General features: G+C 45.8%; 1 protein-coding gene across 1 annotated transcript in view; it reads left to right on the forward strand.

The window, feature by feature from the left end:
- LOC147970589 (uncharacterized) overlaps positions 1-1,433 on the forward strand; it is a 2,320-nt gene extending 887 nt beyond the window's left edge. Inside the window, exons 3-4 of the mRNA XM_087523502.1 lie at positions 1-129; positions 1,355-1,433. The exon at positions 1-129 is cut by the window's left edge and continues 11 nt beyond it. Coding sequence (XP_087379628.1) covers positions 1-129; positions 1,355-1,433 — 208 coding nt within the window. The remainder of the gene's footprint in view (positions 130-1,354) is intronic.
- The last annotated feature ends 70,656 nt before the right edge of the window (positions 1,434-72,089 follow it).

The raw sequence follows: 72,089 nt of genomic DNA on the forward strand, positions 1-72,089 counted from the left end.
CTCTGTGGCGCACCCCAGGAGCAACGGCCAGGCCGAACACGCCAACGCGGAGGTCCGGAGGGGTCCCAATACAAGGACCTTCAAGAAGAAGCTAGAGGCCTGCGGCAGGGGCTGGCATGACGAGCTCCAGTCAGTGCTGTGGTCCATCCGCACCACCGCCACCAGGCCGACAGGCGAGACCCCGTTCTTCCTCGTCTACGGAGCAGAAGGGGTTCTCCCACGCGGGTCCTGGCATTTGATGAAACGCAACAGGACGCCATGAGGGGGATGGATCTCGTGTTGGGGGAGGAACACCGCCGTGAAGCCTCGCTCCGAGCTGCGAGGTACCAACAGGCGCTGCGGCGGTACCACTGCCGCAGCGTCCGCTCCAGGATGCTCGAGGTGGGTGATCTTGTCCTAAGGCGGGTGCTCTCCAGGGAAGGGCTGCACAAGCTCTCGCCCATGTGGGAGGGCCCGTTCCGGGTCACCCATGTCTCCAAGTCTGGCACCGCGCGCCTAGAGACGCAGGACGAGATCCCCATCCAGAACGCCTAGAACATCCAGCACCTCAGGAAGTTCTACCCATGAAGCAAGGCCCGGTGCCTGTGAAGCAAGGCCCAGTGCCTGTGAAGAATCTCTGCTCGTGACACTGTCACGTAATAATGAGTGGGGCTGTACACGCCCCGGAGTGTCAGGAGTGCTGCCCTTGAGCCTCGGGGGCTTCCTCCCACGCCTAGTGGCAGCACTTAGCTCCACGCTGGTGAGAAGACAAGAAGACTAGACTAGGTGCCAGACCCGGCTTTTCATTTGCTTTTCGTAGTTGGTTTGCCCCCTCTTTTAAGTGAGAATTTGCTCTCTGGTGTTCCTTGCTAGCCTGGTTCCATTGTCCTCGTTGCCTCCTTTTCTGCCCTTGGTTCCTCGTTTTTGACCCGTTCTCTCCCTCGCGTGCCTCGCGAGGGGGCTGGAGAGGCGCCCTCATGAGCGTTTTCGTTTTTTGTCTTTCGCAAGGCACCCTCGCTCGAGCTCGCAAGCTAGCGCACCCCTCTCAATCCGTGCCCCGGGTATCGCGATGCAAAGCACTGGGTTACGTCCGGCAGTGCCTACAACTAGGATCCGGAAGAATAAGGATTCCCTAATGAATTTTTGCAGTTCTCAGGCGCCTTCCGAGCACAGGAGGCCTCCTCGGGCATTGGGGAATGCGCGTATCGCGAGGCGGAACCTACTTCAGACGCATCAAGCTAAGTTATTCGTACGCACATACATAAAACATCACACTGCAACACAACACAGGAATGATAAACATAGCACAGCCACTTAGAAATCATAATTGTTGCACGCCCTAGTAGGGCCCCATACTTGTGTCTCTCTAATGTAGGAAGGAAAGGAAGAACGAGACAAAAGCGGAACGTGCTCCCATGGTAGGTCGCGAGGACGGGCCCATGGCGCTCTCCTGAGCTTAGCCAGACCCCTCCTCGCGCTTCACCGGAGCACGGCGACGAGACGACCCGATGTCACCTTCAAAGCGGGCGCAGCGGCGTGGCGGCTGGTCGTAACCATCGCAGCTGGAGCTGTCGCCGGAAGAAGAGTCGCCGTAGCTGGACGAGACATGGTCGACGCCGAGGGCGGGCCCGCCATCACTCTCATCGCGGCCATCGCCAAGGCCGAGCACCTCGTCCCCGTCGTTGTCCTCGGGGCAACACTAGACGCGGCGACCATATTCCCCAAATACCCTCATGAAGAGGGTCGCGTCACCGTCGTACTTGAGGTGGAGGGCACACCGCCTGCCCAGTCCGCGCGCGCAAGCGAACGTCTGCCAGCCGCGAGCTAGGACTGCGTTGCTTGCGGCAGAGACCTCAACCGCGACCCAAGAAGCCTTGCTGCAGCAGCCATCCGCCTGCAGCCAAAGACCGCCTGCACCAGTGGCTGGCAGTTCGCCGACAAGGAAGCGTGGGAGCTGAAGCCAAGTGCCGACCGGGTTCTCCCACCACACGATGAACTCTGGCAGCACTTCCGCAGAGTGGAAGCGCGGCCTGGGTGGCCGCGCGACCATGGCGCGCCTCCCTTCATTGACGGGCCCCCCATGACTCGGGCGGCCACCACCACATGAAGAGGCGCCACCGCGGCCACGAGGGGCCGCGGCGGGGGTCACAACGTGCTTGCGGGGATGGCCGCGCCCCCTTTTGGGCGGCTGTCAGCCGGGCCCCTCCTGACGAGCCTTCCCTTTCTCCACAGCCGAGAGCCTCTTCGCAGGCGCCATGGGTGTCGCTGCAGGCAAAGAAGCAAGGAAGAAGAAGAAGCTTACTTGAAAGATTCGTGCAGGTACATATACAACTGACTATATGGGAGAAGCAAAGGAAGAGATGGGTGACGGGGGCTCCACCCCCCTTCCCATTTATAGCCAAGGGGAGGCCAACCGCTGGTCTCCATGATCTAAGGTAATAATGATCTTTTTCTGCGTGCAGCAAGGACCCGTCAAGTCGGGCAGTTGCCGAGGCAGCGTGGCAAGCGGAGACGCCCACGTACAATTAATCGCCACATGTCAAGCGGGGCCGCAGGATGTTGGGGCCCGCGACGCTCCGCACTTGCCCTTTGGCTTCACCTCGAAGCCAAGCCCGAGCGCGCCTTGGGCCCGGGGGCTACTGTCGGCGTTCTGGGAACAGGGGTCCCCAGACTTGCCTGCCTGTGGCCCGTGGCATGGCTCCACCAGCGGCCCTGTACGACCCATCTTCACCAGCAAACACTCAAGACCCTCACGAGGCGGATGACACCAGACCTCCTTAGGGGCGGCCTCACCAGGCTGGCTCGCGAGGGGCGGAGAGATCAAGGCAAGGGATACCTCGCGAGGTTTCTGTGATGCAAGCCATGACGACTGGAGCCAGGCGGGCATCAGCGCGCGCAGTGTCCTCGTTTCCTCTTTGGTGCTAAAGGGGCAAGCACAGGCGAGGAGTCCTGGGGCATCAGGCAAAGGTTTCCATATCAGTGCAACAAGACGTAGACCAGCAGGACGACAGGATGGAGGTCACCATGGAGCCCAAGAAGGCGTCACCACCAGAGCCTTTGGCAGGCGAAAACTACTTTTGTCAGGATAGCTTGTAATAGTTGTCTCCCTTCAAATTTGGCCGTTGTGGGATCCCTTCCCGCTCAATATTTGGGAAGAGGACCAGGGCCTCTATAAATAGGACTAGCCACCACCGTAGGGAGGCATTCTGATCGGGGGTGAATCAGAGAAAGAGAGAGAGGGGGGGAGGGGGAGAGAGAGAGAGCATCAACTCACCAAGCACAATAACACCTCACCTCGTGAGGCTATTCTTCCCTTGTAACTGTTCATCCTCAGCCCAAGAGGCAATCCACCACACTACACTGGAGTAGGGTATTACACCACAACGGTGGCCCGAACCAGTATAAATCCCGTGTCTCATGTTCTTTGGGTTCGTCGAGCTAGGCCGTGAGATCGTAGAGTGTGCGAGCTAGAGAGGGGAGAGATCTTTGTGCGCACCCCAGTGTTCGAACCTCAAGGGTTTTGCCAGAAACCAAAATCTGACAGCCACCATACCTACCTATTATGATATTTCCATAGTCATTCCGAGATATATCGTCATGCAACTTTCCACCGTTCTGTTTCTTATGACACGCTTCATCATAGTCATATTGCTTTGCATGATCATGTAGTTGACATCGTATTTGTGGCATGGTCACCATTTGTAATTTTTTATACATGTTACTCTTGACTCATTGCACATCCCGATACACCGCCGGAGGCATTCACATAGAGTCATATTTTGTTCAAATATCAAGTTCTAATTCTTGAGTTGTAAGTAAATAAAAGTGTGATGATCTTCATTACTAGAGCATTGTGCCATGAGAGGAAATGATGATGGAGACTATGATTCTCCCACAAGTCGGGATGAGACTCCGGATGAAAAAAAGATGCCATAAAAAAAGAAGGCCCAAACAAAAAATATGAGAGAAAAAGAGAGAAGGGGCAATGTTACTATCCTTTTTACACTTGTGCTTCAAAGTAGCACCATGATCTTCATGATAGAGAGTCTCTTATGCTGTCACTTTCATATACTAGTGGGAATTTTTCATTATAGAACTTGGCTTGTATATTCCAGTGATGGGCTTCCTCAAATTGCCCTAGGTCTTCATGAGCAAGCAAGTTGGATGCACACCCACTTAGTTTCTTTTGTTTAGCTTTCATACACTTATAGCTCTAGTGCATCCATTGCATAGCAATCCCTACTCACTCACATTGATATCTATCGATGGGCATTTCCATAGCTCGTTGATACGCCTAGTTGATGTGATACTATATTCTTCCTTTTTGTCTTCTCCACAACCACCGATCTATTCCACCTATAGTGCTATGTCCATGGCTCGCGCTCATATATTGCGTGAAAGTTGAAAAAGTTTGAGAATGCTAAAGTATGAAACAATTGCTTGGCTTGTCATCGGGGTTGTTCATGATGGGAGCATTTTGTGTGATGAAAATGAAGCATGGCCAAACTATATGATTTTGTAGGGATGAGCTTTGTTTGGCTATGTTATTTTGAGAAGACATAATTGCTTGGTTAGTATGCTTGAAGTATCATTATTTTTATGTCAATATTAAACTTTTGTCTTGAATCTCGCGGATCTGAACATTCATGCCACAATAAAGAAAATCACATTGAAAATTATGTTAGGTAGCATTCCACATCGAAAATTCTGTTTTTATTATTTACCTACTCGAGGACGAGAAGGAATTAAGCTTGGGGATGCTTGATACGTCTCTAACGTATCTATAATTTTTGATTGTTCCATGCTATTATATTATCTGTTTTGGATGTCTAATGGGCTTTAATATGCTCTTTTATATTATTTTTGGGACTAACCTATCAACCGGAGGCCCAGTGCCAGTTTCTGTTTTTTTTGCCTATTTCAGTGTTTCGTAGAAAAGGAATATCAAACGGAATCCAAAGGGAACGAAACCTTCGCAAGGATCTTTCTTGGAACAAACGCAAACCAGGAGACTTGGAGTGGAAGTCTGGAACTCCGTGACACGTCCACGTATTGTATTGTTGCCATCGAGGATAAAAATATGGGGTTTATATGATATTGCTTGAGTTTATCCCTCTACATTATGTCATCTTGCCTAAAGCATTACTCTATTCTTATGAACTTAATACTCTAGATGCATGCTGGATGGCGGTCAATGTGTGGAGTAATAGTAGTAGATGTAGAATCGTTTTGGTCTACTTAACACAGACGTGATGCCTATATTTATAATCATTGCCTAGATATTCTCATAACTATGCGCTCTTATATCAATTGCTCAGCAGAAATTTGTTCACCCACCATAAGACTTGCTATCATGGGACAAGTCACTAGTGAAACCTATGGTCCCCGGGTCTCTTTCTTATTATATTGCATCACTTTTATTATCGCATCTCGTTTACTATTTTGCAATATTTACTTTCCAATCTATACAACAAAAATACCAAAAATATTTACCTTACTATCTTTATCAGATCTCACTTTCACAAGTGACCGTGAAAGGATTGACAACCCCTTTATCGCGTTGGTTGCGAGGTTCTTGATTGTTTGTGCAGGTACTAGGTGACTTGCGTGTTATCTCCTACTGGATTGATACCTTGGTTCTCAAAAACTAAGGGAAATACTTATGCTACTTTGCTGCATCACCCTTTCCTCTTCAAGGGAAAACTAACACATGCTCAAGAGGTAGAAGTCACCTCTGTGTGCGACATACAATGCCTCTTCCCAATTTGATTTTTTTTACAGAGGCAACATGCAACTATAGGAGTGTCGTGCTAAAATATGAAATTATTAAGGGTTTGTTTGGCCTTTTTATACATCATTTGAGTTTTCTAGGCATTTTAGAACAAATAGCTGCCACATTATTATCGCAAACGATTGTATTATTCGAATTGTGGGAGTTCCACTATCCTTTTATGTACCACGATGCCTCACTCTTTTTTATTGGAAAGGAGGTGCACTGCGGGCAGTTGTTTGATTAGACGGGACACGTGTGAGCTGTCCGCCGTGCAGGCTCGACGGGACGCATGTGAACTGTCCGCCGCGCAGGCTCGTCAAGAAGCAAGCCCTTTAACCTTCCAGCGAGCGGTGTCAAAAATTTATTGATGGTTTTGGTTTTGGCCGCCTCAGGAGGGTACATAGAACAGTTTCCAATGCTCCTCCTACTCTTTCGTTCTTATCTATAAGCGCCGCCGCTGAGGATCACCACCTGCTGCAATGGATGACGAGTCGGCTAACAAGCGGGGGCGGGTCGAGCCAGAACCGCAAGAGCCTCCAGCGAGTGGGGACTTCATCAATAGCCTCCCCTATGAGATGTTGGTAACCATCACGCCCCTTCTTCCCATCAATTCTGGTGTGCGGACCACTGTCCTCTCCAGGCGGTGGCGCCCCCTCTGGCACTCCACCCCCTGAACCTCATCGACGACAACGAGCTCTACAGCAGGGAGCGCAAACGCTTGGACGCATTGTCCCACATCCTCGCCACACAACCCGGGCCGGCCAGACGCCTTGCCATCGGCTAGTTCCATTCCAACTACAAGGCTGAACCCAAGTTTCATGAGTAGTTCCTATCACCAACCCTAGATTAGCTCGAGGAGCTCAACTTTCATGCTAGGCATCCGTGCTCGCTGTCACCGTCCGTGCTCCACCTGGCGCCCATGCTCGCTGTGTTACCTTCAGGCAGTGCTTTTTTCCCAAATTAATGTCGCACCCGCTCTTCATCTCCCTAAACTGAAGCACCTCGAGCTCATGGGTGTCAACATCTCAAAGGAGGATTTGGAGCGCCTGCTCCACGGATATACAGTGCTCAAGTACCTTTGTCTTTAGGTGATGGATGGGTTCAGTAGCCTCCACATTACCTCGACGAATGTCCGTACGATTTATGTGCATTTCTTGTGTCACAATAGGCTATCAGTTGAGGCGTTTCACAATATGGTCATTGAGAGAGCGCCTTGAGAGACTGTTTGTACTTGATAAAGAAGGCCCAACAATAATCAAGGTCATTAATGCACTGAAATTGATAGTGTTGGGCTATTCTTGTGTTGAATTCTCCGAAAGAGCATAGATGTTGTGCATACTAAGCAAATCAGATCGCATATGGATTAAACTACGGAACTCATTGGTGATGAATTCTTCAATCACTGACAATTCTTTACCAGCAACCATTTGCCCACAACACACACAGTTTATTAGGAGGAACCATCTGTGTTATTATTGGTCTTCCGAGACAATTCTTATTACTGACATGTTTGCCGCGTATCACCCACATCTTGTTAACCCAAACCGTTTTTTCTTCTGGATTATCGCAAATAGTACATCCAAGTGACTCGTATGCCGTCTATCGAACACAACTTGTCTTGGGTAATCATTTGTGTTGTTTCCGCTCGTCGCAAACAATTCATCCAAGTGACCTGTATGCTGTCTATCACACGCACCTTGATATATCTGACCATTTCTGTTGTTTTTACTCATCGTGAGTAGTTCGTGTGTATCAACTATAAGCCACATATCGCACACACAACTCTTTTATGAATCGTATTTGTTGGATCCGCCATCACACACATTTTGTCTTATTGGTGATAGTTTTATTACCATGTCGTTTGCGATTCATGCATCGCACATAGTTTCGTCGATTGGTCTCTGATACATGTGTCGTGCTAGGACAATCCTGCAATAATGGTGGTGCCAAAAGAAAGATGGAATTAACTCAAAATAAAAAGTAAACAGATAGGCCCATCACAGAGGGAAGCATGGATTTGCTTATGTGCTAGAGCTCATTGCTTAAAACAGAGATAATTTCATTTGAGAGGTGTAGTTTTCCTATCAATGATTCAACGACAAAGTATATCTTCCATGCTAAACACGTTAATGGCGGTTCCCATGCAATAGTTTTTTTCTCCTGTTTGACCATATTAACACAAACCATGGCTAGCTGAATCTACGGGTGCCTGGAAACTTTCAACTTTCCAGGGGAGTGTTTTTATAATAAATCAGGACTGGGCATCCCTGTTACCAGCCTCCCTCAAATTTCATTAGTGAATAAACTCTGGTTGGTGAGTAAAACAAACTTAGCATGGAAGATATTGACTATCCCATCGCTCCATGAGTGGTATGGGCACACAAAGTAAATGTTCATTTGAAGGTCTTAGAGATGGTTGATGTCTACTACACAACTTATTCTTGTAGACTTGTGTTGGGCCTCCAAGCACAGAGTTTTCTAGGACAACAGCAAATTTCCCTCAAGTGGATGACCTAAGTTTTATCAATCCGTGGGATGCGTAGGATGAAGATGGTATCTCTCTCAAACAACCCTGCAATCAAATACAAGAAATCTCTTGTGTCCCCAACACACCAAATACAATGGTAAATTGTATAGGTGCACTAGTTCGGCGAAGAGATGGTGATACAAGTGTAGTATGGATGATAGATACATGTTTTTTTATCTGAATATATAAAATAGCAAGGTAGCAAGTGCTAAAATGGAGCACAAACGGTATTGCAATGCTTGAAAACAAGGCCTAGGGTTCAAACTTTCACTAGTGCAATCTATCAACAATGCTAACATAATTGAATCATATAAGAATCCCTAAACGTGCAACAAATAATCACTTCAAAGTTCTTATCAAGTGGAGAACATAAGAAGAAATTGTTGTAGGTAGTGCTACCTCTTGAGCATGCGTTGGTTTTCCCTTGAAGAGGAAAGGGTGATGCAGCAAAGTAGCATAAGTATTTCCCTCGGTTTTTGAGAACCAAGGTATCAATCCAGTAGGAGACAACGCACACGTCACCTAGTACCTGCACAAACAATCAAGAACCTCGCAACCAACATGATAAAGGGGTTGTCAATCCCTTCACGGTCACTTGCAAAAGTGAGATCTGATAGAGATAGTAAAATAAATATTTTTGGTATTTTTGTTGTATAGATTGGAAAGTAAAGATTGCAAAATAGTAAACGAGATACGATGTAAATAAAAGAGATGCATTATAATAAGAAAGAGACTCAGGAGCCATAGGTTTCACTAGTGACTTCTCTCAAGATAACATGTATTACTGTGGGTGAACAAATTACTGCCGAGCAATTGATAGAAAAACGCATAGTTATGAAGATATCTAAGGCAATGATCATGAATATAGGCATCATGTCCGTGTCAAGTAGATCGAAATGATTCTGCATCTACTACTATTACTCCACACATCGACCGCTATCCAGCATGCATCTAGAGTATTAAGTTCATAAGAACAGAGTAACGCTTTAAGCAAGATGACATGATGTAGAGGGATAAACTTAAACAATATGATATAAACCCCATCTTATTATCCTCGATGGCAACAATACAATACGTGCCTTGCTGTCCCTACTGTCACTGGGAAAGGGCACCAGAAGATTGAACCCAAAGCTAAGCACTTCTCCCATTGCAAGAAAGATCAATCTAGTAGGCCAAACTAAACCGATAATTCGAAGAGACTTGCAAAGTTATCAAATCATGCATATAAGAATTCAGAGAATAACCTAATAATATTCATAGATAATCTTGTTCATAAACCCACAATTCGTTGGATCTCGGCAAACACACCGCAAAAGAGTATTACATCGAATAGATCTTCAAGAACATCAAGGAGAACTTTGTATTGAGAATAAAAGAGAGATAAGAAGCCATCTAGCTAATAACTATGGACCCGAAGTTTTGTGGTAAACTACTCAGGCTTCATCGGAGAGGCTATGGTGTTGATGTAGAAGCCCTCCGTGATCGATTCCCCCTCCGGCAGATCGCCGGAAAAGGACCCCAGATGGGATCTCACGGGTACAGAAGGTTGCGGCGGTGGAAAAGTGGTTTCGTGGCTCTCTGTGATCGATCTAGGGTATAAGAGTATATATAGGCGAAAGAAGTACGTCGGTGGAGCTACATGGGGCCCACGAGGGTGGGGGCGCGCCCTCCTGCCTCGTGGCCGCCTCGCGGAGTTCCAGACTTCAACTCCAAGTCTTTTGGTTTGCTTTCGGTCCAAGAAAGATCATTGTGAAGGTTTCATTCCGTTTGGATTCCGTTTGGTATTCCTTTTCTGCTAAACTCTAAAATAGGAAAAAAACAGAAACTGGCACTGGGCCTTCGGTTAATAGGTTAGTCCCAAAAATAATATAAAAGAGCATATTAAACCCCATTAAACATCCAAAATAGATAATATAATAGCATGGAACAATAAAAGATTATAGATACATTGGAGACGTATCAAGCATCCCCAAGCTTAATTCCTCCTCGTCCTTGTGTAGGTAAATGATAAAAACTGAATTTTTTGATGTGGAATGCTACCTAACATAATTATCAATGTAATTTTCTTTATTGTGGCATGAATGTTCAGATCTGAAATATTCAAGACAAAAGTTTAATATTGACATAAAAATAATAATACTTCAAGCATACTAACAAAGTAATCATGTCTTCTCAAAATAACATGGCTAAAGAAAGCTATCCCTACAAAATCATATAGTCTGGCTATGCTCTATCTTCATCACAAAAAATATTTAATCATGCACAACCCCGATGACAAGCCAAGAAATTGTTTCATACTTTTGATGTTCTCAAACTTTTTCAATCTTCACACAATACATGAGTGTGAGCCATGGACATAGCACTATAGGTGGAATAGAATGGTGGTTGTGGAGAAGACAAAATGGAGAAGATAGTCTCACATCAACTAGGCATATCAACGGGCTATGGAGATGCCCATCAATAGATATCAACGTGAGTGAGTAGGGATTGCCATGCAACGGATGCACTAGATCTATAAGTGTATGAAAGCTCAAAAAGAAACTAAGTGGATGTGCATCCAACTTGCTTGCTCACGAAGACCTGGGGAAATTTGAGGAAGCCCATCATTGGAATATACAAACCAAGTTCTATAATGAAAAATTCCCACTAATATATGAAAGTGACAAAATAAGAGACTCTCTACCATGAAGATCATGGTGCCACTTTGGAGAACAAGTGCGGAAAAAGGATAGTAGCATTGTCCCTTCTCTCTTTTTTCTCTCTCTCTCTCTTTTTGTTTGGCTTCTTTGGCCCCCTTTTTTATTGGCTTCTTTGGCCTCCTTTTTTTATTTCCTCACACGGGACAATGCTCTAATAATGATGATCATCACACTTATATTTATTTACAACTCAAGGATTACAACTCGATACTTAGAACAAAATATGACTCTAAATGAATGCCTCCGGCGATGTACCGGTATGTGCAATGAATCAAGAGTGAAATGTATGAAAAAATTATGAATGGTGGCTTTGCCACAAATACGATGTCAACTACATGATCATGCAAGGCAATATGACAATGATGAAGTGTGTCACAATAAACAAAACTATGGAAAGTTGCATGGCAATATATCTCGGAATGGCTATGGAAATGCCATAAGAGGTAGGTATGGTGGCTATTTTGAGGAAGGTAAATGGTGGGTTTATGGTATCGGCGAAAGTTGTGCGGTACTAGAGAGGCTAGCAATGGTGGAAGGGTGAGAGTGTGTATAATCCATGGACTCGACATTAGTCATAACGAACTCACATACTTGTTGCAAAAATCTATTAGTTATCGAAGTGAAGTACTACACACATGCTCCTAGGGGGATAGATTGGTAGGAAAAGACAATCGCTCGTCCCCGACCGCCACTCATAAGGAAGACAATAAATAAATAAATCATGCTCCAACTTCATCACATAACGGTTCACCATACGTGCATGCTACCGGAATCACAAACTTTAACACAAGTATCTCTCAAATTCATAACTACTCAACTAGCATGACTCTAATATCACCATCTTCATATCTCAAAACAATCATAAGGAATCAAACTTCTCATTGTATTCAATGCACTTTATATGAAAGTTTTTATTATACCTATCTTGGATGCCCATCATATTAGGACTAATTTTATAGCCAAAGAAAATTACCATGCTGTTCTAAAAGACTCTCAAAATAATATAAGTGAAGCATGAGAGGTAAATAATTTCTATAAAATAAAACCACCACCATGCTCTAAAGAGATATAAGTGAAGCACTAGAGCAAAATTATCTATCTCAAAAGATATAAGTGAAGCACATAGAGTATTCTAATAAATTCCGATTCATGCGTGTCTCTCCCAAAAGGTGTGTACAGCAAGGATGATTGTGGTAAACTAAAAATCAAAGACTCATATCATACAAGACGCTCCAAGAAAAACACATATCATGTGGTGAATAAAAATATAGCCTCAAGTAAAGTTACCGATAGACGAAGACGAAAGAGGGGATGCCTTCTGGGGCATCCCCAAGCTTAGGCTTTTGGTTGTCCTTGAATTTTACCTTGGGGTGTGTCGTGGAAGTGTCACGGCAGATGTCCTCATGGAAGGACTTAGTTGTGGAGCCATTGCGATGAGGTTATCTTAAAGGGGTTAAAATGGGACAAAGAAAACGGGGAGTTTATACTGGTTCGGCCCCTTACAATGAAGGTAAGGCCTACTCCAGTTGAGGTGGTATTGCTAGGGTTTCGATTACCGGGGAGCAAACACGCTTTGCCCGGCTTTCGACTTGTTGTTTCTTGCCCTAAGCCGCTGCCGTGTCGTCCCCTTATATACATGGCTTGACACCCTGCGACCTACAGAGTCCTGGCCGGCTCACACAATGTGTCCGGCTCGGTGACGTATCTTACATGCCTTACATTACAAGTCTACACATACATGGCGGTTTACACTTTATGGGCCGTAAGCCGCCTCCGGGTTTAGGCCTTTTACTAAGCCTATCTCTGAACCGCCATCACTAATATACTCTTGGGCCTTATCCAGATGAACCGCCATAGGGATGACCCGGCCCCTCCTGGGTGGGCCATATCTGATAGTTATATCCCCAACATTAGGCCCCAGGTTGATTTGAACTTGTTCATGTCAATCTTCAACACTTGAAAAAAAATCCTTCTTCGTCTGCTATGAAACCGTGTAACCCGCCATGACGTCATCTCTAGAAATTTAGGAAGCCTACCATGACGTCATCTGCCATTAACTTCGCACATGACATAACGTATCTTTATCTTTAATGACCTTCCGAAAATCGAGGCGTTCAATCGGTTATATAATCATCATTTGGCCTCCTCGTTTTTCGTGCCCGCCTGTCTACTCTTTCGCTTATAAATAGGTGATAACCCACAAGTATCGGGGATCGCAACAGTTTTCGAGGGTAGAGTATTCAACCCAAATTTATTGATTCGACACAAGGGGAGCCAAAGAATATTCTCAAGTATTAGCAGCTGAGTTGCCAATTCAACCACACTTGGAAACTTCATATTTGCAGCAAGGTATTTAGTAGCAAAGTAGTATGATAGTAGTGGTAACGGTAGCAAAAGTAATATTTTTGGTTTTTATAGTGATTGTAACAGTAGCAACGGAAAAGTAAATAAGTGAAGAACAATATATGAAAAGCTCGTAGGCACACTACAAAAAAAATACACTTTCGTGATGATACGTGTTTGTCACAGTAGGTCGCTTTTTTTGTCATGCATGTACATCCATGACAAATTTATGATAGAATCAAGATAGTCATACCTGTGCTGTCGTAGAAGTGTTCCATGACATTAACAAAATTATCATCACGGAAGTGTCCACTTCCATGACGATAAATCGCGCGTCATAGAAGTGCTTTCGTCAAGGGTGACCGACACGTGGCATCCACCGTAACGGAACGCCGTTAAGCTATCGGGTCGGGTTTTGGATCCGATAAGCCGTTAACAGCCCCGACCAATGGGGATTTTCCACGTGTAAAATCATCATTGGCTAGAGGAAACATGTGTCGGCTCATCGTCGGGACAGATGTCATCCACTCACTGGACAGAAGGCACCTATGATACGTCGACACGTGGCATGGCCCAACAAGTTTAAATGGGCCGGCCCAACTAAAGGCCCACAAGATTTTGCGGACCATAATGGGCCGGCCCAGCTAAAGGCCGATGAGATTTTGCGGACCATAATGGGCTGGCCCAGCTAAAGGCCCACAAGATTTCGCGGGTCATAATGGGCCAGCCCAGGTAAAGGCCCACGGTAACTCTAGCCCATAATGAATAGTAATTTTCTTTATACCTGTTAACGACCCATGATTTACATGGGCCGTTTCCAAACCGTGTTAGCTTTCGTCCTATTGACGGCCCATACGTTCTTGGGCTCCTTTTCAGCCCTCGATTACTTCTGGCCCGTTACTGGCCCGTTCCCCTAATGGGCCAAATTCGGCCCATGGCAAGTGTCGTCCCGTTACTGGCCTGTTCCACTAATGGACCAAAATCGGCCCATGGCAAGAGTCGGCCCATTACTGGCCTGTTACACTAATGGGCCAAATTCAGCCCATGGCAAGAGTCGGCCCGTTTCTGGCCTGTTAACCCGTTGCACCGTTTCCAGCCCATCCTATATTCTGGCCCATTAACGACCCGTTATGCCTGTGACAGAATTAAGCCTTTGCTGTCCTACGGCCTGTTAACAACCTATTACCGTGCTGGGCCGATACCAATTACGCCCAATTATGGCCCATGTAGACCCATTTATCCGATGGCCTGAGGCCCACCGATTACAGGCCCATTTATTGACGGCCCGTAGGAGACCCATGGATCCTACGACCCGTATATGGCCCATGGTAGTTGCGGCCACTAGCAAACCAGGGAAAAAAAGACTAGGAAATAAATAAGGCCAAAACTAACGCTAGGCTATTAAGGCGATTGCACAGATTACATCCACTCGGCATCAAAGATCGCCACCAGTGCAAATATAGGGAACACCCTACACTATACAAAAATGGCTTGCTGTTTTCTTCAGGTGGTGGCTGCACATTAAGAATAAATTTTGTATCGCACCAAAACAAATTACAACTATATAACAAAAGGAAGGTTGGCATAAAACTTAACAGTCTAGCAGATAAATGCACCACCAGAAGTTCAGAAGCTCAGTTCATTTGACATGACTGTTACGTTTTCATGTTGTATTGTCCGATGGAGCACCATAACCCTCGCCTTCATTTCCCCTAGGCTCCTGAACAACATAGCAAATGTCTGATAGTCTGGTTTCAAAACCATGCATATCTTGACGACATTGAGCAATGTTTCTCCTTGTTTCACAAAGGGTCTCTGTTAGGGAATGGACTTGTGTCTGGAGCGCAGATACAACATTGCTTTGAGCTTGCATATCTTGATCATGAGGCAGTTTGGACGATATTGCCTTAACAACCAACCCAGTATTACGCAGGAACGTGCTTTTGGCACTGTTAGTGGACAGGTACTGACCCACTGCAGCAAGAGCTGACATTGCGGTTATAGTTGTCTCGCCACCTTCAGAAGGTGGCGGTTCCACCATTTTTTCCATAGCTCGCTGAAAAGTTGAGGTTTTACATTAGTAGTACCAGAACAGAAGATATTAAGGAGGCAACAAAACCAAACAAAATAGCTTTGGTCTATATACAGAACTTATTCTGGTGAACCCATGTAAAATATTAGTTGTATTTTATTGCAAAGTACATAATAAAACCAGGTTCCAAACATATGACCATGTACCATTGCTAATGTATTGTATATTTCTTCACATTGTATTGAGGGCTAAGGATAAAGAGACGAAGTTTATAATACGGTAAGCATAGTATGACGTCATTCATATCACAAAACAACTGAGAACAGACAAACAGGCAATTGTAACGTTGTGTGGGCAAGTCCAGCACGGAACTAGATTACGGGTCAAGATCAAAGGAACATCACTCCTCTCTTTTAAACCTTGTAAGGTGCAATGATACGCTAAGAAAATTGTGTATAAAATTGAAAAGAGTAATAGACATTGTCTGCAAACCATGCAGTTCAAGGCACAAGTCAGAGTAAGTAGTAGTTAAAAGGCATGAGGATTAAGGACTTACAACAGCAGCTTTGACTGGTGTAGTCATGCCCTTCTTCTTGCTGGTGTGACAGTCCTTGAAGATTTCCACAGCATTTGGTTCAGGTACTTTTTGGTCCTTGCAGGCTTTCCTCTGCATTTGGAACAAGTCAATATAGATCTGATAATATGGTACAACGAAAAGAGTGAAACAGCAGCTAATTACAAGAGCCTCGCAGTGTGCAATATAGCTACGAGATCCTGTCGTCTGTTGGAATTTCACTCTCGTACGGTTGGCCTTGTTCTTTGAATAGTTCACCTACAAGAAGATAGATTTGTGTGGCACATGCGTAAACTAGGACTTCAACATGTGATCTGATGACATATATATAATGTACCTGATACTTCGGATCGGACCAGTATTTAACGAGGCCTCTCCAGTCTTCATCAGATATATTTTCCACTGGAGATGTTTGGGCAAGTTCACTGTTAGCCTTGCCTTCAAGGTGAGTTTTCCTCAAGTTATACCAATACTGTCGCAGAGCAGACTTGAAAACATTGGTGCAAGCTTGTCTGGTTGCATCATCTTGGCTATCCAACTTGAACCTCATCTGTTGGAAATTATGGGAGTCTCATTATCAGCAACCTAGAAAGTATTGGACAAAGCAAGATGACTTTACTAGTGTCCATACATAACCATACTTACAGATAAATGGTCAAGGAAGATGTTGAACTGGGTTTCATCTTTTTCATTCCTGTACTGAATCCATGTTGGGAGGATACGTACATGACACCTAACAGCAACCGCTGCCTCTGATACTAACTTGGCTGACTCTGTAGCATCACGTGTCCTTTTTAAACCTGCCTAAAAACGGATCTCCATTCTTCCTCGTCTAGATTTAGTTAACCTATCAGGCATTATCCCTGATGTTTGTTTCCTCTTGCGCCTAGGTGCTAGTCCAACAACAAACATAGGAAGTGTTAGTGTACATCAAACTGTGAGACTACATATAAAGAAGCATGCAACTGTAACTTGACTCCAGCAACTACCTTCTTGCTGTTGAAGCTCACAAGGTTCATTTGATATTGCCAACTCGTATTGTGTCAAGAGTGCTTGGGAAGTAGTGTCAGGTGGCAAGGGAGCTTGGGAACGTGCTGCTAGCTCAGTTGACGCACGAGTATGTCGTGCAGCTGGTAGTACTGTGGTAGGTGTTGCAAGAACTAGGGCTGTCTCTGCTTGTTTGGTGGCAGCTATTTGTTTCTGTTTGTCTTTTTTTGCAACTCGTGTAGCATGGGCTGCCGTGTTTGTAGAATTTTCTGCTGGACTTTGACCTTCTATTGCACCATCAGTACCAGCAGAATCTGCAGGATTCATCCGCTTCTCATTCCCTGCCATTCTGTGTTTCTTCCTCTTTCTCTGTGCTACGTTAAGTCAAGCCGACAAGAAAAATGAATAACAATTTAGTTCTTCAGAACAAATTGATGCGTGATGCAGACGAACTGAACTTTGATGTTAGACAAGCACATGATAGGAGGATGTAATATGTATGAAAAACAGGACGGAAGAGATAACCCGAACTATGATGTGTAAACTAAGAAGAAGACATTTCACCAAATGAGAAGCAATGCAATGGAAGGTAGACACCATATGAAAGATGCTACAAATATTGCTATGCCAAGTTAACAGTGTCTCATCATAAATGGCGTTTAAACAAATGTGAAGTAGTACAAGAAATAAATCATATGCGAGATGCAAACAACATCACACTACCATGTTAGATGTCTCTCGTCATTAGTGCCATTGCATATTCACAGCATTGCATATTCACATCTTATGATGTGTAAACTAAGGAGAAGGCATTTCAACAAATTAGAAGCAATGAAAGCTAGACACCATATGAAAGATGCAACGAATATCACTCTACCAAGTTAAAATTGTCTCGTCATAAGTGCCATTTCAACAAATTAGTAATACAAGCTAGAAAAGAATGTGAGATGTAACCTATATCACACTCCGAAGTCAAACGTGTCTTATGATAAGTGATTGTTGCAGGTTACACAACAGTAGTAATTTGATGTAAGAACATGGTGTGATAGATAGATATTGTATGTTCTTGAAATAGGAACACGTGTCTTATTCAAGTATAATGTGTAAAGTAAGCAGATGGAATTCAACAAAATTAGAAGCAATACAAGCTAGACATCACACATAACATGCAACCACATATAACAATGCCAAGTTAGAGGGAGCACCGGTGATGCTGCACTAGGGGATACGTGCTCATCATAAACACAACTTTGTTGAGTGTCTATGCATGTGTTGTCTTGGAAATCATCTTGGGGGTGTGGAGGAGTAGAAACTGTAGAGGCCCTTCGTTCGGAAGGAGCACCTTTATCCGCTGCCTTGCTAACTTCCTTCCGCTTTATTGATTTTGAATTGTCAAGTAAAACCGACAAGAAAAAGCAATAAAATTCTCTCTTCAGAACTCATTATGCATGATACTGACAATCACTACTTTGATGTAAGGCAAACACATGATACCAGGATGGAATATGTATGAAAACAGGACGACATGGAATGTTCACAACTGTTTGTGTAAACTAAGTAGAAACCATTCCAGCAAATAAGAAGCAATGCAAGCTAGACACCACATGAAAGATGCAACCAATATGACTCTGCCAAGTTAAAAGCGTCCCATCATAAATGGAATTTCAACAAATTAGAAGTAGCGCATGCTATAAATCATATGAAAGATGCAACTAATATCGCACTGCATATACTAAAGGTGTCTCGTCATGTTGATTGATGCGGAATACAAAAAAATAATAGTTTTATGTAAGGACATGCTTAATAGACAGATGTACTATGTACTAAATACAGGAAGGCATGTCACATTAACAGGTATAATGTATAAGCTAAGAAGACTAGCACATGCAGTTTAACCAGATTGGAAGAATTACAATCTAGACACCATATGCAACATGCAACCACATATCACGCTGCCAAGTTAGAGCAAGCACCTGCGATGCTAGTGTAGGGGAAATGCTATAATCAACTACAGAGCTACGTTCAATATCTTCATCTAGCATTTCTGTTTCTTGAGAATCATGTCGGGAGGCTGACGCTGTATTCTTTAAATGAGGAGTAGTCCCCTTGCCTGCCTGCCTCGTCATAAGTGATTGATGAGGGATACACAAGAACATTAGTTTGATGTAAGAACATGGTTAATACACAGATGTACTAGTATGTACCAAAAACAAAAAGGCATGTCATATTCAAAGGTATAGTGTGTAAGCTAAGCAGATGCAATTTAACCAAATTGGAAGCAATACAAGCTAGACATCTGGCTGGAGTGGTGAGCATGATCATCTAGGACCTGAGAGCCTGGTGGGAGGCAGGCTGCTTCGCCACCATCGCAGCTTTTTAGTTGGCTTCCAGGTGATGCCTATCTTTGCTGGGCTTGTCACTGGCTCGGCCAGTGCCCTGACTAGCTATTTGTCTTCTGGTGCTCACGGGATGGTGGTTCATGTAAAAAAATATCTTTCCTTATCTTACCGACTTCGGCCTTTCGAATAGAAGCTAGACACCATATGAAACATGCAAACACATATGACACCACGAAGTTAAAGCAAGCACCTGGGATGGTGGTTCATTGCGAGAGAGGTCATCAACTCCAGAGCTACGTTTACCGTCTCCATCTGCTGACACTGCACCCATTATAGCGCTGAAACGTGTCTTTCCTACCCGCACACCAAACTGGAGCGACTTCTCTCTTTTATTTTTGGCTTCTCTCATGGCAGCAGAGTCTGAAATACCCTTGCATAAAAACACAACAGTGAGAGTAAGGGTGAAGTGTGTGCAGAACTAGTGCATTGTAAAAGTAGCAGATAGCAGGTGGCTGAAAAATAAATGACATGAGACATATGATAGCTCTACAACATTGCATGGCAAACAAAATTAGATTCTACTCTGTATGATTTTGTAATATATGAGCACAGGAAATGCAGGTAGTCCTCTAGCACACCACCACATGTGGTCATATCTAAGATAACAGTCGACTGAAAATAAATAGGTCAGTCGATTTTTTTAATGAACCATCCGATCTATAAGGAACGGGCAGATGGCCTTCGTCTACCTCTCGCCAGTCATTGTTGAGATCTTTCTCGAACTGCCAGCGACCACCGGCCCAGACCCCTGCCTCCGCCGCCCCGCCCTCCCATTGACCTCACACCACCGCCGTGCTTGGCAGCGCCCCCAGGCCATCCCTTTAATCCCGGCCGACCTCTAGATCGGGTGCCAGTAGCTCTAGGCCGCACATGCCCCTAAGATAAACACCAAGGCGCTGCTTCCCCGGCGTAATAGGCGTACTAGCGCCTGTTACGCCGGGGAATGCTTCCGTTAATTGGGAATCAAGTGGCCAGAAATTGAAATTCAGGGGGGCGACGGACCTCTAGCTAAGGTGAAATAGTATATGAGGAGAAACCTTGTGCATCGTGAGTTACTAGGAACATCTAGTATCAAGAAGAAGCGGTCAACTAGTATCTTCTGTGGGATGAATACCGTGCAAGCAGAGACGTAAGATTTGCACGAATAAGGGAAGAGGAGTACCTTTTTCGGTTGCCGGTGTGGTCACCTCCACAAGTCGCGCCGATTTTCTTCTTTTTACCGGGGAAACCGATGTTCTGGAGGGTGCAGGCTTGGACGAACCCATGGCCAAATTGTTGACTGTGTTGCAGTGGCCGTATGTCGGCGGAGGGGAAGCAGATCCGAGGCGGCGAAGGATGGCGTAGAAGGAACAGCTCCGGTGCGGTGGAGGGTGGCGAAGTTGGAGCGGCAACGGTGAGGTGCAGGATGGCGTGGTTGAACTGGCTTGGGTACGGACGGCTCGGCCTCGACTTCAACTACTAGCCGTGGAGGGCGTTGCGGTTGAGGTTGCGGTGGACGACGACGTCGGGGTATCGGCTCCGGCGTGATGGAAGAGGGCGGCGGTTGATGGGTGGGATGGGGTGGCGGACGGAGGACGCCGGGGTTTCGCGGCTGGTGGAGAGGTAGTTTTGGCGCCCACGGAGTACAAATGGGGAATCGGACGGGTGGGGGGGGGAACCATGTTTCAGTTTGGGACGCGCTTGTTTTTTGCTTTTTTGGACAGAAATGGGACGCGCTTGTTTGAAATTTGGGGAAAGTACAAACTTTGCCCCCTCTTAAATTTTGGACCTACTGCGGGTCGGGGGTAGGATGGTAATCCCAGGTGTCCCAAATAGTGGGCGGGAGCGATTTCGGCCACGCGCATGTGTGCTTAGGCGGCCATTGTGTATGAATGTTTTTCGGATGCGGTTGCGTGGCGTCTAGATGAAGCTACAAACCTACCCCGGTTTAGACCTTTGGGCGTCGGGCCGGTAGGTTTCACGGGTCAGAGTTATTAGGAAAGTAATTTCCTTGTACTACCAAACATTGGTCTCACGTGGTTTCGGGCGAGTAGAGGCTCTTTTGGCGCTTCATTCGAAATTTTGAAACACAAGCATTCACGTTTAGAGTACTCTTGAACTATGAGGATTGACCTAAATATACAACGTTATATTTGACCATGTATGTTTGAAAACCTCATTAAATTATCCGCTTCTTTTTGAAATTTTGACACTTGAAAATCCTATAACTACGATTATTTTGGAATGGAGGAGCTAAATTTGAATCTATTTTGTACACGACTACATATGCTATTATGTACAAAATCAGAGCAAAGATTGGTGCCCCCATAATTTAGGTATGGTTTACAAATGCCATGATATTAAATTCAAATAATTGAATGGACTTCATGTTGAATTCGATTTTTTTAAACCACCTTAAGTTGAATTCAAATGTATGCTAGTTCATAGGTAGTAGCTATTTATAATGTCCATTGTGTAACTTTCGTATGTATAATGTGCTTTACACACACAACATGAACTATACTCACGTTTATATTCAATTGCTAAAGTGATGCATTGTCTGGAGTTCAAAATACTAACTATGTGGATCAATTGTGTCGAATAATAACATAGACATGCTGAAATTCGATAGAATCTAGATGTCTGATGGATCAATGACCGCTCCTTACGCGAATTGCAAATATCATGATCCCATCCTAATATTTGGATACAATTTATATCTTTAATCAATGTGTAGAGCAGTCTTTTACGTGTAGTTTCACTCTCCATCGGTGGTCTCTCACACATCCTCACACACTCTCTCCCGAGATGTCTTTCTCGCACACATGCTCTAGATATAACCCTCCCTCCCTTTCGTAACCATTTACAACTGTTTTCACTAACCTTTATCACAATCACTCTTCCTCTCGCAAACATAAACACGCACAATCCTCATCGACCCTTTCTATATACATGGACCTGCCTACGTGTCTCATGTACGCACATTATCTTTACGCCTATCTCTCACGCATTGTCTCACACCTCTCTTCCTAATCGATGAGTATGATTCTAGCAGAGCATTATGTAGGATGCCCCTTAAAGTTAGGTTGGATGAATAGTAATATCAGAGATAAAGGGGTTACCTTAGTCCGAGAACCTATGGTTACAAATCCTAGCTGGCTTTGTCAGTGGACACAGAGTCCTTCACAGTTCTTCTTTCTGTGTCTTGTACGACTAGTCATCCATGGGTCTTCCTAAATGCATCACGGGCCGACCAATGTGGTGTAGGACGGAACAAAACGAAGGGCCTCACCTCGACCCACCGGACCTCACGCGGTGACACACCCTCTGCCCCCACGTCTCGTTATCTTCTCACACCCACACATACCAACACAAACACCACACACACAGAAAATTTCTCCTGGTGCATCTATTCCCTCCCCCTTGCATACACACACTCATGGGAATGGAATCTCTTGTCGTGAGGTCATATTCGTCTCTCTCTCTCTAGACCACTCTCATTTCTCGTGCTATCTCTCCCACGCCCCCCGTCGACCCCTCTATCCATGCCTCTCTCGAATACGTAATACACACACATACCTCTCTAGGCCCCGCCAAATGCATCAACTACACATTCACACATGTTACATTACATACCCCATTGATCTAAAAAGCCCTCTCTTCACGTTTATTTCGCATACAATATTCCTTTTGAATAAAGTGTGGCCAAAAAATTATTTTAGAGTTTCTACATATATACAACATTTCAAAGTTATATGGAGGAGTACGAACACTAATTTGCATTGCATGGTGCCCACAATGATATTTATTCCACACTGTGAATTTGTATATTTTTATACTATATACAAAGTTATTCATAATAAAGAGAAACGAAGAGCATCTCTCTCTCCATCGCATACCCCCCTGTACGGCCCTTTCACGTATGCACACAAAACTATCTCCAGGTCCTCTAAAAGTAAGCCCCCGGAAAATTCACGCATGTTTCATCTTTCTCTCGCGATATATGCAATGACGATCATTGTATTTGAAGCAAAAGCATGATACGTACATTGGACTTCAGAATCCACTCATTACGGTCACCATTTATGTTTAGTGGTTATTATGCAGTCACGGGCTCACCGTACAACTCTATATTTGCTCATGACATGACTAGTTGACCAGTTAAACACTCCACGTGGCACCACTAGTTGTTGCATCAGATTATCTCACTACCATCGTGCCCACCTGTCGACTTGTATCTACTCTACATCTACACTCTTATAAAATACATAAAATACACTCTTATGAAAAAATAGAGTTGGTGATGATGGTGTGCCTGCCATCCTGCAATATAGGCCGGCCGATTTATATCTGACGGATAGGAAAGAAACTATGGCAATTTTGCAAAAAGGTACCCACACACCTCTCCACATTTGCAAATAAGGCCTTCCCTCGTTCATCCTTTTCTCTCACAAGATAAACAAGTCATACAAATGCATCTTGATGTTACATGCAATGCACAAGCATCTTGCTAGTAAGAATGAAAACAAACGACAAAAATATATTTGGACAGTGGTTCGAAGTCATGACCGCGGGCACATCAGACAAGGTGGCCTTGTATTGGTATGCTGAGCCGTCTGTTTTAACACACATGAGCTGGTGTGGTGATTATACACACACACACACACACACACGCATGCACACGAACTGCATCCACGCAACACTCACACAAACACATGCACCCATGCATGCACGCAACACTCACGCGTACACACGCAGCCACGCACGCACGCACGCAACACTCACACGCACACACGCACGCATGCATGCACACACCAGTACATCACATGACCAACACACACTCTCACGCTCAAGTGCTCAACCTACACGTGCATGCGTACACATCAGGCCCTGACAGACACATACACAACCAGGTGATTCCCGCGCACGGGTTGGAGCCTTGTCGCGCTTGCGTAAATTTGTGTTTATCTGACCTTTTGCCTATGCGAACTGACAGGTGGGACCCACAACGAACGTGGTCAATTTAACTAGTCAACATGGCGCCACGCAGACTATTTGGCCGGTCAACAGAGTGCAATCCGATGCTGAGCTTTGAGCAAGTGACCGTATAATCACCGCAAACATATATAGTGACCGTAATCAGCTTATTCTGAAGTTCGGTGACCGTATTACGCTTTTCTCTCTGTAGGCCCTCCAAAACTACATCTCTACACGTTCTCGCATGTTACATCTAACAACTATGCAATACAACACTACTACTACACTCTAACACAATAAATCATATGTGTTTTTAGTTTTACTAGATATCATATTGTTACTTATAATTATTCAGTTTGCATACATTAAAATTGCTTTTGAAATGTATGGCCAGTATCATCTACCGCGCGGGAAAAATCCCGCCCTTTCCTATTTAATCGGGTTTGTATCGATGGATCGTGCGAAACAGCAAAACTATAGTACTATATAGTACAAGTGACAATTCACTGGGCCATCGTGTCGTCTACTCCTCCGTCGTAAGAGTGGAGCGCTCGCTTTCATAAATCTTCTAGTCCCTTTCGCCGACATGTGGGACATCAAGCTACCGGGTCCACGTGCCATACCGGAATACAGTGCAGAGCAGCCGGGGTGAAGCACCCCAGTCATGGCGCCGGCGTAGTAATGAGCAATGAGGCGTCAAATCACAAAGCTGCACCTTTCCCGCCGTTAAGTTGGAGGGACGAAGCAACCATCATTTCACTCGTTGCTGAATCCGCTTCTCCCTCATCTTCTTCAACTTAACCACGTGTTGCTTCTGCCGTTGTTCTGCCTCATGTGGGACGCGGATCGGCTTGGTAAAGCACTGACACGTGGGACCGCATGTTAGCAAACCGCCAGGACAACGTCCTCCGAAAATAAGAAATCTTCCCCGCCATCCGCGCGGCAAAATCACCTCCGTTTTACTAATCTCGATTCTATAATTTTTTAGATCAATATAATTGATATTTGTATAGATAGCACACATGAGCAAAACCAAGTGGTACGGTTAAGGGCATCCACAATGTGTAGCCAAATGTGAAAATAGCTTTTGGCATCATGGGAACCATTGTGTACGGTGTTTCCAAAGCCAAAAAGATGGAACCGAAGCTCCCTGATTGATTGATTGAAGGAATAGAAAAATGCAACGTCTCTCCTCTTTCTCCCATGCTTGGACGCATGTAGTACAGTATAGAGCACAGAGTCTACTCCCCTGTCCCTTTTATCACAAATCACAAAGCAGTGAGGTGTCAAATCACAAAAGCACGGACGAAGCAACCATCATTTCACTCTTCGCTGACTCCGCTTCTCCATCGTCTTCTTCGAGAAGCCATCTCACCACATTAGTTATAGTAGTACTAGTAAAGGACTTCCTGGATGCAAATAAGGCGGTTGTCTCAGCTTGCAAGCGGCACTTGCGAACGACTTACCGTGGTCTCCCTCAATGGTGTTCTCCGTCGAACGCACTTCGCCAAACCACCAAAAAAATATCGTCGACGTCACCGCAATGGGGAAGGAAGTCAAATATAGTTACTACTCCCTCCTTCCATCTATATAGGGCCTAATGCATTTTTCAAGGCTGCCTTTGACTATTGATTAGATTAATAATACATGAGATATATAATGTGAAAATTATATCATTGGAAGCTTCTTTCACGTACGAATTTGATGGTATGCTTTGTGTAACTTGCATGTCATATATTATTGCTCCAAAACTTGGTCAAAGTTAATCTCAAAAAACATATTAAGCCCTATATAGATGGAAGGAGAGAGTACCTCCATTTTTTGTACACAAGGCCAGTATATCAAAATTACAATTTGCAAAGGGCCACTAACACTAATCGAGGTAAAATTGATGGGGTTAGCAACCAAGGATATTAATATCCCCTGCATGCATGCGGAAGTGAGAAGGTTTGTTTGCATGGTGCTGCATTAATCAAGCGATGAGGAGTGAGATGGTTAGCTCTTTGGTCTTTGGAGAAAAAAATATGCATTAATTGACACATGAAACGAGGATTTGTATCGATTAAATCCCGCGAAGGAAAACCCAGCCTTTCTTTTTTAACACTAGTACTCCTAGTACGTACGTACTTATCCTGTTTGGGTCTAGGCCTTGCATTGCCAAACTTCGCCACACATTTTTTCCAAGCTTGCCTAAAGTTTTCAAAATGAGGAGGTACACTTGCGCACGGCTATCGCGGTCGCACCGCACCCTCACACGGTCGCTCCTGCACGCCACGGTCACACCGCACCCTCACACGGTCGCTCCTGCACGCCACAAACCCAACCAAGGGAACACACCCTCACTGACACGTGCTATCGCATGGGAACACACCAAACCCAGACATCCTATCGCTGACACATAATTTTCATTCATAGAGTATGTTTATCCAATCGCATGTTGGGGAGTATCCGTACGGCCCGTGCGGTGGTCTGTTGGGGAAGAAGAAGAAGTGAGGAAGAAGGACAGAAGGGTTAGGAGACGTAGGATATTCATCCAACCGCTTGAAATGGTAGACTGACCCAAGTTAGATGACTTGCATAACAAATATATGTTTTTACACATCAAAAGATCCATAAAAACAACAACATAAAGAAAAACTATCACTGCTCGCGGAAAGAGACGACCTTGTCGTCTTTGGCTGCCGGCACGAACCAGCCGTCGCTGCCGGCGTGTGTCTCCGCACCGTGGTTGTCCTCGGCCTCCAGCTACTCGTTCAAGTGGAGCGTGTGGGCGCTCTGCACGGACGAGAGCACAGCCCGGTTCAAGTCGAGGACGTCCGGTTCCGCCTGCAGGAGGGCCTCGATGGCAGCGGCATCCGCGCGCTCCGCGTTGAGTCGAGCCTCCACCGCCCGGTTCAAGTCCAGGACGTCCAGTTCCGCCTGCAGGAGGGCGTCGATGAGAGCGGCATCCGCGCGCTCTGCGTCGAGTCAAGCCTCTGTCGCCCAGTTCAAGTCCAGGACGTCCGGTTCCGCCTGCAGGAGGGCCTCGATGGCAGCGGCATCCGCGCACTCCGCCTCAAGTTGAGCCTTCGCCGCCCAGTTCACATCCACGACATCCGATTCCGCTTGCAGGAGAGCCTCGATGGCAGCGGCATGCGCGCGCTCCGCGTCGAGTTGAGCCTCTGCCTCCCGGCCCTCCTTTAGTATCGCCATGTTGAACCGCTGGTCTGCCTGCACCATGGGGGACTCGGACGCCGGCACGAAGTCGACGTCCATCGTCTCATACCCATCGAGGGCCTTCTGCGCCACGACCTCCGCCATGAACATTGGATCGGCTTCCTCCTCATCGTAGCTTGGCTCCAGAGAACTTGGGGATTGGCCCGCCGTAAAGCGAGCTAGGGAACGGAGGTCTGTGGCACCGACCGCCGCCGCGATTTCTGCGTGGCGCTACGACATCAACATCTTGTAGTAAGTGATCTTGCGGCGCACCATGGCTTTCCGGCGAACTAGGGGACGCTTGATGCGGGCTAGGGGATCGAAAGGTGGGGGAATGGGCTGGAGATTTGGTGTGGTTTTAGGGCAGTGGCTGGCGTAGGCCGAGCATCGAAGGTTCTGGTGTGAATAGTGGTTCCGGTGACGACCAGTCAATCGGTTTTGACTGTACATCGCTCTTGTCGCGTTCGTGTTGCAGCCCGGCACGCTGGACCCTCCACGTCGCTCACCGAATGGAACGCGCTTCGTCTTGCGTTTTCGCTCGCTTGTGGGACCACAGTTGAGAGCAAACCGACGTCCCTCCCCCTCCCCCGCCCGCGTTATTTATTATACCACCACTCCCTCCGTTTTATGCGGAGTAAATAAAAACAGCAGGAGTATACTACGGATGAGGATCCCCTGACGTGGCCGAACCCATTGAGTAACTGACATGCGGGGCCTAGCAAGCATGGGGTCCGCCAGTAAGTGACCGAAAGGGAGGGTAAGGTAGGGATACATACGTCAGAGGATCCACTTCCACTATACTACTTTGACCAAATGTTAGAGTAATAATATATGACATGCAACTTACACAAATGTTAGAGTAATAATATATGACATGCCACTTACACAAAGCATACATGGTCTAATGCGTTTTTCGAGGCTAACTTTGACCAAATGTTAGAGTAATAATATTTGACATGCAACTTACACAAAGCATATGGTAAAATTCGTATGTGAAAGGAGTTTCCAATGATATAATTTTCGCATTATACATCTCATGTACTATTAATCTTGTCAATAGTCAAATTGGAAACCATCTCGAGTACAAATCTAGGAGTACGTACGAATCTAACAATATTGATTGGCGTTGTTGAATGTTGATACCTTTTTAATCAAAGTAGATATACTTTGACTACACATAAAACTTATATGTAAACTAGAAAGGATAGGAGGGAGTTTATTGTATGTTAAAAAACGAAACGAACATTGAATACCCTTTATATATGATTTGCGGATGCTATGATCACCGGTTCAAAATTTTGAATCCTCCTTAGGTATCACGTGCCCTCACTCGTTCCCTCTCGATTTCATCTCGGGGTCCGGAGATCTATTGAAAGAGGACTAGGGTGGGTACATGTGAATGATACTCGGCGGAATGTTCAAATGAGGCATGCGGGAGGATGGACCCGACTGGAGGGCGACATGATCGATGGAGAAGAGGGTTGGAGATGAATGAGAAATAAGCAAACACCACATGATTATACTTGAACGGCTCAAATAAACAATAAGTTGTATCGCTTGGCCTACATAGTGAAAGGCCTAATGCGCAACGCGGAGCACTGACGCTCGAATATGGCCGGGAAAAAAGGGAAACAGACATGTGGGGCACACCCGTCGGGACGATGTAGCGCAGACTAGTCCAATGGAGGAGCTGGCCCACGACCTCCTCGCCACCAACAACCGTTGATGTGGGTCGTTGGGGCCAACAACGGGGCGCAGCTCCAGCACCGCCTCTGGACACGGCAACCGCGGTGAGCGACACGCTCATATTGTTGCTAGACACGGTCGGTTTCAATTTGCCGAGGGTGGCGTTAGTGCTGTGGCACGACCAACGGTATGTTTGGTTTGTGCCCAAGGTTGCCCCATCAAAGCATTGGGTAGCCAAAATTTTGGTTGAGGTATTGGTTGCCCATTATTTGGCCGACATTGGCAAGAAAAATGAACTTGAGTTGGCTAGAGTTCATTGGCATGCCAAAGAAATGGCAACCGTCCAAACAAAGACCAATCTTTGGGTCATGACCAAAATTTTGGTTGAGGTATTGGTTGCCCATGATTTGGCCGACATTGGCAAGAAAACTGAACTAGAGTTGGCTAGAGTTCATTGGCATGCCAAAAAAATGGCAACCATCCAAACAAAGACCAATCTTTTGGTCATGAGCAAAATTTTGGCAAGGTGCACTTTGGCCACAATCCAAACACACCCCAACACCCGGCTCGTCGAGGATGCACGGGGCGCCGCGACGCGTCCGCGGAGTGGTGTAGCGTGGCCAACTACATCCTCTGGACCTGAGACCATGCCGGGTCGTCTTGCTTTTCCAATGACATGCGGGGATCGCATGTGAGCAAAGGGCATCGCCAACATTGCCACGACTGCAGCTGACTACCCTGGCACACCAAAACCCTCGTCCCTCGCGCCGTCACGCGGTGCGTTCCCAGCCGGCGCCAGCTTCCCGCATTCATGCCGTCCGTTCGTATGTCATCATTAAGAGGCTCGATGCCCGCGGAACCAACTCCGACGACTTAATGACGCACTCGGATGCTTGGCCTCACCGGAATGCGCTACTTAAAGCGGCAACGCCCAGCTAACCTCCACACCATAGCGCATCGTCCTCCTACCTGGAACCACATCCGCCATGACCGCAAGCGCGAACGCTCTGCGGGAGAGCTTGTCTTCGGGGATGGAGCTCGAGGTCGCCGCCCTCCCTCAAGTCGCCGCACAAGCGGTGGCCACGCTGGCGGCCGACGACGGGAGCACCGTCAGCCACGCGTCCTACTTGCTGCCGTCCAACGTCCGAGGATGAGTAGGGCACGGGAGGCGGCAGGGCATGGTGTGCCAACTGGCCGATCCGTCTCCCGTGTTCTACTTTTCCTTGTCGGAGACCGCACCTTCACTTCACGGGTCTTGAACCCCGCCCCCGTACATGGAGATCACTGATGGAGGACGTTGGTCGCCGTCGTAAAATAGGTTTAGGGTCGGGTTTCTTTTATTTTTTTGTCCTTTAAAAGTTCAAAATGTAATGAAAATCTGCCGTGTTTGCATTAATCTCGGCCGGTGTATATGAACTTTCACAATAATATACATATTGTAGGAGTACTAGAAAGATGACCGTGCGTTGCACGGAAGATCAAGATCTTGTGGGAGAAAAGGATGAACGAGGGAAAGCCTTATTTGCAAATGTGGAGAGGAGTGCGGGTAAATTGTCATAGTTTCCTTCCTATCTGTTAGATATAGATCGAACGGCCTATATTGCAGGATCGGACACATCTTTCTACATCTACGGGAACCTACGAAAGGGTTAACGTAAATTGCCTCTCTCTATCCTCCCCTGATTTTCATGGTGGTGGGCCCCTCCCTCCCCCAATCTACAATCAACAGCTCACACATTTCACATTGCGTTAATTATGTAACTGGGATTACGTAGGTGTAGCATTACTCGTCCTAAAAAACCCAACTAAGCCAACCTCCCAGCATATCGCGTGGGAAAAGACCCAGCTACGCCGTTTTAGTCAAGATTACCGGATTACTAGTAGTAGTATCAATGGATCGCGCGAAGCAACATATTTTTTTTTGAGGGGGCAAAGCACCTAGTTTAAAAGGAAAAAATGCGGTACACTCACAGCACTCCTGTCGCGGTCGCATTGCACCCCACACACGTTCGGTCCTACACACGGCTCACGCAAACGGAACGCGCTTCGGCTTGCCTCTTCACTGACACATGGGACTGCACTTGGAGAAACCGACCATGCGCCAAACTCCCCCCGCCCACCGCGCGAAAATCCTCCCCCCACACACCCAAAAATTCCCCCCAAATCCGATTCAACCGCCCTTCGGCTAACTAGCCAATAATATTCCCCAAACCCCCCTCCCCCCTGTCCCCCTCCACTCCATTCGCTTCGCCAAAGACGCCCTCCCCGCCACGCCGATACGTCGGCGCCGCGGTTCGGCGATCCTCTCGCTCCCACAGTACGCTCTCGTAGACTGCCGTCCTCTAGCCGCGCCGCCACCTCTGGCTACGTTCTTGTGGAGGCGCACGGCGGTCAGCTCCGCCACCGCTGGCGACATTCGTGTGGAGATGCACGGCGGTCAGCTTCTCCCACGGTACGCACATTCTAGACCGAGGCCCCATTCATGTCGGTGTAGTGCTGAATGTTAGCTGATAGACGTTGTTAATCTCACTATTTGCCGAAGTAGTTAATGTCAATATGCTCTGCTTAAGAAGCTTCCTTGCCCTGTTCTGCACTCAATCTGCTTAGCTGAGATGGCATGCCAAGGCCGATTAGTTGCTAAAATATCCTGCCATATATTTATTGTTACGTAGATTGCCATGGTCTAGTAGCCAATCTGTTAGCTGAAATAGCTCTACACCGTTTTATACTCGATCTTTGTTGCTGCGATGGCCTTCGATAGTTCGATGGCTGTGTGCTCGGCCTCATTGACTGCTGAAACAACCTGCCATAATTTGGCACTCAAATCTATTTGCTAAATTAGCTTTACATATATTTCGTTACTTAGATCTTCTCATCCAAATATCTTGCCATAGCTTTAGACATCGACCTAGGTATTATTTTCTGGACTTCATAAAAAAGCATATATGTTTTTCCTGTAATATCTAGTAGAAGAACTAATTTGTATGTCTAACAGATGGACAGGACTTGGATAACTTCTGCTCGAAGATTCTCTGCTGCATATGTCGAGGGGGTTGAAAACTTCATGAACTTTATCAGAGCTGAGCACGGTGGTCCGAAATCAGATGTGCTCTGCCCGTGTAGCAGTTGTATGAATTCAGTTACAAGACCCCAGTCAACTGTGCAAAATCATCTACACTTGTATGGGATGTCGGTCACATATACATGGTGGGTTCATCATGGTGAAGCTCTGAACGTGAATGTTATTGACTACGTGGAAGTAGCAGATCACCATCTTGATCTTCCTGATGCTCAGGTGGAAGAGGAGGAGGAGGTGGTGGTGGCGGAGCCAGTGAGTTTGACCAACATTGAAACAATGCTACGAAATGCTCGTGCATTCCGTGAACTTTCACCTGCAGAAGAAAAACGGTGGGCCCGCATGTTGGATCAATGCAACGTTGCTGTCACCCCAGGAAATAACCTGTCAGTATTCTCATCTATGGTCACCTTTCTTCAGGTGAAGACATCTGAGCGGATGACCAACAAATCATTCGATGCGATGTTGGCTGCTTTCCGCGAATCTTTCCCAGATGCGTCTGAGCTGCCACACACCTACAGTAAAATGAAGAATTTCCTTCGTGCAGTTGGAATTGGATATGATATGATCCATGTTTGTAAGAATAATTCTGTTCTGTTCCTGAAGGATTATGCCAACTTAAGTGAATGCCCGAAATGCAAATCATCAAGATGGAAAGATGGCAATGCTGTGAAGAGGATTCCTCATAATGTTCTGAGACATTTTCCAATTACACCAATATTGCAGAGGTTGTTTCATGATGCTAAAACAAGAGAGGATGTACTGTGGCATTCTAGGAACCAGGAGTACAGAGATCAGAATGTAATGAGCCATCCATCTCATGGTAGTGAGTGGAAAATCTTCAATGATAAACACAAAGAATTTGCTGCTGACCCGAGAAACATTAGACTTGGCTTAGCTTCAGATGGATTTAACCCATTTGGCCACCAAAGCGCCACATATAGCATGTGTCCAGTGCTTGTTATCCCTTACAACATGCCTCCAAATGTCTGCACCGAAGAATCAAACTTCATGATGGCCTTGCTCATCCCAGGTCCAAAAAGTCCTGGAAAGGATTTTGATTTGTTCATGGAGCCTCTTGTGGAGGAACTTCAACAGCTATGGAAGGGTGTTCTCACTCGAGACCTATATAGCAGCCCACCAGCTGATTTCTTTCTGCGTGCTGTTATAATTTGGTGCATCCATGATTAACCGGCTTTGGGCACTATGTCAGGGCGAACGACACATGGTTACAATGCATGTGTTCGCTGTGACAGGAATCCGCTGTCATACGCAATACTTAGCAAGATCTGTTACATTGGACACCGCCATTTCCCTGCCAAGGACAAGCCGCATCCTAGAAAATACCGAAGACGTGTGTTCAATGCAAAGCATGAAAACCGTGATGCGCCAAAGAGGCTCACCACTGATGAGTTGCAAGTGGAATAAGAAAAGGTCAGGCATATTACACCAAGAAACCATCCTAGTAATGGTAGCGGGAAAAGGAAGCGTGGCAGGGTAGAAGAGAGATTATTGTTTACCCGCAGGTCCACTTTGTGGGACTTGGAGTATTGGAAAGATTTGGATCTAAGGCATAATCTTGATGTGATGCACATCGAGAAAAATATATGTGACAGTATTATCGGCACACTTCTTAATATTGAAGACAAGACGAAAGATACCTTAAAATCTAGTATTGATTTGACACACCTGGGTATCAGAAAGGATTTGCAGGTGCAAGATGAAGGTAAACCACGGGATATGGCACCAACTGTGTACGTCTTGGACAAGGTAAAAAGAAAAGAATTCTGCGAGGTCCTGTCACGTGTGAGATTCCCACATGGATTTGCTTCCAACCCTGAAAGGAGAGTCAGTGCAGATGGAAACAAGGTACAAGGGTTGAAAACTCATGACTGCCACGTCCTACTTCAAAGGGTTTTACCTATTATCCTTAGAGGATTGGGCCGCCCTGACTTATACAGAGCAGTTGCAGAGTTGGGACAATTCTTCAGGGAACTCTGCAGTAGGAATATCAGGATAGATGCTTTGGAGCATCTTAGAGACAAGATACCAACTATCCTATGCGACCTTGAGAAGATATATCCTCCAGCCTTCTTTGATGTGATGGTGCATTTGGCTGTTCATCTACCTGATGAGGCACTACTTAGAGGTCCAGTACAGTATGGCTGGATGTACCCTATTGAAAGGCGGCTAGGCACTTTCAAGGGCTATGTTAGGAACAGAGCTAGACTCGAGGGTTCCATTGCAAAGGCCTACATTGCTACAGAAGCGTTGTCATTGTGCTCAAAATACATTGAAATAGCTGATCAGCTTAGCAAAGAGGTGGGTGAAGACAATCCCGGGCTCAATGTTTTCGATTATTCTGTTCGAGTTACAGGGAAGAGTCGACAAGAGGACAAACCTAAAGATTTGGACAAAATGGTTTGGTATGTGTTGAATAACTGTCCTGGGATACTACCTTATATCAAGTAAGTGCAGTACTGCAGCTTATACATCGTAATCTACTAAACTTGCAGCACATTTTTATATATTTAGATGTTTGACGCGATCACTATGTTGTGCAGCATCTACAAAGAGGAGTTACTGCCGCAAAATCGAAGAAACATTGACAAACTGGTTATGGCAGGATTTGCGAAATGGTTCAAGAACCATGTAAGCTTTTGAAGGGCACTGTCAGTTTTTTAATATATTGAGTACATAAGATGATCAGCTTGTCTATTTTCTAACCATAGGTTAAGAAGATGCAGGAGGATGGGCATGCAGTTGATGATGCCCTTTACTCACTAGCAATGGGTCCTAATACTCAGGTAAGACATTATGAATCTTGCGTTGTTTCAGATGTGCGCTACAACACCCTTGCACGAGACGAAGGCAGGAAGACACAAAACAGTGCCATCATGAGCACGGATACGTATGACAAAGAGACAACTGAAATGTATGCTAACATAACAGACATTATTTAGTTACAATATATCTCCAGTTTCGAGGATCATCGGGGTGTGTTTCTGTTGTGCTGTCATTGGTATAACCTGTTTTCCAGGATCGCAAAAACCAGAGTTGATGATTATTTCAAATCCATCAATGTCAAGGAAGCATACCAGACCAACGAGCCTTTTATTTTGGCAAATCAAGCAACACAGATATTTTTCTTGGAAGACACATTTGCACGTAGCGATGACTGGAGAGTATTGCAAAGGTTTGAGCAGAGGAATTCGTTTAATGAAGTTGCACAACAAGATGATGCTTACACTGCTCCTGATGTACAAGATAACACAGATGTTCCTAAAATCTTTGAGAACCATCATGTCAATGACGCTGGCGAAAAGATTGCCTGTCATGCTGTGGACATACAAGAGTTGATCAAGAAGAAGCCAACGTTCGAGGACGTTGAGGACGAAGAAGAAGATGACACCGTGGGGAATTACGATTCAGATTGATACACATGGCGAAGATGTTGACGCTGCTGCTGCGGATGATGATTACATTGCTTTTGTCGTATTTGCTTGTGAGAAGACGTTTTTTTATCTACTATGTGAAATTGTGTTTGCTATGACAACTGAAACCTGATGAACATGTTGTTTAGTATTTTGCTGTGAGAACATCACTTGTTATGTATGCTGATTTGTGTTTGGTGATTGTATGACAACTAAAACATGATGACATTGTTGTTTAGTTGTACTCATATTTGGCTGTGAAACTTGATTTTGATGACATAGTTTGCTGTTGGACTGCAATTTGCTCGACGTCTTCGAATGAGAACAAAGCTGACCCGACAGGGCCTCTGCTATTTATTTATTTATAAGAGCAAAAGGGGATACCCCCTGATTTCCGTTAATAGAAATCATTAGATGTTCACAACACTACGCCCAGCCTGCTACACAGGTTTCATTCATTACTAGTTTCAGCAAAGTGCTCATGTCATAGCCACTGAATACATCACGAGTGCTACATACGCTGCAAATAAAGAGACAATCATCCTATAGAGCACATCGATTTTGCCCATTATCTTCACAAGCTCTTTCATCTCCTCATTGCTGTCAAGGCCGTTTAGCAGCTGTTGCTTGGCCATGATCAGAGGAACTGCATCTTTAAGCTTCTGCTCTGCATCTTCCTCTTCTGCCATTCCTTCAGTTACTTGTCCAACACCCCAACCTGCTGGTATTGGGATTCCTCGGCTAACCAAATAATCAGCGTAGTTGCATTCCCCCACACCAGCAACTTCCCAAAAATACAAATCACACGAATCTTCCCTTTTCTGCACGAATCAAATTGGTAGATCATCAACCAAACTATTAAAAAATCAGCAACTGAAAGCAGCAGAACAACACTTAAACATATTATTACCCCATGATTCGGGCATTTGTAGAAGACTCGGCCAGGGTTGCGGATTGTGGTTGAGACGCGACGGATGACTCTGTGTGATTTGCAGCAGTGGCACCACACCAACGACAGCGGGTTGCGATGAGCAATCTATTGGAAATATGCCCTAGAGGCAATAATAAATTAGTTATTATTATATTATATTTCATTGTTCATGATAATCGTTTATTATCCATGCTAGAATTGTATTGATAGGAAACTCAGATACATGTGTGGATACATAGACAACACCATGTCCCTAGTAAGCCTCTAGTTGACTAGCTCGCTGATCAATAGATGGTTATGGTTTCCTCCATGGACATTGGATGTCGTTGATAACGAGATCACATCATTTGGAGAATGATGTGATGGACAAGACCCAATCCTAAGCCTAGCACAAGATCGTGTAGTTCATTTGGTAAAGCTTTTCTAATGTCAAGTATCATTTCCTTAGACCATGAGATTGTGCAACTCCCGGATACCGTAGGAGTGCTTTGGGTGTGCCAAACGTCACAACGTAACTGGGTGGCTATAAAGGTGCACTACAGGTATCTCCGAAAGTGTCTGTTGGGTTGGCACAAATCGAGACTGGGATTTGTAACTCCGTGTAAACGAAGAGGTATCTCTGGGCCCACTCGGTAGGACATCATCATAATGTGCACCCACTCGGTAGGACATCATCATAATGTGCACAATGTGACCAAGGAGTTGATTACGGGATGATTTGTTATGGAACGAGTAAAGAGACTTGCCGGTAACGAGATTGAACAAGGTATCGGGATACCGACGATCGAATCTCGGGCAAGTACTATAACGCTAGACAAAGGGAATTGTATACGGGATTGATTGAATCCTTGATATCGTGGTTCATCCGATGAGATCATCGTGAAGCACGTGGGAGCCAACATGGGTATCCAGATCCCACTGTTGGTTATTGACCGGAGAGTTGTCTCGGCCATGTCTGCATGACTCCTGAACCCGTAGGGTCTACACACTTAAGGTTCGATGATGCTAGGGTTATAGGGAAAGTATGTATGCGGTTACCGAATGTTGTTCGGAGTCCCGGATGAGATCCCGGACGTCATGAGGAGTTCCGGAATGGTCCGGAGGTAAAGATTGATATATATAGGAAGTATGGTTTTGGCCACCGGAAGTGTTCCGGACATCACCGGTAGTGTACCGGGACCACCGGAGGGGTCCGGGGGTCCACCGGGAGGGGCCACGGGCCCCGGAGGCCTACATGGGCCAATAGTGGGAAGGGACCAGCCCCTAGGTGGGCTGGGGCGCTTCCCACCAAGGCCCAAGGCGCCTCCTAGAGGGGAGGGGGGCAAACCCTAGGGCAGATGGGCCCTAAGGCCCACCCCAGGTGCGCCTCCCCTCTCCCCCTTGTGGCCGCCACCCTAGATGGGATCTAGGGCTGCCGCACCCCTTGGGTGGGAACCCTAGGTGGGGGCGCAGCCCTCCCCCTCCCCTATATATAGTGGAGGAAAAGGGGCAGCCCTACACACGATTCGATCTCCCTGTTGGCGCAACCCTATCCCTCTCCCTCCTCGTCTCTTGTAGTGCTTGGCGAAGCCCTGCTGGAGTCCCGCGCTCCTCCACCACCACCACACCGTCGTGCTGCTGCTGGACGGAGTCTTCCCCAACCTCTCCTTCTCCCCTTGCTGAATCAAGGCGTAGGAGACGTCACCGGGTTGCACGTGTGTTGAACGCGGAGGCGCCGTTGTTCGGCGCTTAGATCGGAATCAACTGCGATCTGAATCGCTGCGAGTACAACTCCTTCATCCGCGTTCATGCAACGCTTCCGCTTAGCGATCTACAAGGGTATGTAGATGCACTCCCCTTCCCCTCGTTGCTAGATTAGTCCATAGATTGATCTTGGTGATGCGTAGAAAATTTTAAATTTCTGCTACGATCCCCAACAGTGGCATCATGAGCTAGGTCTATGCGTAGTTTCTATGCATGGGTAGAACACAAATCAGTTGTGGGCGTTGATATTGTCAATTTACTTGCCGTTACTAGTCTTATCTTGATTTGGCGGCATCGTGAGATGAAGAGGCCCGGGCCGACCTTACACATACGCTTACGTGAGACTGGTTCCACCGACTGACATGCACTAGTTCCATAAGGTGGCTAGCGGGTGTCTGTCTCTCCCACTTTAGTCAGATCGGATTCGATGAAAAGGGTCCTTATGAAGGGTAAATAGAAATTGGCATATCACGTTGTGGTTTTCGCGTAGGTAAGAAACGTTCTTGCTAGAAACCTATAGCAGCCACGTAAAAACTTGCAACAACAATTAGAGGACGTCTAACTAGTTTTTGCAGCATATGCCTTGTGATGTGATATGGCCAAAAGGATGTGATGAATGATATATGTGATGTATGAGATTGATCATGTTCTTGTAATAGGAATCATGACTTGCATGTCGATGAGTATGACAACCGGCAGGAGCCATAGGAGTTGTCTTAATTTATTTATGACCTACGTGTCAACATAAACGTCATGTAATTACTTTACTTTATTGCTAAAGCGTTAGCCATAGTAGTAGAAGTAATAGATGACGAGACAACTTCAAGAAGACACAATGATGGAGATCATGGTGTCATGACGGTGACAACGATGATCATGGAGCCCCGAAGATGGAGATCAAAAGGAGCAAAATGATATTGGCCATATCATGTCACTATTTGATTGCATGTGATGTTTATCATGTTTTACATCTTATTTGCTTAGAACGACGGTAGCTTAAATAAGATGATCCCTCACTAAAATTTCAAGAAAAGTGTTCCCCCTAACTGTGCACCGTTGCGAAGGATCGTTGTTTCGAAGCACCACGTGATGATCGGGTGTGATAGATTCTAACGTTCGAATACAACGGGTGTTGACGAGCCTAGCATGTACAGACATGGCCTCGGGACACATGCGAAACACTTAGGTTGACTTGACGAGCCTAGCATGTACAGACATGGCCTCGGAACACGGAAGACCGAAAGGTCGAACATGAGTCGTATAGAAGATACGATCAACATGAGATGTTCACCGTTGATGACTAGTCCATCTCACGTGATGATCGGACATGGCCTAGTCGATTCGGATCATGTTTCACTTAGATGACTAGAGGGATGTCTATCTGAGTGGGAGTTCATTAAATAATTTGATTAGATGAACTCAATTATCATGAACATAGTCTAAATTTTCTTTGCAAATATGTTGTAGATAAATAGCTCACGTTGTAGCTCCCTGTTTCAATATGTTCCTAGAGAAAGGTTAAGTTGAAAGATATTATAAGCAATGATGCGGACTAGGTCCATAGTGCGAGGAGTGTCCTCACTGCTACATAGAAGGCTTACGTCTTTGATGCACCGCTCGATGTGCAAACCCCTACAATGTCGTCTGTGGATGTTGTGAACACCCGACAGACACATCCTGATGACTACTTGATATTTTAGTGCACCATACTTTACGGCTTAGAATTGGGATTCCAATGACGTTTTGAACGCCATAGAACATATGAGATGTTCCAAGAGCTGAAATTGGGATTTCAGGATCATGCTCGTGTTGAGAGGTATGAGACCTCTGACAAGTTCTTTTGCCAACAAGATGGTGGAGAATAGCTCTGCTAGTGAGCATGTGCTCAGAATGTCTAGGTGCTACAATCACTTAAATCAAGTGGGAGTTAAACTTCCAGATAAGATAGTGATTGATAGAGTTCTCTAGCCACTATAACTAAGCTACTAAATCTTTGTGATGAACTATGACATGCAAGGGATGGAGTTGATCCCAGAGCTGTTCGTGGTGCTTAAGACAGCAAAAGGTAGAAATCAAGAAGGCGCATCAAGTGTTGATGGTTTAACAAGACCACTGCTTTCAAGAAGGGCAAGGGCTAGAAGGGAAACTTCATGGATGGCAAACCAGTTGCCGCTCCAGTGAAGGAACCCAAGGTTGAACCCAAACCCGAGACTGAGTGCTTCTATTGTAAGGGGAACGGTCACTGGTAGCGGAACTACCCCAAATGCATGGTAGATAAGAAGGCTGGCAACTTCAACAAAGTATATATGTGTTATTAATGTGTACCTCACTAGTACTCCTGGTAGCACCTGGGTATTGGATACCGGTTCAGTTGCTATTATTGGTGACTTGTAGCAAAAGCTACGGACTAAACGGAGACTGGCTAAGGGTGAGGTGACGATGTGTGTTGGAAGTGTTCCAAAGTTGATGAGATCACCATCGCACGCTCCATCTGCCTTCGGGATTAGTATTGAACCTAGATAAATGTTATCAGGTGTCTACGTTGAGCATGAATATGATTAGATCATGTTCATTGCAATACGGTTATTCATTTAAGTTAGAGAATAATGGTTATTTTGTTTACATGAATAATACCTTTCATGGTCATGCACCCTATGTGAATGGTTCATTGAATCTCGGTCGTGGTAATACGCATGTTCACGCCAAAAGATGTAGAGTTAATAATGATAGTACCACTTTCTTGTGGCACTGCCGCTTAGGTCATATTGGCGTAAGATGCATGAAGAAACTCCATGTCGATGGATGTTTGGAGTCACTTGATTTTGAATCGCTTGACACATGCGAGCCATGCCTCATGGGCAGGATGACTAAGACCCCGTTTTTAGGTACAATGAAACGGGCAAGTGACTAAATCATACATTCTTTTGCGTGTGATCCAATGAAAATTGAAGCGTGCGGTGGATATCGCTATTTTCTCATCTTCACTGACGATTTGAGTAGATATAGGTATATTTACTTAATGAAGCAAAAGTCTGAAACGTTTGAAAAGTTCAAGCGATTTCAGAGTGAAGTTAAGAACCATCATAAAAAGAAGATCAAATTCCTATGATCTGATCGATGAGAATTTCTGAGTTATGAGTTTGGCAATCACTTAAGACGTTGTGGAATTGTTCCACAGTTGAAGCCACCTGGAACACCATAGTTGTAATGGTGTGTCCGGACGTCGTAATCGAACCTTATGAGATATGGTGCGATCTATGATGTCTCTTACCGATCTACCGTTTTCATTTTGAGGTTATGCGTTAGAGACAGCTGCATTCACTTTATATAGGACACCATCTAAGTCCGTTGAGACGATGTCGTGTGAACATTGGTTTGGCAAGAAACCAAAGTTGTCATTTCTTAATGTTTGGAGCTGCGATGGTTAAGGCTTCAGCCGGAGAAGCTCAAACCCAAAGCGGACAAACACATCTTCATAGGATACCCAAAGGTGACAGTTGGGTACACCTTCTATCTCAGATCCGAGGGCAAATTGTTTGTCGCTAAGAATGGGTCCTTTCTCGAGAAGGAGTTTCTCTCGAAAGAATTGAGTGGGAGGAAGATAGAACTTGATGAGGTTGTCGAACCTTTATTTCAACCAGAGAGTGATGCAACACAGAAAGATGTTTTCTGTGGTGCCTACGTCTTTTGAAGAGGAAGTTAATGATAGTGATCATGAAGCTTCGGGTCAAGTTTCTATCGAACCTCATAGGTCGACAAGGATATGTACTACTCCTGAGTGGTACGGTAATCTTGTCTTAGATACCATGTTGTTAGACAACAATGAACCTACGAGCTATGGAGAAGTGATGGTGGGCCCGGCAAATGGTTAGAAGCCATGAAATCCGAGATAGGATCCATGTATCAGAACAAAGTATGGTCTTTGGTGGACTTGCCCGATGATCGGCAAGCCATTGAGAATAAATGGATCTTTAAGAAGAAGACGAACGAGGACGGTAATGTCACCGTCTATGAAGCTCGACTTGTGGCAAAGAGTTTTTCACAAGTTCAAGAAGTTGACTATGATGAGATTTTCTCACCCGTAGCGATGCTTAAGTCCGTCGGAATCATGTTAGCATTAGCTGCATTTTTCGATTATGAAATCTGACAGATGGATGTCAAAACAAGTTTTCTTACCAGTTTTCGTAAGAAAGAGTTGTATGTGATACAATCAAAGTTTTTGTCGATCCTAAGGATGCTAAAAGGTTTGCTAGCTCTAGTGATCCATCTATGGACTAGAGCGAGCATCTCGGAGTCAGAATATATGCTTTGATAGAGTGATCAAAGCTTTTAGGTTTATACAAGGTTTGCTAGAAACTTGTATTTACAAGAAAGTGAGTGGGAGCACTACAACATTTCTGATAAGTATATTTGGATGACATATTGTTGATCCGAAATAATGTAGAATTTCTGGAAAGCATAAACGGTTGTTTGAAGAGTGATTTTCAAAGGAAGACCTGCTTACATATTGGGCATCAAGATCTATAGAGATAGATCAAGACGCCTGATGATACTTTCAAAGAACGCACACCTTGACATGTTTTTGAAGGAGTTCAAAATAGTTCAGTCAAAGAAGGGGTTCTTACCTGAGTTGTAATGTGTGAAGTTGAGTAAGACTCAAAGATTGACCACGGCAGAAGAAAGAGGAAGGACAAAGTCGTCCCCTATGTTTTTGTCATAGGCTCTATACGGTATGCCATGCTGAGTACCGCACCTGATGTGTGCCTTGCCGCATGTCTGGCAAGAGGGTACAAAGGTGATCTAGGAGTAGATCATCAGATAGCGGTCAAAAATATCCTTAGAGGAATAAGGAAATGTTTCTTGGTTATGGAGGTGATAAAGAGTTCAACGTAAAGAGTTACGTCGATGCAAGCTTAACACCTATCCGGATAGCTCTGAGTAGAGATACCGGATACATATAATGGAACAACAATTTGGAATAGCTCCAAATGGAACGTGGTAGCAGCATCTACGATATGACATAAAGTTTTGCGAAATACATAGGGATCTGAATATGGCAAGACCCGTTGACTACAACCTCTCTCACAAGCATAACATGATCAAACCCAAAACTCATTGAGTATTAATCACATAGTGATTAGTGACTCTAGTAAACTCTTTGGATGTTGGTCACATGGCGATGTGACCTGTGAGTGTTAATCACATGGCGATGTGAACTAGATTATTGACTCTAGTGTAAGTGGGATACTGTTGGAAATATGCCCTAAAGGCAATAATAAATTAGTTATTATTATATTATATTTCATTGTTCATGATAATCGTTTATTATCCATGCTAGAATTGTATTGATAGGAAACTCAGATACATGTGTGGATACATAGACAACACCATGTACCTAGTAAGCCTCTAATTGACTAGCTCGTTGATCAATAGATGGTTACAGTTTCCTGACCATGGACATTGGATGTCGTTGATAACGGGATCACATCATTAGGAGAATGATGTGATGGACAAGACCAAATCCTAATCCTAGCACAAGATCGTGTAGTTCGTTTGGTAAAGCTTTTCTAATGTCAAGTATCATTTCCTTAGACCATGAGATTGTGCAACTCCCGGATACCGTAGGAGTGCTTTGGGTGTGCCAAATGTCACAACGTAACTGGGTGGCTATAAAGGTGCACTACGGGTATCTCCGAAAGTGTATGTTGGGTTGGCACGAATCGAGACTGGGATTTGTCACTCCGTGTAAACGGAGAGGTATCTCTGGGCCCACTCGGTAGGACATCATCATAATGTGCACAATGTGACCAAGGAGTTGATAATGGGATGATGTGTTATGGAACGAGTAAATAGACTTGCGGGTAACGAGATTGAACAAGGTATCGGGATACCGACGATCGAATCTCGGGCAAGTACTATACCGCTAGACAAAGGGAATTGTATACGGGATTGATTGAATCCTTGACATCGTGGTTCATCCGATGAGATCATCGTGGAGCACGTGGGAGCCAACATGGGTATCAAGATCCCGCTGTTGGTTATTGACCGGAGAGTTGTCTCGGCCATGTCTGCATGACTCCCGAACCCGTAGGGTCTACACACTTAAGGTTCTATGACGCTAGGGTTATAGGGAAAGTATGTACGCGGTTACCGAATGTTGTTCGGAGTCCCGGATGAGATCCCGGACGTCACGAGGAGTTCCGGAATGGTCCGGAGGTAAAGATTGATATATAGGAAGTATGGTTTTGGCCACCGGAAGTGTTCCGGGCATCACTGGTAGTGTACCGGGACCACCGGAGGGGTCCGGGGGTCCACCGGGAGGGGCCACGGGCCCCGGAGGCCTACATGGGCCAATAGTGGGAAGGGACCAGCCCCTAAGTGGGCTGGGGCGCCTCCCACCAAGGCCCAAGGCGCCTCCTAGAGGGGAGGGGGGCAAACCCTAGGGCAGATGGGCCCTAAGGCCCACCCCAGGTGCGCCTCCCCTCTCCCCCTTGTGGCCGCCACCCTAGATGGGATCTAGGGCTGCCGCACCCCTTGGGGTGGGAACCCTAGGTGGGGGCGCAGCCCTCCCCCTCCCCTATATATAGTGGAGGCAAAGGGGCAGCCCTACACATGATTCGATCTCCCTGTTGGCGCAACCCTACCCCTCTCCCTCCTCGTCTCTCGTAGTACTTGGCGAAGCCCTGCTGGAGTCCCGCGCTCCTCCACCACCACCATGTCGTCGTGCTGCTGCTGGACAGAGTCTTCCCCAACCTCTCCTTCTCCCCTTGCTGGATCAAGGCATAGGAGATGTCACCGGGTTGCACGTGTGTTGAACACGGAGGCGCCGTTGTTCGGCGCTTAGATCGGAATCAACCGCGATCTGAATCGCTGCGAGTACGACTCCTTCATCCGCGTTCTTGCAACGCTTCCGCTTAGCGATCTACAAGGGTATGTAGATGCACTCCCCTTCCCCTTGTTGCTAGATTACTCCATAGATTGATCTTGGTGATGCGTAGAAAATTTTAAATTTCTGCTACGATCCCCAACACAATCGGCTGCGGTGCGCTTGCCGGCGAGGGTGTGATGAGACCCATAGGCGATGGTACGGGTTGCGACTTGGCGCATATCTGGTTGTTGCCTGTTGAAGAGCAGGTGGATGAGCAGCCAGCGGACATGGTTTCTGCAGCCAAAGCTTCTGATGCTAGGCAGAGTAAGTAGAGAAGAAGAGAAGCGAACATTGGATATGTCAGTTTCATTACTTGCAGAGTAGCATAGCAGCATATATAGTCATAGTCTAGGTTTGGATTCGAACCAGCTACAGGAACACGTCTTTCTTTTTCTAAAACTCGGCAACGTCACATTACTGGTACACTAGCCTTTTATGTACGCCTTCCCAAGTCTTTGATTTTCTTTCCCTTTTTTGCAAGGAAGGAAGGAGGACAAAATTGAGAGTTCCTGGGACCCGAACCCAAGACCTCTCGGTTGAAAACCAAGGGTGCTAGTCACTTATGTGGCGAACGTTCCCCGTGAGGAGGACGGCAGACGAACACATTTTCCTCGTAGTTTTCTTCCTATATATAAAAAAGTATGCTACTTGGTGTCCTCTTAGTCAACAAAACGATTGTGCCAACCTTGACCGTTGGATTGACATTCAACGTCTGTCGCATTTCTTCAGTCTCTTCTTCCTCGAGCCGCCAAAGCCAAACCAGCGCCGGCGCGACCGCCTGCTCCCGCCTCCCACGGCTGGCTGTGATCTGCCCTGGCTCCTGTTCATTCCCGTTCGAGGCCTCACCATCGTCCTCCGCCTTGGTTCGCTCGCTGCGGCGCCGCCCTCCGGTGTTGTCAACATGGTCAACAACCGAGAGGAATAAGGAGATGACTGTACATGGTGAGGATGACAGTAGGGACCCAGCAGCGCGCGCAGTAATTTTGTTTTTTCGGGATGGAGAAGGGTATCAACTGGGTTGTGCGGGACCCGTGGCCCGTCTAGCCCAGGCTTTTATTTCATATGTTTAGCACATGGCTAGCCCAGTTTGTTTTTTTCCTTTCTGAAAATTGCTAGCCAGCTATTTTGTTTTTTGTAGAATAACCAACGTAGGCCTACTTGCTTCTCTACGCCCTGCTGGGCCGGAAATCTTTCAAGATGAGGAGGGATGCATTTTTCCCAGAAAATGGGCTATAAGTAATAAGAAATGGGCTATAAGTAATAATAAATGGGCTGTAAAATGAAAAAATATAGCAAACAGACAATTAGTTCCAAAATACTGTTTTCTTTCGGATTTTGATATTTTAAATTTCATTGTTTTTGTGCGGGTAAAATTTCATTGAATTTAAATTAAGGTATATTTAGATTTAAAATTAATTTGAATCTGGCTAGAAATTTCGGGCTGTATGCTGTTTGGGACAGATTTGGAGGCTGACTTGTGGGTCTACTAGGTTGACGTGTACTTTGGCTTTGTCAACTTAGTCCACAAACGATTATAGCAGCAGTGACCGTTGGATGTTAATCCAATGGCCGTGCTGCTTCTTCAATATATGATCTTCTTGCTCCAGCCGCCCAAACCATCTCCGGTGGGACTGCCTGCTCCCGCCTCCCGTGGCCGGCTGTGCTGCCGCACAGGCCGCACCGCCCCACCCTACTTCATTGCTGGCCAGGCCATTCCTCTACTCACCCACACCTCCTGTTATTTTCCGGTGATGGCATCCGGACCAGTAAACCCTCATACTCCCCACCGCGTGGGCAACCATTGCTGAGTCTTCCCCGGCTCCGTGTCGTTCCCTTCCTAGGCCTCGCCGTCGTCCACCGCCATGGTGCTCTCGGTGCGGCCTGGTCAACTTGGTCAACGAACAACATCCATCGGCCGTGGACTGTACGCGCAAAATAATGATTCCTCCACCTGACAGCTGGGACCCACTAGAAGGGCCTCTCTATTTCGCGAAAAAAACATTCCCCCCGCTGACATGTCGGACCCACCAGCTATATCTTCGCACGCAAGGAAGTGCCTCCTTATTACGCACAAAAAAAATGAATACCCCCTGCTAGCTGGGACCCACCATAGTGGGAGGATGACTTGTGGCCCAACAAAGTTGATGGGGACGGAGGGCTTTGTCAAATCAGTCAATATGAACGATTCTAGCTCCAGTGACCGTACGATGTCCATCCAACGGCCGTAGTGCTTCTTCAACCTCGGGTCTTCTTGCTCCAGCCGCCCAAAGCAGCACCGGCTGTGCTGCCGCGGAGGCCTCACCGCCCCTACTATTCCCACCTCTGGCCAGGTCCTGCGGCGACGGCAGCCTCACACCGCAGCCGAACCAGTGAACGCTCATACTCCTCTCTGCGCGGGCTTCCACTGCTGCGTCTTCCCCGGCTCCGCATCGCCCCCTTCCTAGGCCTCGCCGTCGTCCACCGCCGTGGTGCTCTCCGCGCGGCGTGGTGAACGTGGTCAAGGAACGACTTCCATCGGAAGAGTACTGTACGTGGAGAGGCTGACAGCTGGGTCCACGGCCACAGCCCAGTTTTTTTGTGATTTGCCAAGTAAGTCGCTTTGTCAGGCCTGTTGGGCTGCAAATCTTTCAAGGCGAGGAGAGCTTTCATTCGGCTGGCCGAGAAAATGGCCCATCAGTAATGAGAATGGGTTGTACATTTTTAAAACACATCAAACTGGCAATTAGTTTCAAATATCTTTTTTTTCATTTCAAGATTTTAAATTACATTAATTTTTATGCGTTGAGAATTTGTTGGATTTTATATTGATATACATTTATTTTTAAAATCAGTTCGAATGTGAGTCGAAATTTTGGGCTTAAAAAAAGTTCGGACCGCACCGAAATATGCAAAATTTCGTATAATTTTTTAACCGTGGCCACAATTTGGGCTGTAATGCTAACAAAAAGAATATGGGCTCCAAAAAAACCTTAAGAATTAGCAAATGGGCTGAAAATTATTAGAAATAATGGCAGATGGGTTGTATGCTGTTTTCCACAGATTTGAGGCTTTCCTAAAAAAGGTTCACGCACAAGCAGTGACTGTTGGATGTCCATCCAACGGCCGTCGTGCTTCTTCAATCTCTGCTCTTCCTACTCCAGCCGCTCAAACAAAGCACCGGCGGGACTGCCCGCTCCCTCCTCCCCGCGGCCGGCTATGCTGCCGCGCAGGCCTCACCGCCCCACCGTACTCCCATCGCTGGCCTAGCCATCCCTATACTCACCCACACCTGCTGTTATTCTCTAGCGACGGCAGACGAACCAGTAAACCCTCGTACAGTCGTACTCCCCTCCGCGTGGGAAACAACTGCCGAGTCTTCCCTGCCTCCGTGTTGTTCCCTTCCTAGGCCTCGCCGTCGTCCACCACCCGGGTGCTCTCGACGCGGCCTGGTCAACATGGTTAACGACCGACATGCATCTGAAGTGGACTGTACATGGAGAGGCCAACAGCTGGGTCCACGGCCGCACGCAAGCAAATGCCTCCTTATTACGCGCAAAATAATGATTCCTCCACCTGACATCAGGGACCCACCGAAAGGGCCTTTGTTTTTCACGGAAAAAACGTTACCGCCACTGACAGCTCGGACCCACCAGCTATATCTTCGCACGCAAGGAAGTGCCTCCTTATTACACACAAAAAAAGAATACTCCCCCTGTTAGCTAGGCCCCAGTATAGTGGCAGGCTGACTTGTGGGCCTACTAAGTTGACGGGGACGTAGGGCTTTGTCAACTTAGTCAATATGCACGATTCTAGCTCCAGTGACCGTACGATGTCCATCCAACGGCCGTAGTGCTTCTTCAACCTCTGGTCTTCTTGCTCCAGCCGCCCAAACCAGCGCCGGTCGTGCCTCGTGCTCCTGCCTCCCGTGGCCGGCTGCGATGCAGCGGAGGCATCACCGCACCCTACTACTCCCACCGCTGGCCAGGCCATCCCTCTACTCACCCACACCCCTTGTTACTTTGCGGCGACGACAGCCTCACACCGCAGCGAACCAGTGCCCTCGTACTCCTCTATGCGTGGGCATCCACTGCCGCGTCTTCCCCAGCTCCGCGTCGTCCCCTTCCTAGGCCTCGCCGTCGTCCACCACCCTAGTGCGCTCGGCGCGACGTGGTCAACATGGTCAAGGAACGGCTTCCATCGGATGTGGACTGTACGTGGAGAGGCTGACAGCTGGGTCCACGGCGCAGCAAGGAAGTGCCTCCTTATTATGTGCAAAATAATTATTCCTCCTCCTGACAGCGGGGACCCACCGGACGGGCCACCGTATTTCGCCCCCCTGACTGCTGGGACCCACCAGCTACATCTTCGCAGGGAAGGAAGTGCCTGACAGTCGGGACCCACCTGGTCGAAGCGTACGTAGCGTTGTCATTTTGGTCGCGAGCGTGTACGTACATACTGGTCGATGTAGAGGCGCACACGTGTCGTAGTAGAGGCGTGCACGTGTCGTAGTAGAGGCGCGCACGTAGCATGTACACGTACGTACAGCGGCCAGGGTGCAAGAAAGAAAATACGGCCACGTATGTGTACATACGGGCGGGGCCTCGAACGCCTACTCGCGCATACGTACGGCCAGGGCTCGTGTACATTGCCGGGTCAGAACGGAGAAACAGCGTCGTCGTCGTGTTCATGGGGAGGCAACGGAATGCGTCGTGTTCATGGGGAGGCAACGGAATGCGTCGTGTTCATCGGGAGGGCTTGGACGGAACATGCGATGGAAACAAGGCCTAGCGTACCGTAGAACGGAGGAAACGGCCTTGTGTTCGACCGGCCACATTCGAAATGGGATCCTGTTCATCGGGAGGGGTCTGGCGTACCGCAAAACGGAGGAAACGGACCTCCTACGATCGAAACAGGGGTCCTGTTGATCGGGAGGGGTGTGGCGTACCGCAAAATGAAGGAAACAGACTTGTGTTGGAGCGCTATGGTCGAAACGGGGGTCCTGTTCATCGGGAGGGGTGTGGCGTACCGCAAAACGGGACTCCACGGGATATTGTTCATCTCCACCGTCGACCCCCTCCAGGCTCCATGAGCTACTGTTCATCCACCGTCGACCTCCTCCAGCCTCCACCTGCGACTGTTCACCCACGGGCTCCTGTTCATCGAGCCTCCACAGCGCGCTACTCCACCGGCTACTGTTCAACCAGCCCTCTCCACGGGCTCCTGTTCAACCACCCCTCCACGGGCTACTGTTCATCCTGCCCTCCACCGTCTACTATTCATCCTGCCCTCCACGGGGTGGTCCTGTTCATCCAGCCCTCCACGGGGTCCTGTTCATCCAGCCCCAACCGGCTCGATCGATCGGGGTCCTGTTCATGCAGAGGCAACACCACGGGGTCCTGTTCATCCACCCCCATCGGGAACTGTTCATCCAACCCCCCCCCCCCCCCCCCGCAGCGCTCACTGTTCATCCAGAGGCAACATCGATCGGCTTCAGTTAGCAGCAGTAGCAAAGGAATCGCTCGATCGGGTTCAGTTAACAGCAATCGCTCGGGTTCAATTAGAGCCCAATGCCTCGCTCAGGTTCAGTTAGAGCCAACGCCTCGCACACACGCGTGTACGTGTACGAGAGAAACGCGCATCGCTCGGCCCCCGCCCTCCCACCGGAACCGGGAACTCCTCGAAATTCCCCCCCCCCCCCCCCCGCTTCTACCATGGTTTTTTCCGTCATGGACGGCCCAAAGAAAGTCATGCAGCTATGTCTCCGGCCCGCCCAGGACGAAAAGCCCATTTTCTATCATGATTTTTTGTCATAGAAGTAGGAGCCCACCACATCTATGATGATACCGGGTTTTGTCACAATTATCGTCACAGAAGTGTCATATGTATGACATAATTTTTTTTCGTTCGGCCCAAAATGTCACGGATGTGTCTTTTTTTGTAGTGGCATTGGATCGGTGATGAAGAATTATGTTGGATGCGATCGATCATGCAACACTTATAACATAGGGTGACACAAAACTAGCTCCAGTTCATCAATGTAATGTAGGCATGTATTCCGAATATAGTCATACGTGCTTATGGAAAAGAACTTGCATGGCATCTTTTATCCTACCCTCCCGTGGCAGCGGGGTCCTATTGGAAACTAAGCGATATTAAGGCCTCTTTTTAATAGAGTACCAGACCAAAGCATTAACACATAGTGAATACATGAACTCCTCAAACTACGGTCATCACCGGTAATGGTCCCGATTATTGTCACTTCGGGGTTAACGGATCATAACACATAATAGGTGACTATAGACTTGCATGATAGGATCAAGAACTCACATATATTCATGAAAACATAATAGGTTCAGATCTGAAATTATGGCACTCGGGCCCTAGTGACAAGCATTAAGCATAGCAAAGTCATAGCAACATAAATCTCAGAACATAGTGGATACTAGGGATCAAACCCTAACAAAACTAACTCGATTACATGATAAATCTCATCCAACCCATCACCGTCCAGCAAGTCTACAATGGAATTACTCACGCACGGCGATGAGCATCATGAAATTGGTGATGGAGGAAGGTTGATGATGACAATGGCGACGGATTCCCCTGTCTGGAGCCCCGAACGGATTCCAGATCAGCCCTCCCGAGAGAGTTTAGGGCTTGGCGGCGGCTCCGTATCGTAAAATGCAATGAATCCTTCTCTCTGATTTTTTCTCCCCGAACACGAATATATGGAGTTGGAGGTCGGTGGAGCGTCAGGGGGCCCACGAGGCAGGGGGCGCGCCCAAGGGGGGTAGGCATGCCCCCACCCTCGTGGAGAGGGTGTGGGCCCCCTGACGTTGATTCTTCTTCCAGTATTTTTATATATTCCAAAAATAATTCTGTTGATTTTCATGTCATTCTGAGAACTTCTATTTCTGCACAAAAATAACACCATGGCAATTCTGTTGAAAACATCGTCAGTCCAGGTTAGTTCCATTCAAATCATGCAAGTTAGAGTCCAAAACAAGGGCAAAAGTGTTTGGAAAAGTAGATACGACGGAGATGTATCAACTCCCAGAAGCTTAAACCTTTGCTTGTCCTCAAGCAATTCAGTTGATAAAGAAAAACTTTTACAAACTATGTTTGCTCTTGTTGTTGTAAATATGTAAAGCCAGCATTCAAGTTTTCAGCAAAGATTTTGAACAAACCATATCCACAATAACATTTAGGTTTCATGTTTACTCATATCAATGGCATAATCAACAAGCGAGCAATAATAACAAATCTTGGATGACAACACTTTCTCAAAACAATCATGATATGATATAACACGATGGTATCTCGCTAGCCCTTTCTGAGACCGCAAAACATAAATGCAGAGCACCTTTAAAGACCAAGGACTGACTAGACATTGTAATTCATGGTAAAAGAGATTCAGTCACAGTCATACTCAATGTAAACTAACAGTAATGGATGCAAATGACAGAGGTGCTCTCCAACTGGTGCTTATTAATAAGAGGATGATGACTCAACATAAAAGTAAATGGATAAGCCCTTCGCAGAGGGAAGCAGGGATTTGTAGAGGTACCAGAGCTCGATTTTGAAATAGATATGAATAATATTTTGAGTGGTATACTTTCATTGTCAACATAACAACTGAGAGATCTCGATATCTTCCATGCTACACACATCATAGGCGGTTCCCAAGCAGAATGGTAAAGTTTATACTCCCCCACCACCAACAAGCATCAATCCATGGCTTGCCCGAAACAACGGGTGCCTCCAACTAACAACAATCCTAGGGGAGTTTTGTTTGCAATTATTTTGATTTGATTTGAGCATGGGACTGGGCATCCCGGTGACCAGCCATTTTCTCGTGAATGAGGAGGGGAGTCCACTCCTCTTGAGAATAACCCGCCTAGCATGGAGGATACAGACAACCCTAGTTGATACATGAGCTATTCGAGCATACAAAACAGAATGTTTATTTAAAGGTTTAGAGTTTGGCACATATAGATTTACTTGGAATGGCAGGTAGATACCGTATATAGGAAGGTATGGTGGACTCATATGGAATAACTTTGGGGTTTATGGAATTGGATGCACAAGCAGTATTCCTGCTTAGTACAAGTGAAGGCTAGAAAAAGAATGGGAAGCGACCAGCTAGAGAGCGACAACAGTCATGAACATGCATTAAAATTAACCGACACCGAATGCAAGCATGAGTAGGATATAATGCACCATGAACATAAATATCGTAGAGGCTATGCTGATTTTGTTTCAACTACATGCGTGAACATGTGCCAAGTCAAGCCACTCAAATCGTTCAAAGGAGGATACCACCCCATCATACCACATCACAACCATTTTAATAGCATGTTGGCACGCAAGGTAGACCATTATAAGCTCCTAGATAATTAAGCATGGCATAAGCAACTATAATCTATAATTGTGATTGCAAATATGTTTCTTTCATAATAGGCTGAATCAGGAATGATGAACTAATCATATTTACAAAAACAAGAGAGGTCGAGTTCATACCAGCTTTTCTCATCTCAATAAGTTCATCATATAATCATCATCATTGCCTTTCACTTGCATGACAGAATGATGTGGATAATAATAATAGTGCACGTGCATTGGACTAAGCTGGAATCTGCAAGCATTCAATTCATGGGAGAAGACAAGGTAATATGGGCTCTTTGTTAGATCAACAATAATGCATATGAGGGATACTCAACATTTTAATCATGGTCTTCTCCTCTCGACCCCAAAGGAAAGAAAGGAAATAGAACTATTTACATGGGAAAGCTCCCAACAAGCAAAAGAAGAACGAGAAATCTTTTTGGGTTTTCTTTTTAATTACTACTACAACAGGCATGGAAAGTAAACTAGCTAAAAGCTACAACTATTTTTTTTTGTTTTTCTTAAGGTTTTTCAAACACACAAGAAGAAAGCGAGAAAATGAAAATAAACTAGCATGGATGATACAATGAAAAAGTATGAACACCGACAACTGGCATGAGTGTGTGAACATGAATGTAATGTCGGTGAGAGATACATACTCCCCCAAGCTTAGGCTTTTGGCCTAAGTTGGTCTATGCCCATTGATCAAAGTTGTAGCTAGGGTCGTACTGAGATGCAGCGGCAATTGCCTGATGAGCTGCAGCTTGGAGGTGAGCTGCCTCCGCCCTCCTCTTGTACTCAGTCGCCTCCTCCCTGGTTATAACATATCTCCCTTTTTCCTAAAAGTCAAAGAAAGCAGGAGCAGGGAGAGCGACGTGATAGGTGCGTCGTCTGTTGAAGATTAGTCGGTAATGGAGGAACTGATTGTTCCTCTCAACAAACTGATGATGAACCATGGCATTATAATCTAAATAAGCAGGAGGCAACTCAATATCATCTCCATGAATGGGTATCTCAAGAAAATCAGCTAAACAGGTTACATAAATTCCACCAAAGAAATCTCCATCAATACTATTATTATGCAACCTACGTGCAACAATGGCCCCCAAGTTATATTGTCTATCTCCTAATACAGCACTCTTGAGAACACTAAGATCAGGAACACACATGTGACCTGCCTCATCCTTACCGTTAATGCATCTACATATGAAGAGAGCAAAATAATGTATGGCAGGAAAATGAATGCTCCCTATGGTAGCTTGCGTGATTTCCCTAGACTCCCCCACAGTTATACTAGCAAGAAAGTCTTTATATTCAGATTTGCGAGGTTCACTAACATTACCCCACAGTGGGAGTTTACAAGCAGTATTAAAATCTTCTTAGTCCATGGTATAAGATTTATCATAGACATCAAATAGGACAGTTTGAGAATTGCATGATGATGAAAATTTAAACCTTCTCACAAATGAATCAGTCAAATAGAGGTACTGACGACACTTATCTGCCACGATGCTCTCAAGATCGGTGTTACGCACATATGCTTCAAATTCCTCCTTGATTCCTGCTCGAACCATGAAGTCCTCTGACGGCCATTCACAAGGCCGCACTTGAGCATCTCTTGGTAGTTCATTGTCCGGCTCGGGTATTGCGGGCCTGGGTCCTTGTTTCCTTGAGGAACCACCTTGGTACATTTTCCTAAACATATTTCTTCCTCTGAAAAATTTCTGAAAGTTTTAGTAACTTAAAATAAAAGTGAACCAAGCTCAACAAAATTGATAGCAACTACTCCTACAAGTGTCTAGAGGCTATATCATGCATTAAAACTACTTTTGCAATGAATAAAGCACTAGAACAAAAACTAATTGGACCATTGGAGGAGTCACATACCAAAGAACAGTCCCCCAAAGTAGTTTTGTGAATGGAGCTTTGAGCAAGGAGATCTAAAATGGCAGCAAGATGAGCAAGAACTCGGGTTTGAGCTGGCTAGTGATTTTTTGGGGAGGAAGAAGGAGTGTGTGGTGGCTGGAATAAGTGGAGGGGACCCACGTGGGGTCCACGAGGCAGGGCCTCCACCCTCGGGGGCACGTGGCTGCTCCCCCTGCAGTGTTCTCAGTGCCAGATATTCTCAAATATTCTAGAAAAAATCATATTTAAATTTCAGGGCATTTGGAGAACTTTTATTTTCGGGGTATTTTTTGCATGGATAATTCAGAAAACAGACAGAAAATACTATTTTTGCTTTATTTAATATAAATAACAGAAAGTAAAAAGAGGGTACAGAGGGTTGTGTTTTCTAAATTCATCCATCTCATGCTCATCAAAAGGAATCCACTAACAAGGTTGATTAGATCTTGTTAACAAACTCATTTCGAATAACATGAAACCGGAGAATTTTCGAATAACACTAGGTTACCTCAACGGGGATATGCACATCCCCAACAATAAGAATATCATATTTCTTCTTGATAGTAGGAAGAGGAAATTCAAAACCTCCAATAGTGATTGTTGAAAATTTTCCAATAGAATTGATATTGTGGACTTGAGGTTGTTTCCTCGGAAAGTGTACCATATGCTCATTACCATTAACATGAAAAGTGACATTGCCTTTGGTGCAATCAATAATAGCCCCTGCAGTATTCAAGAAGGGTCTTCCAAGGATAATAGACATACTATCGTCCTCAGGAATATCAAGAATAACAAAGTCCATTAAAATAGTAACGTTTGCAACCACAACAGGCACATCCTCACAAATACCGACAGGTATAGCAGTTGATTTGTCAGCCATTTGCAAAGATATTTCAGTAGGTGTCAACTTATTCAAATCAAGTCTACGATTTAAAGAGAGAGGCATAACACTAACACCGGCTACAAGATCACATAAAGCAGCTTTAACATAGTTTCTTCTAATGGAGCATGGTATAGTTGGTACTCCTCGATCTCCAAGTTTATTTGGTATTCCACCCTTAAAAGTATAATTAGCAAGCATGGTGGAAATTTCAGCTTCCGCTGTCTTTCATTTATTAGTAACAATTTCCTTCATGTACTTAGCATAAGGGTTCATTTTAAGCATATTAGTCAAACGCATACGCAAAAAGATAGGTCTAATCATTTCAGCAAAGCGCTCAAAATCCCCATCATCCTTTTTCTTGGATGGTTTAGGAGGAAAAGGCATGGGTTTCTGAACCCATGGTTCTCTTTCTTTACCATGCTTCCTAGCAACAAAGTCTCTCTTATCATAATGTTGATTCTTTGATTGTGGGTTATCAAGATCAACAGCAGGTTCAATCTCTACATCATTATCATTGCTAGGTTGAGCATCAACATGAACATCATCATTAACATTATCACTAGTTTCATGTTCATTACCAGATTGTGTTTCAGCATCAGAAATACAAATATCCTTGGGATTCTAAGGTGTGTCAACAACAGGTTCACTAGAAGCATGCAAAGTCCTATCATTCTTCTTTTTCTTCCTCTTAGAAGGACTAGGTGCATCAATATTAATTCTTTGAGAATCCTGCTCAATTCTCTTAGGATGGCCCTCAGGATACAAAGGTTTCTGAGTCATTTTACCACCTCTAGTCATAACTCTAACAAATCATTCTGAGATTTAAGCACTTGTTCTACTTTAGTGGTAACCATAGAAGCATGTTTACTAATAATTTTAAGTTCACCTTTAACATTAGCCATATAATCACCCAAGTGTTCAAGCATACTAGCATTGTGTTTCAACTGTCTACCAACATAAGCATTGAAGTTTTCTTGTTTAACCATAAAGTCATCAAACTCATCCAAGCATGGGCTAGAAAACATAGTAAATGGGATTTCACATTTATCAAATCTATAGAGAGGATTTACCTTTACTACCTGTGTCGGGTTATCAAGACCATGTATTTCTTCAACAGGCGGCAAATTAAGACCATGCATTTCTTCAATAGGTGGTAAATTCTTAACATCTTCAGTTTTAATACCTTTTTCTTTCATAGATTTCTTTGCCTCTTGCATATCTTCAGGACCGAGAAATAGAATACCCCTTTTCTTCAGAGTTGGCTTAGGAGTTGGTTCAGGAAGTGTACAATTATTTTCATTAGTCAACATATTATTCAATAGCAATTCAGCTTGATCAACAGATGTTTCCCTGAAAACACAACCAGCACAACTATCCAGGTGGTCTCTGGAAGCATTGGTTAGTCCATTGTAAAAGACATCAAGTATTTCATTTTTCTTGAGAGGATGATCAGGCAAAGCATTAAGTAATCGGAGAAGCCTCCCCCAAGCTTGTGGGAGACTCTCTTCTTCAATTTACACAAAATTATATATTTCCCTTAAAGCAGCTTGTTTCTTACGAGCGGGGAAATATTTAGCAGAGAAGTAATAAATCATGTCCTGGGGACTACGCACACAACCAGGATCAAGAGAATTAAACCATGTTTTAGCATCACCCTTTAATGAGAACGGAAACAACTAAAGGATAAAGTAATAGCGAGTTTTCTCATCATGAGTAAACAGGGTGGCTATCTCATTTAATTTAGTAAGATGTGCCACAACAGTTTCAGATTCATAGCCATAAAAAGGATCAGATTTAACCAAAGTAATTAATGCAGGATCGACAAAGAAATCATAATCCTTATCAGTAATAAAGATAGGTGAAGTAGCAAAAGCAGGGTCATATTTCATTCTAACATTCAAAGACTTTTCCTTAAGCTTAGCTAATAATTTCTTAAGTCAGATCTATTGTTGCAAGCAAGAAAGTCTCTAGCAGTTTCTTCATCCATAACATAACCCTCAGGAACAATAGGCAATTCTAGCCCTAGCAAGTTGTTCATCAAGAAATTCACCTAGCGGCACAGTAGTATCAAGCATAGAAGTAGTTTCATCATAAATATCATGCAAAGCAGAAGTGGAATCATCAATAACACGCGACCTATCGGAATCAATAGCATGTGTAGGCGTTGCAAGTTTACTCAAAATAGAAGGTGAATCAAGTGCGGAGCTAGATGCAGTTCCTTACCTCCCCTCGTAGTTGAGGGAAAAATATTGGTTCTTTGATCCTTCAAGTTCTTCATAATGATAAGCAGATATAAATCCCAAGTGACTCAAAGAATAGAGCTATGCTCCCCGGTGACAGCGCCAAAAAATAGTCTTGATAACCCACAAGTATAGGGGATCACAATAGTTTTTGAGGGTAGAGTATTCAACCCAAATTTATTGATTCGACACAAGGGGAGCCAAAGAATATTCTCAAGTATTAGCAGCTGAGTTGTCAATTCAACCACACCTGGAAACTTAATTTCTGCAGCAAGGTATCTAGTAGCAAAGTAATATGATAGTAGTGGTAACGGTAGCAAAAGTAATATTTTTGTTTTTTATAGTGATTGTAATAGTAGCAACGGAAAAGTAAATAAGTGAAGAACAATATATGAAAATATCGTAGGCATTGGATCGGTGATGGAGAATTATGTCGGATCCGATTGATCATGCAACAATTATAACATAGGGTGACACAGAACTAGCTCCAGTTCATCAATGTAATGTAGGCATGTATTCTGAATATAGTCATACGTGCTTATGGGAAAGAACTTGCATGGCATCTTTTGTCCTACCCTCCCATGGCATCGGGGTCCTATTGGAAACTAAGGGATATTAAGGCCTCCTTTTAATAGAGTACCAGACCAAAGCATTAACACATAGTGAATACATAAACTCCTCAAACTACGGTCATCACCGGTAATGGTCCCGATTATTGTCACTTCGGGGTTAACGGATCATAACACATAATAGGTGACTATAGACTTGCAAGATAGGATCAAGAACTCACATATATTCATGAAAATATAATAGGTTCAGATCTAAAATCATGGCACTCGGGCCCCAGTGACAAACATTAAGCATAGCAAAGTCATAGCAACATCAATCTCAGAACACAGTGGATACTAGGGATCAAACCCTAACAAAACTAACTCGATTACATGATAAATCTCATCCAACCCATCACCGTCCAGCAAGCCTACGATGGAATTACTCACGCACGGTGATGAGCATCACAAAATTGGTGATGGAGGAAGGTTGATGATGATGATGGCGACGGATTCCCCTCTCTGGAGCCCTGAACGGACTCCAGATCAGCCCTCCCGAGAGAGTTTAGGGCTTGGCGGCGGCTCCGTATCGTAAAATGCGATGAATCCTTCTCTCTGATTTTTTTCTCCCCAAACACGAATATATGGAGTTGGAGTTAAGGTCGGTGGAGCGTCAGGGGGCCCACGAGGCAGGGGGCGTGCCCGGGGGGGGGGGGTAGGTGCGCCCCCACTCTCATGGACAGGGTGTGGGCCCCCTGACGTGGATTCTTCTTCCAGTATTTTTTATATATTCCAAAATAATCTTCGTTGATTTTCAGGTCATTCTAAGAACTTTTATTTCTGCACAAATATAACACCATGGCAATTCTGCTAAAAACAACGTCAGTCTGGGTTAGTTCCATTCAAATCATGCAAGTTAGAGTCAAAAACAAGGGTGAAAGTGTTTGGAAAAGTAGATACGATGGAGACGTATCAATAGGGTCAAGCCACCCCTTTCTCATTCTCCTCTCTTCTCCTTCTCGTCTTCTTCTTCGTCCTCGCGATGCACTAGTGTGCCCGAGCTCCGCCGCCGTCGACCTTCGTCTCCTGTGTCGACTCCAGCCGCTGCATCACCCTGAATCAAACCAGAAAGCTATGGCTCTCCTCTAATGTCTTATCAGCATCAGTAAGTCTCCTTTTTCCCCGTAACAGACCTGTTCTTAGGGTTTCAGTGTTCATTAGTGTTCGTCACCGTTTCTTCCCTTTCTCCTTTCTAGATTGCATAGTTTTAATCTGAAAATAACATCGGTCCTATGCGGTAGCAGTTTTAGCACCCGTTTTGATATTAGAACACATCCTTATCGCGACAGATCTCCTCTAGACACTGCCAGGGAAACAGAGATTTTTGCCCGGCAGACCTCTCCAGGTACTCCCCCTATTTCCTTCTTCCTCTCTTGTTCCGATTGTTTCTCCTGATTTCTCCATTCTCTTAAGACTCCCGCTTCCTTGTTATTCACTGGCCTTTTCATGTGCAGCCCCCCAAGACGAGGAACCAGAGCTGCTGGTGGTGGTGGTGGCTAATATAGGAAGGGCTACCGCGGACGAGGCCGTCGAGATCGCCACCGCGGACAAGGCTGTCGAGATCGCCGCCGCAGAAGGGCGGGACCTTGTTGCTGGGGACGCACATGGCTCTTTGGTGGTGGTGGAGAATTCTTCGGGAGATGTCCCGGCAGAGGGGGTGGTCATTGAGGTGAAAATTCCCCTCTAGACTATTGACCCACTCCCCTCCTCTAGGACCGTCGCCGAGACTCCGCCACCCTCCTCGAGTGCGCTGGTCATGGTGTTGTCGCCGCCTGGAACTAGAGCCCCTGGCCTATCCCTGACGACAGGCGTGGAGCTTGATGAAGAGCCTCATCGCCTCCTGGCTCCACTTTATCAGGGAGCTGGAGAGGCCGATGACTCAGCCGCTGTCGGGATGGATTTGTCCTTCATAGAATCCATGGCGGTGGGCGTGAAGGAGATGCAGGCCCGGCGCAACCAAAAGTGGCAGGCACTCAAGGAGCAGCGTGAGTCAACAAACAAGGTGGACCAGAAGCTGAAACACAAGTGCCTAGAGTTGTGTGAGTGGAACGACAAGCAGTTCAAGGTGCTCATGAGGCAGCAAGAGACGCTCCTGATGACGAGGGAGGACGTCATGGCTCGAGAGGTGCTCCTGGCAGACCAGAAGGCATCTCTGGATGCCAGAGAGAAAGAGATCTCCCTCCGAGAGGAGAAACTCGAAGCCACCCTCCGCGCAAAGGATGAAGGTCTGGAGGCTCTGGTGCAACAATGCACCAAATTGGAGGACAAGCATGGAGCTGCTCTGAACACCCTCGTTGCTAACTCTGCTGCTCAACTGAACAAGCTTACTGAAGATCTGGCTACCGCGGCTGCCGCCAAGACTGACCTCGACTAGCAGGTGGCTAAGCTGAATGAGGATCTCACCGGGAGAGCCAAGGAGGTGGAGGCACTCAAAGAGGGAGCATGATAGGCGGAGATTCACTTGGCTGACGTACAGTTGCAGCTCTCCTCCAAAATCCAGAGCCTTGAGACTACCGACGACAATATCTCGGACATGAAGGCAAGGATCGGCACATTGGAGCGCTCGGCGTAATCCCTTCAGTCCTGCCAATAGTTGCTGTCCATGGATTTGGACACTGCCAAGCGTCTCCAGCAGGATGCAGCGGACAAACTAAAGAATCAAGTCGATCAGGTTAACCTCTGGATCAAGAGCCTGATTGACATGGCCGAGCGTCTCGGTGCCCAGGCTGCGGCGATGGGCATGGACGGCCCAGTCTTCTTGGCCAGCAAGCATGAGGTCCCGAGCGTCAAGTTGGGACTCTTCTTCAATGAACCGATCGAGAAGTTGAAGGCGCATGAAGAGGGGAGGGTCGAGCGTTTTGCAACCGAGTCTCGGAAGCTTGCCCGCGACGCCCTCTTCATGGTCTTGAGCAATAACGCCTGCCGCCACCCAGAATTTGACCTTGACGACGGATTCTAGAAGCCACCTACGGGTGCCGACATCGTAGCCGCCAAGGAGAAAGCTGCTCCCCGGGCTGACAGGGTTCTCCATGTTTGAGTTGTTCCACCTGGCCAGCGGTCTAAGCATCGGGCCACTGCCGCTTCTGCGTTGCCTTATAATGAAACATGATATATATATTTTGCATTTGGTCATTCTATCTCCAGTGTTTGCGCGAAACTGATATTTCTAGCTCGATTCTAAATGTGTGTTTATCCCTTTGAGCCCTATATGTTGGTGCTCATATGATCAATCCCTATGCATGGTCTGGATGTCTGCCAGTATCATATTGTCGCGATTGTCATAAGGGTCCGGCCCTTATCAGTCATTTTGGCGTGGATGCATCCCGGTGGGTTTTTCCCAGGTAGTTCTCAATGCAGCCTCTCAACCTATGAGCATGGCTCTAGACAGGACGATGGTGTGATCAAAGAAACTAGCCAAGGTTCCATCACATGAGGGCTTTCACGATACGAATACTCACTAGAGTTAAGGGATAAATGACTGTAAAAATATGAAATGTATCAACAAGAAGTGATAGCTTTCGTTTTTAGCTTCCTTCTCCTCTACTGGGCCGCACGCGTCTAGTGCACCCGCGGCACCTGGAGGAGCAGAAGATAATCAGGTGGTTTCTTTGCCCCCGGCAGGGGCCGACACGTGTTTCTTGTGGTTGGCGGGCGTCCGGGCATAGTGACGGGCTCCTCTTGCCCCCTCCCTTTTTCTCCTTCCCTTTCGAGTCAGTCCGGCAGTTGTCGTTACATGGGTCGTGCTGATGCAGGGAGCCTTGCCGAAGTACACTTGCCGGGGCATCAGTCGACGGACTCATACCAGCGCTTCGCTCAGGATTGCCGAAAATAGGGGAAATACTGGACCGACCACCACACGGTAATCGTCGACATCGATGACGCCGGGGCTAGAGCTGTTTGACTGCTAACGAAGGGAAGGGACGGGAAGGAGGGATCTGCGCCTGCATGTTTGTGCCATTGCTCTGAACGGCTCCCGAATGGTAGGTGCGCCATACGGGCCGCCGAGGCGGGCATATTGCCACCAGCAGCTATCTTCGCTGTAACCGTGGCTACGGCGAGGCGTGGAGACCAATACAATGGTGCGGGAATGACCCCGCTTTGTTTCTGTATCTTCGTGGGCGCCGCAAACGCTAGAGGCTTCAAGCGGGTGTCCACGGGCAAAGCGCGCTGCACCCACCTTCAGGTTCGCGCAAGCGATCCCCCTACCTAGCGCGCCAAAGATGTCGCGGGAAACCATGACCACCTATCGGACCAGAGGGCCCCTTGCTGGTTCGACAGGGGGACGTCGCGTTGCACAAAGAGTAGACGAGCGTGGGGCAGCACGGAAGAGATCACACAGGCAATTTTACCCAGGTTCGGGTCGCCTCGAGGCGTAAAACCCTACTCCTGCTTTGGTGGATTGATGGGGGAAAGGTGGTGGTGGAGCGTAGTACTCTTGCCCGGCAGGGGTTGCCTCAGGGCGGCAGTGGCTACGCACGTATGAGGGTGTGAGTTATCCAACCTTCTAACGCTTTTTATGGTTGCCATGGGCGTCCTTTTATAGATCATGGGGTTACCACAATGGCAAAGTAGTCATTATGCACTGATAAGATAGCAAACAGTGCTATCATACCTAATTCTACGGGCTGACAGGCGCATTAAATGCGCCACTCAACGTCACATCGTTGGTTGCCCGACAAGGCTTGCCGGGCCATCTTGCCAACTCCATGCCTGCTTGTTTGACACGTCGTAGGACGGGTGTCATTTGTGGGTTTTTCTTGTAGAGAGAGGCTACCATGTGGTGAATGGATGCCACTTAGTCACTTTGCGGCTTGACACCGCATTGATCGACAACGTGAGTCATGGTGGAGTGGTTGGTGAGGTGGTCTTGTCTCCGTGAGTCCCGATAGGCCCTGTCGGGATGCCTTGGTTGTCTCCTTCTGGGCGTGGCCTCACCCTTTGCCGGGCTCGCCTGGCCGGCAAAGGAGGCCTTTCTCTTGGTGGTATCTTTTCTTTTCTGGCTCGATCCTGGTCCCTCTGATCTATATGTTGGTCGTTTGTTGATCTTGGTTCCTTGTACTTTGTCTTGACTTCGACTTGCCCGTGTAGGAGTCAGGGGAAAATACATACCCCTGTATAATTTCCCCGACACATAGAGTAAAAAACAATGTGATTTGTGACTTGTATGCATGACGTGTTTTTGTGCCATAGTTGCATGTCCAGGGAAAAAATCTACTAGTGGGTTGTACTAGCTATTTAGGAATAGAAGATGTATACTTGGAAGTTGTAGGGAAAGAGATGACATGTATGTCAATTCCTATGAGTAGGGATTGGAAAAGAGATGTCATTTGGTTCACATCATAGGAATTAAATCTAGAGATGACATGTATCTCAATTCCTATGAGGAGGGATTAGAAAAGAGATGTCATCTGGTTCACATCATAGGAACTTTTCTATTGAATATACAGTAATGTTTATTTTCCTTTGAAATTGTGGGAGTATAGGAATCCATTCATATGAACCAAATGGCTCTAAAGCTATAAAAAGATATCATGTTTATTTTCCTTTGAAATGTGGAGTATATGAATCCATTCTGATGAACCAATTGGCTCTAAAGGAAAAAATCCTATAAAAATCATATCATATAGAGTTCCTATGATATTCCTCCACACGAAAGGATGGTTGAAATTGTTGTGGATGATACGACGGTCTTTCTTTGTACACTCCTCCCCCATCTTTATAGCTACCTCTCAAAGTGAATGAAATGATATATACTGGGTATTCTATATGTGCATTTTGGTACACGAAAACTCAGTAAAAGTTTGCGAGGTTTGAATTTTCAATAAAGCTATATGCACTGCATTTTGGAATGGAGGGAGGAGCATATGGCAGTTGCTAACACTCACGTGGAAGATTGGTGTGTCATAGGAGTAGCTGTTCTGTTAAATGAGATGGCAAAACTGACACTGTGGGATGCCGATCTAACGGTTCTTACGGCGTTCGTCAGGAAACGGCTAGTGGCGAACGTTTGTCAGATATGATTTGCGGACACATGCATTGCATTGATATGTGCCCCCTCTCTCTTACGCACACAAGCACCCTCATGACTCACGACTCTCCCGAGTCCTGTCGCACCCACCATCTATCTGCAGGTAGACGTCACACACATATGTGCTCTTCACACCCTACCCTCAGAACTTCTAAAAAACAAAAGATGTCACACACCTTTTATTTTAACTCACACATCACACACTAATACTATTACTCTTGTGGCGAACGTTCTTTGGGCATAGTATATTGTACTCTCACGAAGAGAATCGGTGCACGCACGCACTAGTTCTATCACACCCACTCGCAGATACACATAGGAGCGCATTTTTTTGAACCTGGTACAACAAAATCACTCCACTATGTATATAAGCAGGAGCCTTAGCGCTTGCTTTACTAGGATTCCTCTCTTTAACTCCCTCATGCTCTCGAGATCTAAGCAAGACATAGGTGGCCACACTCTCTTTGCTCACAGCTGATCACAAATCCGACCGGACAACCTCGACCAATGCAGGGGTGTAGGTGCATCGCTCACGCTGTCATCAGCGGCGAGGGAGGAGACCAACGGTTGCCCGCGCGTCCCGATCAGCGGCCGTGTCATTCTCTCCGAGAGAGTGCCGTCTCAGGAGGGCCTCCGACCCCTTCTTCCTCCCTACGGTATTGTGGCCAAGATGCAACCTCCCGATGCCATCTTTGCCACATGCCGACGACCCTCAGGTATATATTCCTTCGAAACCTGCCTTGATCTACTTCCCCAGCTCCCCGCGTGCCTGCATGTGGATCTTTTTCTACTTTCGTCGGTTGTTCCAAAGCCACCTAGACTTTTACTATTATTGGAGGTAAAGCTAGTTCATACAGTCAAATCTAAGAGTTGGTTCAAACAGGGAAGAAAGTGGGAAAGTTGTAGCATGAATTTATGACTTGGTTCTAAGAGGAAACGGGGGAAAGTAGTAGATACTGGCTACCCAACCGGTCTCTTGGTTGAAAAGGCGAAGAAAGAAGGGTGGATGGCGAAGGGTGGGGGGGAGTGGACCTGTGTCTTGGTTTAAAAAGGAAAGGAAGTGAGGGGTGTTGGGGTACAACGCAAATGAGAATGAGCAGGTCTAGATTTCCTGTGCTCACATAGGAAAATGTCATCGAGGAGATAAAAATGGGAAAAATACAGACATGCTGCCTGAGTGTTTGCCATTCTCGGCAACCACATCTGCCTCACCACTTTATGCCCCTGCTGTCCCTACGCCCATATCGCTACCGTCAATGTAAAATCACATGAAGCATTAAGCAATGCCACCTAATGTCACTATAAGTAATGGTATAGTGCCATCGATAAATTGAAGCAATGCCACCACCATTTTATGAAGTGCTTCCATCTTGCTTTATTTCCCATTAATTGTGTTTTTGCAGTTACACGTAAATCTCACACTGCTAACATTGCTTCATCCCAGTGGAACTGCACAAATTTGATTGCACATTTACTGACCATGTGCTACTCTCATGACAGTAATACCAAAGCTATTTTTCTACTTGTTAACCGAGTGGCAGTGTTGATGTCATGTGATGCTACTTACTTAAGGGAACTTTCATACTATCAATGTAGTGCAAATTATAACACAATAGATGATCCTCTTAATCATATGCCACTGCAAATAACACTCACTGTTTAAATAACCGTATTTCGTATTTGCACAAACAGGGATGTCTGTCTCCATATCGTTTCTATCTGTGCAATCAAAAGTACACACCTTGATACATCTCCAATGTATCTATAATTTTTGATTGTTCCATGTTGTTATATTATCAATCTTGGATATTTTATAATGATTTTATAGTCATTTTATATCATTTTTTGGTACTAACCTATTGACATAGTGCCAAGTGCTAGTTGTTGTTTTCTGCATGTTTTTTTACATCGTAGGAAATCAATACCAAATAGAGTCCAAATGCAACGAAACTTTATGGAGATTTTTTATGGACCAGAAGACACCTAATGGGCCAAGGCAGCGCCTAGGGGTGCTCCGAGGAGAGCACAATCCACCAGGACACGCCAGGAGGCCTAGGCGCGCCCTGGTGGGTTGTGCCCACCTCGGGTGCCCCCGGACCGCCTCTTTGCTCTATTAATATCCCAATATTCCAGAAACCCTAGGGGAGTCGACGAAAATCAATTCCAGCTGCGCAGAGTCTAGAACCACCAGATCCAATCTAGACACCCTCACAGAGGGGTTAACCACTTCCATTGGTGCCTCTCCGATGATGCGTGAGTAGTTCTTTGTAGACCTTCGGATCCGTAGTTAGTAGGTAGATGGCTTCCTCTCTCTCTCTTTTGATTCTCAATACAATGGTCTCTTGGAGATCCATGTGATGTAACACTTTTTGCGGTTTTTTATTGGGATCAGATGAACTTTGAGTTTATGATCAGATCTATCTTTTTATATCCATGAAAGTTATTTGAGTTTCTTTGATCTCTTATATGCATGATTTCTTATAGCCTCGTGTTTCTTCTCCGATGTTTGGGTTTTGTTTTTCCAACTTGATCTATTTATCTTGCAATTGGAAGAGGTGCTTTGTAGTGGGTTCGATCTTATGGTGCTTGATCCCAGTGACAGAAGGGGAACCCAACACGTATGTATCGTTGCTACTAAGGACAAAACGATGGGGTCTATCTCTATGTAGATAGATCTTGTCTACATCATGTCATCGTTCTTATTGCATTACTCCATTTCTCCATGAACTTAATACACTAGATGCATGCTGGATAGCGGTTGATGTGTGGAGTAATAGTAGTAGATGCAGGCAGGAGTCGGTCTACTAATCTTGGATGTGATGCCTATGTAATGATCATTGCCTGGATATCGTCATGATTATTTGAAGTTCTATCAATTGCCCAACAGTAATTTGTTTACCCACCGTTTGCTATTTTTTCTCGAGAGAAGCCACCAGTGAAACCTACGGCCCTCGGGTCTCTTTCTCATACTATTTGCCTTCGCGATCTATTTTATTTGCCTTTTATTTTTTGATCTATTACATACAAAAATACGTTGCTGCACTTTATTTTATTTGGCATTCGATCTATCAATATTTACAACTTTCTCCCGTCCACGTGCCAATTTTTGGCGCCGTTACCCGAAAGGGATTGAAAACCCCTTTAACACGTCGGGTTGTGAGTATTTGTTATTTGTGTGCAGGTGGTGCTTACGTTCTGTTGCTTGGTTCTCCTACTGGTTCGATAAACTTGGTTTCATATCTGAGGGAAATACCTACTGCCGATGTGTTGCATCATCCCTTCCTCTTTGGGAAAATACCGACGTAGCTTCAAGCGACATCACACCTCAGTTTGAGTAGAACTGCACAAAATGAGATGGCTATTCCTTGCTGTCGTCCTCTAATGACCCGTCTTCCAGGTATTCCTACATTGGTAGTAACTAGGTAGAATGACCAACTTGAAAAGCACAAAATGAGATGGCTATTCCTTGCTGTCGTCCTCTAATGACCCGTCTTCCAGGTATTCCTACATTGGTAGCAACTAGGTACAATGACAAAAGAAGCTGATTCGTATGTTTTCCTTCCTGATTGCAGTGTAGGGATGAGCGAAAACAACTGCATCCTAGTCTGGAATGCACTTTCTACCAGTTCATCCATGGACCGAGGACTAGCTGACACGACTGCATGGAGGTTTTTGGGACAGGAGCGTGGACAAGACGCATTGTGGTTTGCTTATTTATACAAATAGCGGTGCTTAAATTTAGTGGAATGCACAGGAATTTCAGATGGTTAGTACACTACATGGTTCAGTTCAGCATTCCAGCTAAGAACACAATTATAATTGGTTATTCTGGAATGAGGGAACCTAACCCTGGATGGTGGCAACAAGAAAAAAACAAGAGTGAACTCCAGGAAATTAAAGCCTACCTAGGGAGGCCCTTTGCTCAGAGAAGCCTTGCTTGATTTTTCCTGATTTGTAAACCTTCTCACAACTTTGTCTTTTGCTGTGAACTAGTATGTGTTTGTTATGTTCTATGAATCATTCAGATGTATAAAATTGCTTAACTTGTGCTTTTCAAGTTTTCTATGAAGCCGAGTTTAACATGAGTGTTCCACATGAACGCTGGACTAGTGTGTGAACGTTTGGAATTTACATTGTGGCCTCAGTTAACTGCATGAACTACTATAACAAGATACGTAATTGCTTATATGTCAGATAACAGATTATTGATTGTTAGCTAGTCGATAGCCTAGTGTTGAAGCGAGTTGAGCCAATGTGCCGTGTTCTGCACCTGCTTACAAGTGGGGTAGCACCAATAGTGTGTACAAGTACTTAACCAGCCTTACATACCCTATGTATACTTCGGCGCACAGTTCTCGAACGAGTACTCTATTTCATCAAACACATACTGCTCGTATGATAAACTGTGACAACTTATGTCTTACCATGCCATATTCATGAAAAAACTAGTGAGGACGCACCTGTTTCGGCAACAATTATGATGGCTCTCACATGATTCACGGGCACACAAAAGTAGCACTAGTTCCCATAGACGGATTCAAACAGAGTACTAGCCCCAGAGGGCTCGATAATAGGCAAGGTTCGGATAATTAGACACAATCCAAACTACTATTAAACACTAGCTGGAGAAACTATTTCATGCCTCAATCTAATTTGGGATGGACACAAGACGGACCTTGCCATGAACATCATCGAGGACGTCCGGCAGCAGCTCAATCCTATGAACCTGCTTCTTGAAGATAACCTTGTGGCCTTGCCAATCATAAACTTGTTTGTGGAGGCATGCCATGTCATCTTCCTGTGTAAGCTTGACAAGAACAGTATGACTCACAAATGAAGGAGTAGCTTTGAACTTCTTGTGCTTCAGTACTCCCTGGACAACACGCTTGACAACAGTGAGGCTGGAATACAACTCGACACTTTTATAAGCGCAAATGGCTTCCAGGATCCAACAGCCTAAGAACTATGTTTTTCCAGTGTGTATATTCAGGTCATCCGCCTCATAGCGAGTGACATGTACAACCACACAATCCTTGTCTGCGTCAGGGCTCTAATTGAAACAGAAACAAATTCTGAATTACTTTCCAGTATAAGAAACACAAGTTATTTAAACCACTATGTATGGCATGGCATCGAAGCTAATAAAATTTTGCATTATTCATCACCTCATACTCCCTCCGTCTGGAAATACTTGTCGCACGTATGGATGTATCTAGATGTATTTTACTTCTAGATACATCCATTTGTATCCATTTCTATGACAAGTATTTCTGGGCGGAGGGAGTACTTAGATGAAAAACCACAATCGAGATCGGCAAAGAAGAAAATCACCTTGGGCAGCTCCGCGGGGGGAGGGGGGACACATCCTCGAAGGGGAAAATTGCTCCTGCAAGGCCACGGGGGATGTAACCTCAAATGGGGCGTTGACCATCTCAGTAGTGGCCGTGAGCTTATCTAGGGTCGGCTCAGTGGCTGCCTCCATCTTCTTGGAGCTCTCAGCCTCATGGGGATTAGCCTCCCCCGTCTGATCCAGTATTAGCAAATGTTTTCCTAGTTCTTCTTGGTCCATCATGAAACTAATGAATACTAGGAGACCACTAAAAGGAAAACACAATCGCAATGACAATGAAACAAAAAAGAGAGTGAGGATCGGTTACTGCTTTGCAAAAGTTCTTTTTTTCTCTGAATGAAAATATACCAACATCATGGATCCGCTTACCTTCTCTTCGTTGGGAAAGAAGAACAGTGGTAGATGCGAGTGTTGGCTTTCTTGAGGACGGTGAGGGGGAAGGGGATTCAGTGAAGAGTGAATGATGGTTGCTCCGTCCGTCAAAATTAGACTGCGGGGAGGTGGGGTTTTGTGATAGGACGGTTCATTACTACAGCGCTACGACCGAGGTGACTCTCCGCATGCATACTACCTTCTAATTTGGTGGATGGCATTTGGGCCCGCGCGCTGCATGGCCTGCATGTCGGTGAACAAAAGTAAAATGGCATTTATTAGAGGGAGACGTTTCGATGACTTTGGAGGAGCCAGAAGCGGTAGTGTATCCATTGTACTAGTAGTAATTGTTTTTCTAGGTAGCTGTAGAGTGTCTCCACTATACTAGTAGTAATTGTTTCTCTGGGCCCAAGACAAAACAACCCATCCACCCTAGTAAATAATAAAATCAATTCAAAAGCCCATACATTTATTAAATGAGAGGCGCTACCCACACCCAACACACCGCACCCCCCAAGAAAACCTGGGTGCTCTTCTTCCTCCTCGCTCCCACCCACCTCACTTCAGCTCGCTCCACTCATACCCCCAAATTCCTCACCTCACTCCTACAGAAAACCCCAGCTCCCCTTCTTCCTCACTACTACAGAAAAACCCTAGCTCGCCTTCTTATTCACTCGCACAACAACTAGGCTCGTCATTCGTTACTCTGCTGAAATCCGTGAGCTCGACGCGATGCCCTCGAGGAAAATGGGGTCGGCTGACCCCAGTGCCAAGAAGATCCCGCACTCGGCAGGGCGGGGAGAAGCGACGAGCCCGCCCCACCAGATCACAGGAACCCGTAGAATCTCGAGTGGACCGCATCAGTGATCTCCCGGGCGCCATCCTTGGGGAGATCATCTCGCTTCTCCCCACCAAGGATTGCTGCTACACCCAATTCCTCTCAATTCAGTGGCGCCCTCTATGGCGTGCCGTGCCCCATAATCTCGACTGTCGTCAGCTATCTTTCTTCAATGATTTTGAACTCCCCAGAGCCATCATCTCCTCCCACCAGAGCTCCCTTCAAAGCCTCTGCATCCC

Source organism: Triticum urartu, chromosome 5A (genome assembly GCF_056163025.1).
Source record: "Triticum urartu cultivar PI428250 chromosome 5A, HENAU_Tu73, whole genome shotgun sequence".
Classification (NCBI taxonomy): Eukaryota; Viridiplantae; Streptophyta; class Magnoliopsida; order Poales; family Poaceae; genus Triticum; species Triticum urartu.